The sequence below is a fragment of the Microchirus variegatus genome, assembly GCF_963457635.1.
Source record: "Microchirus variegatus genome assembly, chromosome: 10".
NCBI classification, from domain to species: Eukaryota; Metazoa; Chordata; class Actinopteri; order Pleuronectiformes; family Soleidae; genus Microchirus; species Microchirus variegatus.
The window spans coordinates 28,722,503-28,794,591 of record NC_139811.1 but is presented as its reverse complement, the minus strand read 5'-3'; the positions used below and the strand labels follow the sequence as shown (position 1 = coordinate 28,794,591).

Below are 72,089 nucleotides of genomic sequence, written 5' to 3'. Positions count from 1 at the left end.
GGGTGACAGAAGCCTCATGAATGGGTTATAGTAGGACATCCATTGATGGGTTTTACATTGGAGAAACCATCACTCAACAGAGTAGGTGGACTAAGACACCAACTATCAACTACCTGCATTGCTCTCCTGAGCTCTCTTCCAAAAAGAATCAACAAACAAACACTGTTGGACTTCACATAACTTCACATAACCCCTTCACCCCTTGTCTCGGGTGAAACCAACAACCTGGAAATGGAAGGAGTGAATGGTGTGAATTGTTCTACTTCACATCTCTGTAGACGAGGTATCAGCCACAGATGTTAGATTCTTAGTTCTGCCCACTCTCTGTGAAGCAGAATTTCTTAAAGATCAATGGTCCACCTAAACATGGACTTGAACCATAACATCAACAGTGAAGTCCTACAGCCACACAACAGTAGACTCTGCCTCTCAGGTGACCCCCTTCACACCTTGACACAGATGAAACCAACATTTTGAAAGTGGGAGGGGTGACCTATCTGCAATGTTTCATACATCAGGAATCATCTTCAGAGGTGAGATTCTTGGTTCTTCCCACTCTCTGTGATGCAGCATTTCTTAAAGATCAATGGTCCACCTAAACAGGGACTTGAACCATAACATCAACAGTGAAGTCCTACAGCCACACAACAGTAGACTCTGCCTCTCAGGTGACCCCCTTCACACCTTGACACAGATGAAACCAACATTTTGAAAGTGGGAGAGGTGACCTATCTGCAATGTTTCATACATCAGGAATCATCTTCAGAGGTGAGATTCTTGGTTCTTCCAACTCTTTATGATTACAATGCAATATAGCTCATTGCCTCACCTGAGCAGGGACTTGAACCCTGGACCCTCAGATTAAAAGTCTGATGCTCTACCGACTGAGCTACACAAGCTTCCTTTGGAGCTTTTAGTGTATAAAAAAATATCCTGGTTGACAAATTCTACAGTGGAAAATGGGTGACAGAAGCCTCATGAAAGGGATATTGTAGGACATCCATTGATGGGTTTTACATTGGAGAAACCATCACTCAACAGAGTAGGTGGACTAAGACACCAACTATCAACTACCTGCATTGCTCTCCTGAACTCTCTTCTAAAAAGAATCAACAAACAAACACTGTTGGACTTCACATAACTTCACATAACCCTTTCACCCCTTGTCTCGGGTGAAACCAACAACCTGGAAGTGGAAGGAGTGAATGGTGTGAATTGTTCTACTTCACATCTCTGTAGACGAGGTATCAGCCACAGATGTTAGATTCCTAGTTCTGCCCACTCTCTGTGAAGCAGAATTTCTTAAAGATCAATGGTCCACCTAAACATGGACTTGAACCATAACATCAACAGTGAAGTCCTACAGCCACACAACAGTAGACTCTGCCTCTCATGTGACCCCCTTCACACCTTGACACAGATGAAACCAACATTTTGAAAGTGGGAGGGGTGACCTATCTGCAATGTTTCATACATCAGGAATCATCTTCAGAGGTGAGATTCTTGGTTCTTCCCACTCTCTGTGATGCTGAATTTCTTAAAGATCAATGGTCCACCTAAACAGGGACTTGAACCATAACATCAACAGTGAAGTCCTACAGCCACACAACAGTAGACTCTGCTTCTCAGGTGACCCCTTCACACCTTGACACAGATGAAACCAACATTTTGAAAGTGGGAGAGGTGACCTATCTGCAATGTTTCATACATCAGGAATCATCTTCAGAGGTGAGATTCTTGGTTCTTCCAACTCTTTATGATTACAATGCAATATAGCTCAATGCCTCACCTGAGCAGGGACTTGAACCCTGGACCCTCAGATTAAAAGTCTGATGCTCTATCGACTGAGCTACACAAGCTTCCTTTGGAGCTTTTAGTGTATAAAAAAATATCCTGGTTGACAAATTCTACAGTGGAAAATGGGTGACAGAAGCCTCATGAAAGGGATATTGTAGGACATCCATTGATGGGTTTTACATTGGAGAAACCATCACTCAACAGAGTAGGTGGACTAAGACACCAACTATCAACTACCTGCATTGCTCTCCTGAACTCTCTTCTAAAAAGAATCAACAAACAAACACTGTTGGACTTCACATAACTTGACATAACCCTTTCACCCCTTGTCTCGGGTGAAACCAACAACCTGGAAGTGGAAGGAGTGAATGGTGTGAATTGTTCTACTTCACATCTCTGTAGACGAGGTATCAGCCACAGATGTTAGATTCCTAGTTCTGCCCACTCTCTGTGAAGCAGAATTTCTTAAAGATCAATGGTCCACCTAAGCATGGACTTGAACCATAACATCAACAGTGAAGTCCTACAGCCACACAACAGTAGACGCTGCCTCTCATGTGACCCCCTTCACACCTTGACACAGATGAAACCAACATTTTGAAAGAGGGAGGGGTGACCTATCTGCAATGTTTCATAGATCAGGAATCATCTTCAGAGGTGAGATTCTTGGTTCTTCCCACTCTCTGTGATGCTGAATTTCTTAAAGATCAATGGTCCACCTAAACAGGGACTTGAACCATAACATCAACAGTGAAGTCCTACAGCCACACAACAGTAGACTCTGCCTCTCAGGTGACCCCCTTCACACCTTGACACAGATGAAACCAACATTTTGAAAGTGGGAGGGGTGACCTATCTGCAATGTTTCATACATCAGGAATCATCTTCAGAGATGAGATTCTTGGTTCTTCCAACTCTTTATGATTACAATGCAATATAGCTCATTGCCTCACCTGAGCAGGGACTTGAACCCTGGACCCTCAGATTAAAAGTCTGATGCTCTACCGACTGAGCTACACAGGCTTCCTTTGGACCTTTTAGTGTATATAAATTTGCCTGGTGGACAAATTCTACAGTGGAAAATGGGTGACAGAAGCCTCATGAATGGGATATAGTAGGACATCCATTGATGGGTGTTACACTGGATAAACCATCACTCAACAGAGTAGGTGGACTAAGACACCAACTATCAACTACCTGCATTTCTCTCCTGAACTCTCTTCCAAAAAGAATCAACAAACAAACACTGTTGGACTTCACATAACTTCACATAACCCCTTCACCCCTTGTCTCGGGTGAAACCAACAACCTGGAAATGGAAGGAGTGAATGGTGTGAATTGTTCTACTTCACATCTCTGTAGACGAGGTATCAGCCACAGATGTTAGATTCCTAGTTCTGCCCACTCTCTGTGAAGCAGAATTTCTTAAAGATCAATGGTCCACCTAAACATGGACTTGAACCATAACATCAACAGTGAAGTCCTACAGCCACACAACAGTAGACTCTGCCTCTCAGGTGACCCCCTTCACACCTTGACACAGATGAAACCAACATTTTGAAAGTGGGAGGGGTGACCTATCTGCAATGTTTCATACATCAGGAATCATCTTAAGAGGTGAGATTCTTGGTTCTTCCCACTCTCTGTGATGCTGAATTTCTTAAAGATCAATGGTCCACCTAAACAGGGACTTGAACCATAACATCAACAGTGAAGTCCTACAGCCACACAACAGTAGACTCTGCCTCTCAGGTGACCCCCTTCACACCTTGACACAGATGAAACCAACTTTTTGAAAGTGGGAGGGGTGACCTATCTGCAATGTTTCATACATCAGGAATCATCTTCAGAGGTGAGATTCTTGGTTCTTCCCACTCTCTGTGATGCTGAATTTCTTAAAGATCAATGGTCCACCTAAACAGGGACTTGAACCATAACATCAACAGTGAAGTCCTACAGCCACACAACAGTAGACTCTGCCTCTCAGGTGACCCCTTCACACCTTGACACAGATGAAACCAACATTTTGAAAGTGGGAGAGGTGACCTATCTGCAATGTTTCATACATCAGGAATCATCTTCAGAGGTGAGATTCTTGGTTCTTCCAACTCTTTATGATTACAATGCAATATAGCTCAATGCCTCACCTGAGCAGGGACTTGAACCCTGGACCCTCAGATTAAAAGTCTGATGCTCTACCGACTGAGCTACACAAGCTTCCTTTGGAGCTTTTAGTGTATAAAAAAATATCCTGGTTGACAAATTCTACAGTGGAAAATGGGTAACAGAAGCCTCATGAAAGGGATATTGTAGGACATCCATTGATGGGTTTTACATTGGAGAAACCATCACTCAACAGAGTAGGTGGACTAAGACACCAACTATCAACTACCTGCATTGCTCTCCTGAACTCTCTTCTAAAAAGAATCAACAAACAAACACTGTTGGACTTCACATAACTTGACATAACCCTTTCACCCCTTGTCTCGGGTGAAACCAACAACCTGGAAGTGGAAGGAGTGAATGGTGTGAATTGTTCTACTTCACATCTCTGTAGACGAGGTATCAGCCACAGATGTTAGATTCCTAGTTCTGCCCACTCTCTGTGAAGCAGAATTTCTTAAAGATCAATGGTCCACCTAAACATGGACTTGAACCATAACATCAACAGTGAAGTCCTACAGCCACACAACAGTAGACTCTGCCTCTCATGTGACCCCCTTCACACCTTGACACAGATGAAACCAACATTTTGAAAGAGGGAGGGGTGACCTATCTGCAATGTTTCATACATCAGGAATCATCTTCAGAGGTGAGATTCTTGGTTCTTCCCACTCTCTGTGATGCTGAATTTCTTGAAGATCAATGGTCCACCTAAACAGGGACTTGAACCATAACATCAACAGTGAAGTCCTACAGCCACACAACAGTAGACTCTGCCTCTCAGGTGACCCCCTTCACACCTTGACACAGATGAAACCAACATTTTGAAAGTGGGAGGGGTGACCTATCTGCAATGTTTCATACATCAGGAATCATCTTCAGAGATGAGATTCTTGGTTCTTCCAACTCTTTATGATTACAATGCAATATAGCTCATTGCCTCACCTGAGCAGGGACTTGAACCCTGGACCCTCAGATTAAAAGTCTGATGCTCTACCGACTGAGCTACACAGGCTTCCTTTGGACCTTTTAGTGTATATAAATTTGCCTGGTGGACAAATTCTACAGTGGAAAATGGGTGACAGAAGCCTCATGAATGGGATATAGTAGGACATCCATTGATGGGTGTTACACTGGATAAACCATCACTCAACAGAGTAGGTGGACTAAGACACCAACTATCAACTACCTGCATTTCTCTCCTGAACTCTCTTCCAAAAAGAATCAACAAACAAACACTGTTGGACTTCACATAACTTCACATAACCCCTTCACCCCTTGTCTCGGGTGAAACCAACAACCTGGAAATGGAAGGAGTGAATGGTGTGAATTGTTCTACTTCACATCTCTGTAGACGAGGTATCAGCCACAGATGTTAGATTCCTAGTTCTGCCCACTCTCTGTGAAGCAGAATTTCTTAAAGATCAATGGTCCACCTAAACATGGACTTGAACCATAACATCAACAGTGAAGTCCTACAGCCACACAACAGTAGACTCTGCCTCTCAGGTGACCCCCTTCACACCTTGACACAGATGAAACCAACATTTTGAAAGTGGGAGGGGTGACCTATCTGCAATGTTTCATACATCAGGAATCATCTTAAGAGGTCAGATTCTTGGTTCTTCCCACTCTCTGTGATGCAGAATTTCTTATAGATCAATGGTCCACCTAAACAGGGACTTGAACCATAACATCAACAGTTAAGTCCTACAGCCACACAACAGTAGACTCTGCCTCTCAGGTGACCCCCTTCACACCTTGACACAGATGAAAACAACATTTTGAAAGTGGGAGAGGTGACCTATCTGCAATGTTTCATACATCAGGAATCATCTTCAGAGGTGAGATTCTAAGTTTTTCCAACTCTTCATGATTACAATGCAGTATAGCTCATTTTCTCACCTGAGCAGGAACTTGAACCCTGGACCCTCAGATTAAAAGTCTGATGCTCTACCGACTGAGCTACACAGGCTTCCTTTGGACCTTTTAGTGTATAAAAAAATATCCTGGTTGACAAATTCTACAGGGGAAATGGGTGACAGAAGCCTCATGAAAGGGATATTGTAGGACATCCATTGATGGGTTTTACATTGGAGAAACCATCACTCAACAGAGTAGGTGGACTAAGACACCAACTATCAACTACCTGCATTGCTCTCCTGAACTCTCTTCTAAAAAGAATCAACAAACAAACACTGTTGGACTTCACATAACTTCACATAACCCCTTCACCCCTTGTCTCGGGTGAAACCAACAACCTGGAAGTGGAAGGAGTGAATGGTGTGAATTGTTCTACTTCACATCTCTGTAGACAAGGTATCAGCCACAGATGTTAGATTCCTAGTTCTGCCCACTCTCTGTGAAGCAGAATTTCTTAAAGATCAATGGTCCACCTAAACATGGACTTGAACCATAACATCAACAGTGAAGTCCTACAACCACACAACAGTAGACTCTGCCTCTCAGGTGACCCCTTCACACCTTGACACAGATGAAACCAACATTTTGAAAGTGGGAGGGGTGACCTATCTGCAATGTTTCATACATCAGGAATCATCTTCAGAGGTGAGATTCTTGGTTCTTCCCACTCTCTGTGATGCTGAATTTCTTAAAGATCAATGGTCCACCTAAACAGGGACTTGAACCATAACATCAACAGTGAAGTCCTACAGCCACACAACAGTAGACTCTGCCTCTCAGGTGACCCCCTTCACACAGATGAAACCAACATTTTGAAAGTGGGAGGGTTGACCTATCTGCAATGTTTCATACATCAGGAATCATCTTCAGAGGTGAGATTCTTGGTTCTTCCCACTCTCTGTGATGCTGAATTTCTTAAAGATCAATGGTCCACCTAAACAGGGACTTGAACCATAATATCAACAGTTAAGTCCTACAGCCACACAACAGTAGACTCTGCCTCTCAGGTGGCCCCCTTCACACCTTGACACAGATGAAACCAACATTTTGAAAGTGGGAGGGGTGACCTATCTGCAATGTTTCATACATCAGGAATCATCTTCAGAGGTGAGATTCTTGGTTCTTCCCACTCTCTGTGATGCAGAATTTCTTAAAGATCAATGGTCATTGGAGAAACCATCACTCAACAGAGTAGGTGGACTAAGACACCAAATATCAACTACCTGCATTGCTCTCCTGAACTCTCTTCTAAAAAGAATCAACAAACAAACACTGTTGGACTTCACATAACTTCACATAACCCCTTCACCCCTTGTCTCGGGTGAAACCAACAACCTGGAAGTGGAAGGAGTGAATGGTGTGAATTGTTCTACTTCACATCTCTGTAGACGAGGTATCAGCCACAGATGTTAGATTCCTAGTTCTGCCCACTCTCTGTGAAGCAGAATTTCTTAAAGATCAATGGTCCACCTAAACATGGACTTGAACCATAACATCAACAGTGAAGTCCTACAGCCACACAACAGTAGACTCTGCCTCTCAGGTGACCCCCCTTCACACATTGACACAGATGAAAAACATTTTGAAAGGGGGAGGGGTGACCTATCTGCAATGTTTCATACATCAGGAATCATCTTCAGAGGTGAGATTCTTGGTTCTTCCAACTCTTTATGATTACAATGCAATATAGCTCATTTTCTCACCTGAGCAGGGACTTGAACCCTGGACCCTCAGATTAAAAGTCTGATGCTCTACCGACTGAGCTACACAGGCTTCCTTTGGAGCTTTTAGTGTATAAAAAAAAATCCTGGTTGACAAATTCTACAGTGGAAAATGGGTGACAGAAGCCTCATGAAAGGGATATTGTAGGACATCCATTGATGGGTTTTACATTGGAGAAACCATCACTCAACAGAGTAGGTGGACTAAGACACCAACTATCAACTACCTGCATTGCTCTCCTGAACTCTCTTCTAAAAAGAATCAACAAACAAACAAGGTTGAACTTCACATAACTTCCTATAACCCCTTCACCCCTTGTCTCGGGTGAAACCAACAACCTGGAAGTGGAAGGAGTGAATGGTGTGAATTGTTCTACTTCACATCTCTGTAAACGAGGTATCAGCCACAGATGTTAGATTCCTAGTTCTGCCCACTCTCTGTGAAGCAGAATTTCTTAAAGATCAATGGTCCACCTAAACATGGACTTGAACCATAACATCAACAGTGAAGTCCTACAGCCACACAACAGTAGACTCTGCCTCTCAGGTGACCCCCTTCACCGCTTGACACAGATGAAACCAACATTTTGAAAGTGGGAGAGGTGACCTATCTGCAATGTTTCATACATCAGGAATCATCTTCAGAGGTGAGATTCTTGGTTCTTCCAACTCTTTATGATTACAATGCAATATAGCTCATTGCCTCACCTGAGCAGGGACTTGAACCCTGGACCCTCAGATTAAAAGTCTGATGCTCTACCGACTGAGCTACACAGGCTTCCTTTGGACCTTTTATTGTATAAAAAAATATCCTGGTTGACAAATTCTACAGTGGAAAATGGGTGACAGAAGCCTCATGAAAGGGATATTGTAGGACATCCATTGATGGGTTTTACATTGGAGAAACCATCACTCAACAGAGTAGGTGGACTAAGACACCAACTATCAACTACCAGCATTGCTCTCCTGAACTCTCTTCCAAAAAGAATCAACAAACAAACACTGTTGGACTTCACATAACTTCACATAACCCCTTCACCCCTTGTCTCGGGTGAAACCAACAACCTGGAAGTGGAAGGAGTGAATGGTGTGAATTGTTCTACTTCACATCTCTGTAGACCAGGTATCACCTCAGATGTTAGATTCCTGGTTCTTCCCACTCTCTGTGAAGCAGAATTTCTTAAAGATCAATGGTCCACCTAAACAGGGACTTGAACCATAACATCTACAGTGAAGTCCTACAGCCACACAACAGTAGACTCTGCCTCTCAGGTGACCCCCTTCCCACCTTGACACAGATGAAACCAACATTTTGAAAGTGGGAGGGGTGACCTTTCTGCAATGTTTCATACATCAGGAATCATCTTCAGAGGTGAGATTCTTGGTTCTTCCCACTCTCTGTGATGCTGAATTTCTTAAAGATCAATGGTCCACCTAAACAGGGACTTGAACCATAACATCAACAGTGAAGTCCTACAGCCACACAACAGTAGACTCTGCCTCTCAGGTGACCCCCTTCACACCTTGACACAGATGAAACCAACATTTTGAAAGTGGGAGGGGTGACCTATCTGCAATGTTTCATACATCAGGAATCATCTTCAGAGGTGAGATTCTTGGTTCTTCCCACTCTCTGTGATGCTGAATTTCTTAAAGATCAATGGTCCACCTAAACAGGGACTTGAACCATAACATCAACAGTGAAGTCCTACAGCCACACAACAGTAGACTCTGCCTCTCAGGTGACCCCCTTCACACCTTGACACAGATGAAACCAACTTTTTGAAAGTGGGAGGGGTGACCTATCTGCAATGTTTCATACATCAGGAATCATCTTCAGAGGTGAGATTCTTGGTTCTTCCCACTCTCTGTGATGCTGAATTTCTTGAAGATCAATGGTCCACCTAAACAGGGACTTGAACCATAACATCAACAGTGAAGTCCTACAGCCACACAACAGTAGACTCTGCCTCTCAGGTGACCCCTTCACACCTTGACACAGATGAAACCAACATTTTGAAAGTGGGAGAGGTGACCTATCTGCAATGTTTCATACATCAGGAATCATCTTCAGAGGTGAGATTCTTGGTTCTTCCAACTCTTTATGATTACAATGCAATATAGCTCAATGCCTCACCTGAGCAGGGACTTGAACCCTGGACCCTCAGATTAAAAGTCTGATGCTCTACCGACTGAGCTACACAAGCTTCCTTTGGAGCTTTTAGTGTATAAAAAAATATCCTGGTTGACAAATTCTACAGTGGAAAATGGGTGACAGAAGCCTCATGAAAGGGATATTGTAGGACATCCATTGATGGGTTTTACATTGGAGAAACCATCACTCAACAGAGTAGGTGGACTAAGACACCAACTATCAACTACCTGCATTGCTCTCCTGAACTCTCTTCTAAAAAGAATCAACAAACAAACACTGTTGGACTTCACATAACTTGACATAACCCTTTCACCCCTTGTCTCGGGTGAAACCAACAACCTGGAAGTGGAAGGAGTGAATGGTGTGAATTGTTCTACTTCACATCTCTGTAGACGAGGTATCAGCCACAGATGTTAGATTCCTAGTTCTGCCCACTCTCTGTGAAGCAGAATTTCTTAAAGATCAATGGTCCACCTAAACATGGACTTGAACCATAACATCAACAGTGAAGTCCTACAGCCACACAACAGTAGACTCTGCCTCTCATGTGACCCCCTTCACACCTTGACACAGATGAAACCAACATTTTGAAAGAGGGAGGGGTGACCTATCTGCAATGTTTCATACATCAGGAATCATCTTCAGAGGTGAGATTCTTGGTTCTTCCCACTCTCTGTGATGCTGAATTTCTTGAAGATCAATGGTCCACCTAAACAGGGACTTGAACCATAACATCAACAGTGAAGTCCTACAGCCACACAACAGTAGACTCTGCCTCTCAGGTGACCCCCTTCACACCTTGACACAGATGAAACCAACATTTTGAAAGTGGGAGGGGTGACCTATCTGCAATGTTTCATACATCAGGAATCATCTTCAGAGATGAGATTCTTGGTTCTTCCAACTCTTTATGATTACAATGCAATATAGCTCATTGCCTCACCTGAGCAGGGACTTGAACCCTGGACCCTCAGATTAAAAGTCTGATGCTCTACCGACTGAGCTACACAGGCTTCCTTTGGACCTTTTAGTGTATATAAATTTGCCTGGTGGACAAATTCTACAGTGGAAAATGGGTGACAGAAGCCTCATGAATGGGATATAGTAGGACATCCATTGATGGGTGTTACACTGGATAAACCATCACTCAACAGAGTAGGTGGACTAAGACACCAACTATCAACTACCTGCATTTCTCTCCTGAACTCTCTTCCAAAAAGAATCAACAAACAAACACTGTTGGACTTCACATAACTTCACATAACCCCTTCACCCCTTGTCTCGGGTGAAACCAACAACCTGGAAATGGAAGGAGTGAATGGTGTGAATTGTTCTACTTCACATCTCTGTAGACGAGGTATCAGCCACAGATGTTAGATTCCTAGTTCTGCCCACTCTCTGTGAAGCAGAATTTCTTAAAGATCAATGGTCCACCTAAACATGGACTTGAACCATAACATCAACAGTGAAGTCCTACAGCCACACAACAGTAGACTCTGCCTCTCAGGTGACCCCCTTCACACCTTGACACAGATGAAACCAACATTTTGAAAGTGGGAGGGGTGACCTATCTGCAATGTTTCATACATCAGGAATCATCTTAAGAGGTCAGATTCTTGGTTCTTCCCACTCTCTGTGATGCAGAATTTCTTATAGATCAATGGTCCACCTAAACAGGGACTTGAACCATAACATCAACAGTTAAGTCCTACAGCCACACAACAGTAGACTCTGCCTCTCAGGTGACCCCCTTCACACCTTGACACAGATGAAAACAACATTTTGAAAGTGGGAGAGGTGACCTATCTGCAATGTTTCATACATCAGGAATCATCTTCAGAGGTGAGATTCTTAGTTTTTCCAACTCTTTATGATTACAATGCAGTATAGCTCATTTTCTCACCTGAGCAGGAACTTGAACCCTGGACCCTCAGATTAAAAGTCTGATGCTCTACCGACTGAGCTACACAGGCTTCCTTTGGACCTTTTAGTGTATAAAAAAATATCCTGGTTGACAAATTCTACAGGGGAAATGGGTGACAGAAGCCTCATGAAAGGGATATTGTAGGACATCCATTGATGGGTTTTACATTGGAGAAACCATCACTCAACAGAGTAGGTGGACTAAGACACCAACTATCAACTACCTGCATTGCTCTCCTGAACTCTCTTCTAAAAAGAATCAACAAACAAACACTGTTGGACTTCACATAACTTCACATAACCCCTTCACCCCTTGTCTCGGGTGAAACCAACAACCTGGAAGTGGAAGGAGTGAATGGTGTGAATTGTTCTACTTCACATCTCTGTAGACAAGGTATCAGCCACAGATGTTAGATTCCTAGTTCTGCCCACTCTCTGTGAAGCAGAATTTCTTAAAGATCAATGGTCCACCTAAACATGGACTTGAACCATAACATCAACAGTGAAGTCCTACAACCACACAACAGTAGACTCTGCCTCTCAGGTGACCCCTTCACACCTTGACACAGATGAAACCAACATTTTGAAAGTGGGAGGGGTGACCTATCTGCAATGTTTCATACATCAGGAATCATCTTCAGAGGTGAGATTCTTGGTTCTTCCCACTCTCTGTGATGCTGAATTTCTTAAAGATCAATGGTCCACCTAAACAGGGACTTGAACCATAACATCAACAGTGAAGTCCTACAGCCACACAACAGTAGACTCTGCCTCTCAGGTGACCCCCTTCACACAGATGAAACCAACATTTTGAAAGTGGGAGGGTTGACCTATCTGCAATGTTTCATACATCAGGAATCATCTTCAGAGGTGAGATTCTTGGTTCTTCCCACTCTCTGTGATGCTGAATTTCTTAAAGATCAATGGTCCACCTAAACAGGGACTTGAACCATAATATCAACAGTTAAGTCCTACAGCCACACAACAGTAGACTCTGCCTCTCAGGTGGCCCCCTTCACACCTTGACACAGATGAAACCAACATTTTGAAAGTGGGAGGGGTGACCTATCTGCAATGTTTCATACATCAGGAATCATCTTCAGAGGTGAGATTCTTGGTTCTTCCCACTCTCTGTGATGCAGAATTTCTTAAAGATCAATGGTCATTGGAGAAACCATCACTCAACAGAGTAGGTGGACTAAGACACCAACTATCAACTACCTGCATTGCTCTCCTGAACTCTCTTCTAAAAAGAATCAACAAACAAACACTGTTGGACTTCACATAACTTCACATAACCCCTTCACCCCTTGTCTCGGGTGAAACCAACAACCTGGAAGTGGAAGGAGTGAATGGTGTGAATTGTTCTACTTCACATCTCTGTAGACGAGGTATCAGCCACAGATGTTAGATTCCTAGTTCTGCCCACTCTCTGTGAAGCAGAATTTCTTAAAGATCAATGGTCCACCTAAACATGGACTTGAACCATAACATCAACAGTGAAGTCCTACAGCCACACAACAGTAGACTCTGCCTCTCAGGTGACCCCCCTTCACACATTGACACAGATGAAAAACATTTTGAAAGGGGGAGGGGTGACCTATCTGCAATGTTTCATACATCAGGAATCATCTTCAGAGGTGAGATTCTTGGTTCTTCCAACTCTTTAAGATTACAATGCAATATAGCTCATTTTCTCACCTGAGCAGGGACTTGAACCCTGGACCCTCAGATTAAAAGTCTGATGCTCTACCGACTGAGCTACACAGGCTTCCTTTGGAGCTTTTAGTGTATAAAAAAAAATCCTGGTTGACAAATTCTACAGTGGAAAATGGGTGACAGAAGCCTCATGAAAGGGATATTGTAGGACATCCATTGATGGGTTTTACATTGGAGAAACCATCACTCAACAGAGTAGGTGGACTAAGACACCAACTATCAACTACCTGCATTGCTCTCCTGAACTCTCTTCTAAAAAGAATCAACAAACAAACACTGTTGGACTTCACATAACTTCCTATAACCCCTTCACCCCTTGTCTCGGGTGAAACCAACAACCTGGAAGTGGAAGGAGTGAATGGTGTGAATTGTTCTACTTCACATCTCTGTAAACGAGGTATCAGCCACAGATGTTAGATTCCTAGTTCTGCCCACTCTCTGTGAAGCAGAATTTCTTAAAGATCAATGGTCCACCTAAACATGGACTTGAACCATAACATCAACAGTGAAGTCCTACAGCCACACAACAGTAGACTCTGCCTCTCAGGTGACCCCCTTCACCGCTTGACACAGATGAAACCAACATTTTGAAAGTGGGAGAGGTGACCTATCTGCAATGTTTCATACATCAGGAATCATCTTCAGAGGTGAGATTCTTGGTTCTTCCAACTCTTTATGATTACAATGCAATATAGCTCATTGCCTCACCTGAGCAGGGACTTGAACCCTAGACCCTCAGATTAAAAGTCTGATGCTCTACCGACTGAGCTACACAGGCTTCCTTTGGACCTTTTATTGTATAAAAAAATATCCTGGTTGACAAATTCTACAGTGGAAAATGGGTGACAGAAGCCTCATGAAAGGGATATTGTAGGACATCCATTGATGGGTTTTACATTGGAGAAACCATCACTCAACAGAGTAGGTGGACTAAGACACCAACTATCAACTACCAGCATTGCTCTCCTGAACTCTCTTCCAAAAAGAATCAACAAACAAACACTGTTGGACTTCACATAACTTCACATAACCCCTTCACCCCTTGTCTCGGGTGAAACCAACAACCTGGAAGTGGAAGGAGTGAATGGTGTGAATTGTTCTACTTCACATCTCTGTAGACCAGGTATCACCTCAGATGTTAGATTCCTGGTTCTTCCCACTCTCTGTGAAGCAGAATTTCTTAAAGATCAATGGTCCACCTAAACAGGGACTTGAACCATAACATCTACAGTGAAGTCCTACAGCCACACAACAGTAGACTCTGCCTCTCAGGTGACCCCCTTCCCACCTTGACACAGATGAAACCAACATTTTGAAAGTGGGAGGGGTGACCTTTCTGCAATGTTTCATACATCAGGAATCATCTTCAGAGGTGAGATTCTTGGTTCTTCCCACTCTCTGTGATGCTGAATTTCTTAAAGATCAATGGTCCACCTAAACAGGGACTTGAACCATAACATCAACAGTGAAGTCCTACAGCCACACAACAGTAGACTCTGCCTCTCAGGTGACCCCCTTCACACCTTGACACAGATGAAACCAACATTTTGAAAGTGGGAGGGGTGACCTATCTGCAATGTTTCATACATCAGGAATCATCTTCAGAGGTGAGATTCTTGGTTCTTCCCACTCTCTGTGATGCTGAATTTCTTAAAGATCAATGGTCCACCTAAACAGGGACTTGAACCATAACATCAACAGTGAAGTCCTACAGCCACACAACAGTAGACTCTGCCTCTCAGGTGACCCCATTCACACCTTGACACAGATGAAACCAACATTTAGAAAGTGGGAGGGGTGACCTATCTGCAATGTTTCATACATCAGGAATCATCTTCAGAGGTGAGATTCTTGGTTCTTCCAAGTCTTTATGATTACAATGCAATATGGCTCATTGCCTCACCTTAGCAGGGACTTGAACCCTGGACCCTCAGATTAAAAGTCTGATGCTCTACCGACTGAGCTACACAGGCTTCCTTTTGATCTTTAAGTGTATAAAAAAATTTCCTGGTTGACAAATTCTACAGTGGAAAATGGGTGACAGAAGCCTCATGAAAGGGATATTGTAGGACATCCATTGATGGGTTTTACATTGGAGAAACCATCACTCAACAGAGTAGGTGGACTAAGACACCAACTATCAACTACCTGCATTGCTCTCCTGAACTCTCTTCTAAAAAGAATCAACAAACAAACACTGTTGGACTTCACATAACTTCACATAACCCCTTCACCCCTTGTCTTGGGTGAAACCAACAACCTGGAAGTGTAAGGAGTGAATGATGTGAATTGTTCAACTTCACAACTCTTTAGACCAGGTATCAGCCTCAGATGTTAGATTCCTGGTTCTTCCCACTCTCTGTGAAGCAGAATTTCTTAAAGATCAATGGTCCACCTAAACAGGGACTTGAACCATAACATCTACAGTGAAGTCCTACAGCCACACAACAGTGGACTCTGCCTCTCAGGTGACCCCCTTCCCACCTTGACACAGATGAAACCAACATTTTGAAAGTGGGAGGGGTGACCTATCTGCAATGTTTCATACATCAGGAATCATCTTCAGAGGTGAGATTCTTGATTCTTCCCACTCTCTGTGATGCAGAATTTCTTAAAGATCAATGGTCCACCTAAACAGGGACTTGAACCATAACATCAACAGTGAAGTCCTACAGCCACACAACAGTAGACGCTGCCTCTCAGGTGACCCCCTTCACACCTTGACACCAACATTTTGAAAGTGGGAGGGGTGACCTATCTGCAATGTTTCATACATCAGGAATCATCTTCAGAGGTGAGATTCTTGGTTCTTCCCACTCTCTGTGATGCTGAATTTCTTAAAGATCAATGGTCCACCTAAACAGGGACTTGAACCATAACATCTACAGTGAAGTCCTACAGCCACACAACAGTGGACTCTGCCTCTCAGGTGACCCCCTTCCCACCTTGACACAGATGAAACCAACATTTTGAAAGTGGGAGGGGTGACCTATCTGCAATGTTTCATACATCAGGAATCATCTTCAGAGGTGAGATTCTTGATTCTTCCCACTCTCTGTGATGCAGAATTTCTTAAAGATCAATGGTCCACCTAAACAGGGACTTGAACCATAACATCAACAGTGAAGTCCTACAGCCACACAACAGTAGACGCTGCCTCTCAGGTGACCCCCTTCACACCTTGACACCAACATTTTGAAAGTGGGAGGGGTGACCTATCTGCAATGTTTCATACATCAGGAATCATCTTCAGAGGTGAGATTCTTGGTTCTTCCCACTCTCTGTGATGCTGAATTTCTTAAAGATCAATGGTCCACCTAAACAGGGACTTGAACCATAACATCAACAGTGAAGTCCTACAGCCACACAACAGTAGACTCTGCCTCTCAGGTGACCCCCTTCACACCTTGACACAGATGAAACCAACATTTTGAAAGTGGGAGGGGTGACGTATCTGCAATGTTTCATACATCAGGAATCATCTTCAGAGGTGAGATTCTTGGTTCTTCCCACTCTCTGTGATGCAGAATTTCTTAAAGATCAATGGTCCACCTAAACAGGGACTTGAACCATAACATCAACAGTGAAGTCCTACAGCCAAACTACAGTAGACTCTGCCTCTCAGGTGACCCCATTCACACCTTGACACAGATGAAACCAACATTTTGAAAGTGGTAGAGGTGACCTATCTGCAATGTTTCATACATCAGGAATCATCTTCAGAGGTGAGATTCTTGGTTCTTCCAACTCTTTATGATTACAATGCAATATAGCTCATAGCCTCAACTTAGCAGGGACTTGAACCCTGGACCCTCAGATTAAAAGTCTGATGCTCTACCGACTGAGCTACACAGGCTTCCTTTGGACCTTTAAGTGTATAAAAAAATTTCCTGGTTGACAAATTCTACAGTGGAAAATGGGTGACAGAAGCCTCATGAAAGGGATATTGTAGGACATCCATTGATGGGTTTTACATTGGAGAAACCATCACTCAACAGAGTAGGTGGACTAAGACACCAACTATCAACTACCTGCATTGCTCTCCTGAACTCTCTTCTAAAAAGAATCAACAAACAAACACTGTTGGACTTCACATAACTTCACATAACCCCTTCACCCCTTGTCTCGGGTGAAACCAACAACCTGGAAGTGGAAGGAGTGAATGGTGTGAATTGTTCTACTTCACATCTCTGTAGACGAGGTATCAGCCACAGATGTTAGATTCCTAGTTCTGCCCACTCTCTGTGAAGCAGAATTTCTTAAAGATCAATGGTCCACCTAAACATGGACTTGAACCATAACATCAACAGTGAAGTCCTACAGCCACACAACAGTAGACTCTGCCTCTCAGGTGACCCCCTTCACACCTTGACACAGATGAAACCAACATTTTGAAAGTGGGAGGGGTGACCTATCTGCAATGTTTCATACATCAGGAATCATCTTCAGAGGTGAGATTCTTGGTTCTTCCCACTCTCTGTGATGGAGAATTTCTAAAAGATCAATGGTCCACCTAAACAGGGACTTGAACCATAACATCAACAGTGAAATCCTACAGCCACACAACAGTAGACGCTGCCTCTCAGGTGACCCCCTTCACACCTTGACACCAACATTTTGAAAGTGGGAGGGGTGACCTATCTGCAATGTTTCATACATCAGGAATCATCTTCAGAGGTGAGATTCTTGGTTCTTCCCACTCTCTGTGATGCTGAATTTCTTAAAGATCAATGGTCCACCTAAACAGGGACTTGAACCATAACATCAACAGTGAAGTCCTACAGCCACACAACAGTAGACTCTGCCTCTCAGGTGACCCCCTTCACACCTTGACACAGATGAAACCAACATTTTGAAAGTGGGAGAGGTGACCTATCTGCAATGTTTCATACATCAGGAATCATCTTCAGAGGTGAGATTCTTGGTTCTTCCAACTCTTTATGATTACAATGCAATATAGCTCATCGCCTCACCTTAGCAGGGACTTGAACCCTGGACCCTCTGATTAAAAGTCTGATGCTCTACCGACTGAGCTACACAGGCTTCCTTTGGACCTTTAAGTGTATAAAAAAATTTCCTGGTTGACAAATTCTACAGTGGAAAATGGGTGACAGAAGCCTCATGAAAGGGATATTGTAGGACATCCATTGATGGGTTTTACATTGGAGAAACCATCACTCAACAGAGTAGGTGGACTAATGGCGCTTTTCCACCGGTCCGACTTTAAACGGCACTGCGCTACACGACACGGTTTAGCGAGTGTTTCCACTAGCGTAGTACCTGGAACTCGGCACTATTTTTAGTACCTGCGGTGATGAGGTTCCATTCAGTGGTGCCGGTACTATGCGCAGGTACTATGCGCTGATTGGTCAAAACTGCCGGCAACTGATTGGCCAGAAGTGTCGTCACTGGGTGCGTCATGAGCGCGACATAAAATACAGGATGCAGGAGTCTATTGCACCATTTTTAAAAAACATTTGAAGCGAGCCATGGCAACAGTTCGAAAAGTTGTTCCCTGGACCAACGAGGAGGTCAAGACTTTCTTATCTTTTGTTGCCGATGAGAGGATACAGAGGGAGCTGGACGGGGCCACTCGGAATGAGAAGATATATAAGGAGCTCGCCGTGTCGATGTCCACTCACGGCTTCCCGCGCACGCTGCAGCAGTGTCGGGACAAATTAAAGAAGTTAAAGAGCGACTACCGGGTCATAAAGGACCACAATGGTCGCAGCGGGGCGAACCGCAGGACGTGGAAGTGGTTCGACGAAATGGACGCCATCTACGGGCACCGGCCGGCAAACCGAGGGAGAGAGGGTGGCCTCGATTCGGCTACTTCGTTGCTGGAGGCGATGGTGGAGGATGGTAAGTTTTCTTCAGCATGAGAGCAAACCAGACACTTTAAAAAGTAACATCATGTATGCAAACCCACGCACAAAGGTAGCCGACTAGCTAGCTTGTTTGGGTTAGCCCGTTGGGGGCTAACGTTATTGACTAGCTAGTTAGCAATGCTAGTACGTGCCCAGCCTACAACAACACATTACGTGAACGTGTAAAGCAACCCAGATTTGTACACAGCACGAATTACCCCAACCCCCCTAACTTAACTAAATTGTAATACCATGATGTTTTAAACGTGCCTGATGTAGTGTTGTATGTGTAATAAGCCTATATGTACACATCTTTTGTTCAAGAGTCCCAAACGGTCTGCATGGAAGGTTCACCAGGCACCTACATCGATTCCCCTGGTGAGCCAGCAGCGTCTTCCTCACCACTTCACATCACTCCCTCGTCCGAGCCACCGCCAGAACCACAGGCGGCACACAGCAGGCCACAAGGAACAGGTAAGACATATACTAAATCTGATCCACAACATTTTCCCTTGTGTGTTTCCTAAATAGTTTGATAACCTACTTCTACTTCTATATTGTTATCTAGCAAAGAGGAAAAGAGGGTCAGAATCCGACCTCCTTGCTGTTCTACAAGAACAGCACCGCGTCGAGATGTTCCACTTCAAGGAACAGATGGCAGCACTACTCACTGATGCCAGAGAAGCACGCGCGCAGGAAGCGGCTTTGAGGAGGGAGGACAACCAAGTGATGATGGCGTTGATTCAGACAATGGGTCGCAGGAATCAGTGACCGATTTCTTCTGTCCATTATGACGGTGGAACTGTACAGTATTTTTTATAGGATTTTGTTTTGTTGCACTTTTTAGCTGTTTTGCACTTTGGTTTGTTGTGTTGCACTTTTTGCACTTTGGTTTGCTGTGTTTTTTGGTAAATAAACCTCAATCTTACTTACGTGATCGCATCGTGCCTATTTATTATTCATCATCATACATTGATCTACATTTTAGCACTAATGTGCATCTGTGGTGTTTTGATAGTTTAGCAATTACTAGCACCGAAGTGTGGGTAACAATTGCTTCATAAATGTGACTTTTTACGACATTAGTCAAACACCAGGTCAGGTGTGACAGGGGAAATTATCCAATTTCACCTAATTGGTCTAAAAACATTTTTAGAAAAACGACATTTTCTCCAAATGTGGATATAAATATTCAAGACACTTTCTCACATTTGTTCGGTGTGCCTCGTGATTTTTTTTCTAAGAAAAAAAAATGTACCTAGGCTCAATAAAGGTTGAAAAACACTGGTGTAGGCTACCGGACTGTCAGACATGCAATAACTATTCAGCATTTTAGAATTGCACTGAAAACTAACCAGACATGCACTCATGGTTACATCATTTCTTTTTTTTTTACTTTTAACTAATGTTTTGTGATTTTAAATTGGCTATTGTGCCAACTTTGGCATACTTAATTGTTGCTCTATGCTGACATGTTGATGAATATGCAGTGTCCTGATTCAAATAAATTAACAAATTGGTTCTCAGACAACGGTGCTGCAGCAGTCACTTGTGGCAGCCGTAACAAATAAAATGTATGCAGACATTTCTGTAGAAAGTACAAACTTTTATTGATCATTGAAAAACAAGTAGGAAATTAACAATGTCACAACAAGTGACGCATGAGACCGTCGCGTACATCTCTACCCTCTTCCACACCATGTGCCACTGCAACCACAGGTTCGCCCAATGTTCCTGTCGTGTGTGCATCCCAGTCTGTGGCATAGGTCTCGTGATGATTTTCACACAGGTTGTGTAGAGCACAGCAGGTCTGCACCATCGATTTTACCAGCTTAACATCGCAATCATTCCTTTTCAGGAGGCAACGCCACCTGCCCTTCAGTCTGCCGAAAGCGTTTTCGACCACCACCCGTGTTCTGCTGATGTTTTTGTTGAACGTATGCTGTTCTGGTGTAAGTCGTCCGGTGTCATGAAAAGGTTTCAGGAGCCAGTTCTGCAAAGGATAAGCAGAGTCACCAAGGATGTAATAGCCAGTAGTCACTCCGCCAATGTTCCTGTTGTGAGATGTGAAGCGAGTTCCCTGGCTGGCAAACTCCCACAGTGAAGACAGTCTCAAAACCCTGGCATCATGCATGCTCCCTGGCTGTCCAGAAAACACATTCCAGAAAAGACCCTTTCCATCAACAACACCTTGTAAAATGATGGAGTGCCAGCCTTTACGGTTGAAGTAGTCACAGTGGTATTCTCGGGGTGCTATGATCGGTATGTGGGACCCATCGACAGCTCCGACACAGTGTGGGAGCCCCCACCTGTTCTCAATGTAGGCAGCCATTTCCCGGAGAGTGTCCTCATCAGGAAAACGGATCTGCTCTGGCACCAACGACGCCTCCGCTGCAGCACAGAAGTCTTGTACACACCGACAAACAGTTGCGATGCTAACTCCAAAAAGGTGTCCTATTGTCCTGTACTCCGAGCCAGTAGCTAGCTTCCACAGCGCTATAGCCACTCTCTTCCTTATGGGCACACAACTACGGAAAGCAGTGTCTTGTCGCTCCATTGCTGGCCGCAGTTTGTTGCACAGGAAGGTAAACGTTTCTTCGGACATTCTGAAATTTAGCACCCACTGTTCGCTCGTGAAACCGGGGACAATCACATTCCACCATTCTGATGCGCGGTTGAACGCCCACGCCGACGGTTGGCGGCGGCGGCTGCTTTGCGACAACATAATCATCTGAAACACACAGGCGACATGCTCAAGTTAATACCAAAATACGTAAAGTTAAGACCGCTTTCAGTCATTGTAACGCTGTGTACGTTTATATTAGCTAGTTAGCAATAGCAACCATTAGCTTACCGCAATTCGTCGTCTCTTTGCGGATCGACGAATCCGCAGGAAGGCTTCCCAAACTTTTCTGTATGCCTCTTGTACTCTTTTCTGGCGATCTGCTCTTCTACGAAGGATCAAAAGCCACAGACCGAGCAGCAAGTACATACCCCCGTCTACGTCTACGTTCACGTCCTCCATTGCTGTTTGTTTGTGTTTGTTGTGTGCGTCTCGCTTATAAGACGTCATAGCGGTTCGCGCATGCGTGTTGTAGCCGTGTCGTGATGCCCCCGCCCACGGGGTGGAGGTACTTTCTTTGTAGTGGAAACACAACTGAAATGTGCCGTGTCGTGGTGTGTAGTGTAGTGTCGTTGAGAGTCGCGCAGATGGAAAAGCGCCATAAGACACCAACTATCAACTACCTGCATTGCTCTCCTGAACTCTCTTCTAAAAAGAATCAACAAACAAACACTGTTGGACTTCACATAACTTCACATAACCCCTTCACCCCTTGTCTCGGGTGAAACCAACAACCTGGAAGTGGAAGGAGTGAATGGTGTGAATTGTTCTACTTCACATCTCTGTAGACGAGGTATCAGCCACAGATGTTAGATTCCTAGTTCTGCCCACTCTCTGTGAAGCAGAATTTCTTAAAGATCAATGGTCCACCTAAACATGGACTTGAACCATAACATCAACAGTGAAGTCCTACAGCCACACAACAGTAGACTCTGCCTCTCAGGTGACCCCCTTCACACATTGACACAGATGAAACCAACATTTTGAAAGGGGGAGGGGTGACCTATCTGCAATGTTTCATACATCAGGAATCATCTTCAGAGGTGAGATTCTTGGTTCTTCCAACTCTTTATGATTACAATGCAATATAGCTCATTGCCTCACCTGAGCAGGGACTTGAACCCTGGACCCTCAGATTAAAAGTCTGATGCTCCACCGACTGAGCTACACAGGCTTCCTTTGGACCTTTAAGTGTATAAAAAAATTTCCTGGGTGACAAATTCTACAGTGGAAAATGGGTGACAGAAGCCTCATGAAAGGGATATTGTAGGACATCCATTGATGGGTTTTACATTGGAGAAACCATCACTCAACAGAGTAGGTGGACTAAGACACCAACTATCAACTACCTGCATTGCTCTCCTGAACTCTCTTCTAAAAAGAATCAACAAACAAACACTGTTGGACTTCACATAACTTCACATAACCCCTTCACCCCTTGTCTTGGGTGAAACCAACAACCTGGAAGTGTAAGGAGTGAATGATGTGAATTGTTCAACTTCACAACTCTTTAGACCAGGTATCAGCCTCAGATGTTAGATTCCTGGTTCTTCCCACTCTCTGTGAAGCAGAATTTCTTAAAGATCAATGGTCCACCTAAACAGGGACTTGAACCATAACATCTACAGTGAAGTCCTACAGCCACACAACAGTGGACTCTGCCTCTCAGGTGACCCCCTTCCCACCTTGACACAGATGAAACCAACATTTTGAAAGTGGGAGGGGTGACCTATCTGCAATGTTTCATACATCAGGAATCATCTTCAGAGGTGAGATTCTTGATTCTTCCCACTCTCTGTGATGCTGAATATCTTAAAGATCAATGGTCCACCTAAACATGGACTTGAACCATAACATCAACAGTGAAGTCCTACAGCCACACAACAGTAGACTCTGCCTCTCAGGTGACCCCCTTCACACCTTGACACAGATGAAACCAACATTTTGAAAGTGGGAGGGGTGACCTATCTGCAATGTTTCATACATCAGGAATCATCTTCAGAGGTGAGATTCTTGATTCTTCCCACTCTCTGTGATGCAGAATTTCTTAAAGATCAATGGTCCACCTAAACAGGGACTTGAACCATAACATCAACAGTGAAGTCCTACAGCCACACAACAGTAGACTCTGCCTCTCAGGTGACCCCCTTCACACCTTGACACAGATGAAACCAACATTTTGAAAGTGGGAGGGGTGACCTATCTGCAATGTTTCATACATCAGGAATCATCTTCAGAGGTGAGATTTTTGGTTCTTCCAACTCTTTATGATTACAATGCAATATAGCTCATTGCCTCACCTGAGCAGGGACTTGAACCCTGGACCCTCAGATTAAAAGTCTGATGCTCTACCGACTGAGCTACACAGGCTTCCTTTGGACCTTTAAGTGTATAAAAAAAATTCCTGGTTGACAAATTCTACAGTGGAAAATGGGTGACAGAAGCCTCATGAAAGGGATATTGTAGGACATCTATTGATGGGTTTTACATTGGAGAAACCATCACTCAACAGAGTAGGTGGACTAAGACACCAACTATCAACTACCTGCATTGCTCTCCTGAACTCTCTTCTAAAAAGAATCAACAAACAAACACTGTTGGACTTCACATAACTTCACATAACCCCTTCACCCCTTGTCTCGGGTGAAACCAACAACCTGGAAGTGGAAGGAGTGAATGGTGTGAATTGTTCTACTTCACATCTCTGTAGACGAGGTATCAGCCACAGATGTTAGATTCCTAGTTCTGCCCACTCTCTGTGAAGCAGAATTTCTTAAAGATCAATGGTCCACCTAAACAGGGACTTGAACCATAACATCAACAGTGAAGTCCTACAGCCACACAACAGTAGACTCTGCCTCTCAGGTGACCCCCTTCACACCTTGACACAGATGAAACCAACATTTTGAAAGTGGGAGAGGTGACCTATCTGCAATGTTTCATACATCAGGAATCATCTTCAGAGGTGAGATTCTTGATTCTTCCAACTCTTTATGATTACAATGCAATATAGCTCATTGCCTCACCTGAGCAGGGACTTGAAACCTGGACCCTCAGATTAAAAGTCTGATGCTCTACCGACTGAGCTACACAGGCTTCCTTTGGACCTTTAAGTGTATAAAAAAATTTCCTGGTTGACAAATTCTACAGTGGAAAATGGGTGACAGAAGCCTCATGAAAGGGATATTGTAGGACATCTATTGATGGGTTTTACATTGGAGAAACCATCACTCAACAGAGTAGGTGGACTAAGACACCAACTATCAACTACCTGCATTGCTCTCCTGAACTCTCTTCTAAAAAGAATCAACAAACAAACACTGTTGGACTTCACATAACTTCACATAACCCCTTCACCCCTTGTCTCGGGTGAAACCAACAACCTGGAAGTGGAAGGAGTGAATGGTGTGAATTGTTCTACTTCACATCTCTGTAGACGAGGTATCAGCCACAGATGTTAGATTCCTAGTTCTGCCCACTCTCTGTGAAGCAGAATTTCTTAAAGATCAATGGTCCACCTAAACATGGACTTGAACCATAACATCAACAGTGAAGTCCTACAGCCACACAACAGTAGACTCTGCCTCTCAGGTGACCCCCTTCACACCTTGACACAGATGAAACCAACATTTTGAAAGTGGGAGGGGTGACCTATCTGCAATGTTTCATACATCAGGAATCATCTTCGGAGGTGAGATTCTTGGTTCTTCCAACTCTTTATGATTACAATGCAATAAAGCTCTTTGCCTCACCTGAGCAGGGACTTGAAGCCTGGACCCTCAGATTAAAAGTCTGATGCTCTCCCGACTGAGCTACACAGGCTTCCTATTGACCTCTTATTGTGCAAAAGAGGTGAGATTTCTGGTTCTTCCCACTCTCTGTGAAGCAGAATTTCTTAAAGATCAATGGCTAAACTAAACAGGGACTTGAACTATAACATCAACAGTGAAGTCCAACAGCCACACAACAGTAGACTCTGCCTCTCAGGTGACCCCCTTCCCACCTTGACACAGATGAAACCAACATTTTGAAAGTGGGAGGGGTGACCTATCTGCAATGTTTCATACATCAGGAATCATCTTCAGAGGTGAGATTCTTGATTCTTCCCACTCTCTGTGATGCTGAATATCTTAAAGATCAATGGTCCACCTAAACATGGACTTGAACCATAACATCAACAGTGAAGTCCTACAGCCACACAACAGTAGACTCTGCCTCTCAGGTGACCCCCTTCACACCTTGACACAGATGAAACCAACATTTTGAAAGTGGGAGGGGTGACCTATCTGCAATGTTTCATACATCAGGAATCATCTTCAGAGGTGAGATTCTTGATTCTTCCCACTCTCTGTGATGCAGAATTTCTTAAAGATCAATGGTCCACCTAAACAGGGACTTGAACCATAACATCAACAGTGAAGTCCTACAGCCACACAACAGTAGACTCTGCCTCTCAGGTGACCCCCTTCACACCTTGACACAGATGAAACCAACATTTTGAAAGTGGGAGGGGTGACCTATCTGCAATGTTTCATACATCAGGAATCATCTTCAGAGGTGAGATTTTTGGTTCTTCCAACTCTTTATGATTACAATGCAATATAGCTCATTGCCTCACCTGAGCAGGGACTTGAACCCTGGACCCTCAGATTAAAAGTCTGATGCTCTACCGACTGAGCTACACAGGCTTCCTTTGGACCTTTAAGTGTATAAAAAAAATTCCTGGTTGACAAATTCTACAGTGGAAAATGGGTGACAGAAGCCTCATGAAAGGGATATTGTAGGACATCTATTGATGGGTTTTACATTGGAGAAACCATCACTCAACAGAGTAGGTGGACTAAGACACCAACTATCAACTACCTGCATTGCTCTCCTGAACTCTCTTCTAAAAAGAATCAACAAACAAACACTGTTGGACTTCACATAACTTCACATAACCCCTTCACCCCTTGTCTCGGGTGAAACCAACAACCTGGAAGTGGAAGGAGTGAATGGTGTGAATTGTTCTACTTCACATCTCTGTAGACGAGGTATCAGCCACAGATGTTAGATTCCTAGTTCTGCCCACTCTCTGTGAAGCAGAATTTCTTAAAGATCAATGGTCCACCTAAACAGGGACTTGAACCATAACATCAACAGTGAAGTCCTACAGCCACACAACAGTAGACTCTGCCTCTCAGGTGACCCCCTTCACACCTTGACACAGATGAAACCAACATTTTGAAAGTGGGAGAGGTGACCTATCTGCAATGTTTCATACATCAGGAATCATCTTCAGAGGTGAGATTCTTGGTTCTTCCAACTCTTTATGATTACAATGCAATATAGCTCATTGCCTCACCTGAGCAGGGACTTGAAACCTGGACCCTCAGATTAAAAGTCTGATGCTCTACCGACTGAGCTACACAGGCTTCCTTTGGACCTTTAAGTGTATAAAAAAATTTCCTGGTTGACAAATTCTACAGTGGAAAATGGGTGACAGAAGCCTCATGAAAGGGATATTGTAGGACATCTATTGATGGGTTTTACATTGGAGAAACCATCACTCAACAGAGTAGGTGGACTAAGACACCAACTATCAACTACCTGCATTGCTCTCCTGAACTCTCTTCTAAAAAGAATCAACAAACAAACACTGTTGGACTTCACATAACTTCACATAACCCCTTCACCCCTTGTCTCGGGTGAAACCAACAACCTGGAAGTGGAAGGAGTGAATGGTGTGAATTGTTCTACTTCACATCTCTGTAGACGAGGTATCAGCCACAGATGTTAGATTCCTAGTTCTGCCCACTCTCTGTGAAGCAGAATTTCTTAAAGATCAATGGTCCACCTAAACATGGACTTGAACCATAACATCAACAGTGAAGTCCTACAGCCACACAACAGTAGACTCTGCCTCTCAGGTGACCCCCTTCACACCTTGACACAGATGAAACCAACATTTTGAAAGTGGGAGGGGTGACCTATCTGCAATGTTTCATACATCAGGAATCATCTTCGGAGGTGAGATTCTTGGTTCTTCCAACTCTTTATGATTACAATGCAATAAAGCTCTTTGCCTCACCTGAGCAGGGACTTGAAGCCTGGACCCTCAGATTAAAAGTCTGATGCTCTCCCGACTGAGCTACACAGGCTTCCTATTGACCTCTTATTGTGCAAAAGAGGTGAGATTTCTGGTTCTTCCCACTCTCTGTGAAGCAGAATTTCTTAAAGATCAATGGCTAAACTAAACAGGGACTTGAACTATAACATCAACAGTGAAGTCCAACAGCCACACAACAGTAGACTCTGCCTCTCAGGTGACCCCCTTCACACCTTGACACAGATGAAACCAACATTTTGAAAGTGGGAGGGGTGACCTACCTACAATGTTTCAAACATCAGGAATTATCTTCAGAGGTGAGATTCTTGGTTCTTCCAACTCTTTATGATTACAATGCAATAAAGCTCATTGCCTCAACTGAGCAAGGACTTGAACCCTGGACCCTCAGATTAAAAGTCTGATGCTCTACCGACTGAGCTACACAGGCTTCCTATTGACCTTTTATTGTGTAACAATTTGGTGGTGGACAAATTCTATAGTGGAAAATGGGTGACAGAAGCCTCATGAATGGGATATAGTAGGACATCCATTGATGGGTGTAACACTGGAGAAACCATCACTCAACAGAGTAGTGGACTAAGACACCAACTATCAACTACCTGCATTGCTCTCCTGAACTCTCTTCCAAAAAGAAACAACAAACCAACATAGTTGGACTCAACATAACTTCACATAACCCCTTCACCCCTTGTCTCGGGTGAAACCAACAACCTGGAAGTGGGAGGAGTGAATGATGTGAATTGTTCAACTTCAGATCTCTTTAGACCAGGTATCAGCCACAGATGTTACATTCCTAGTTCTGCCCACTCTCTGTGAAGCAGAATTTCTTAAAGATCAATGGTCCACCTAAACAGGGACTTCACCCACATCAACAGTGAAGTCATACAGCCACACAACAGGTGACTGCCTCTCAGGTGACTCCCTGCATTCCTTGACACAGATGAAACCAACATTTTGAAAGTGGGAGGGGTGACCTATCTGCAATGTTTCATACATCAGGAATCATCTTCAGAGCTGAGATTCTTGGTTCTTCCAACTCTCTGTGAAGCAGAATTTCTTAAAGATCAATGGTCCAACTAAACAGGGACTTGAACCATAACATCAACATTGAAGTCCAACAGCCACACAACAGTAGACTCTGCCTCTCAGGTGACCCCCTTCACACAACATTTTGAAAGTGGGAGGGGTGACCTATCTGCAATGTTTCATACATCAGGAATCATCTTCGGAGGTGAGATTCTTGGTTCTTCCAACTTTTTATGATTACAATGCAATAAAGCTCATTTGCCTCACCTGAGCAGGGACTTGAACCCTGGACCCTCAGATTAAAAGTCTGATGCTCTACCGACTGAGCTACACAGGCTTCTTTTGGACCTTTTAGTGTATAAAAAGTTGCGTGGTAGACAAATTCTACAGTGGAAAATGGGTGACAGAAGTGTAGGGACAATAAGTTCAGAGGGTTTTAAAAAGGGGACACCCATATATTTTTGTTATTGCATAGTTCATGTTATTAATATTTCTTGTTATTCATATTGTATTTTATTTGTATTTTCTATTCAATTTAATTTAAAAGAATCATTGTGCTCTAGTTTCTGCAAGCAGGCAATACAGAGGTGTAGTGGCGTCTTTACGCCACAGGAGGGAGTATCCCCACAAATGAGCTCTGTCCACGGTAAACACAGCCGATGCACACAGTGTATTTCCTGCATCCAGCTGGACAGAAGTGCGACTGTATTGTTCTGTATCTTTTCAGGTAGGCAGAAGGGAAATCTTTAAAATAGACATATAATAGAGTCACAGAGGTAGAGAGGTTATATGGCGAGGAAGTTGGCCGAATATTCCTGCTATGTTGTAAGTTATCCCTGTAACTCTGGAGCTGAAGCTAATGCTAAAAGTTAAGCTAACTGGACACGATGAGCCACGTTAGCTGCTAGACGAAGTTACAGGGATAGGTGCAGAGAACTTGTGGTGTGTTAGGAGTTTATATGTTTATATCAAACCATAAATATGGTGCCAATGTAACAGAGCCAGTGAATTTGTGTGTATATATGTTTAACTGAACTGATTGAATGCCGATGCACACAGTGTATTTCCTGCATCCAGCTGGACAGAAGTGCGACTGTATTGTTCTGTATCTTTTCAGACTGTCCAGTAAACAAAGTTAATGAAGCCACACTGCGTCTTTATTGAAGTGTGCAACAAAATCTGGTGTCAGAAGTGGGATCAGCCGTGCTACAGTGAAGCAGTGTGAGATCGCAGACCAAACACAACTATGGAGCTGGAGCAACTGCAAGATCAGCTGAATGAGGTCCTAGTGCTGTTAAAATTTGAGCAGCTACAGGAGGTATGTTTGCAAGCTAAGATTTCAACTGAAAAACTGACAAAAAAGCACACGCTGATCAGAGCAATAAACGAAGCAGTAGATACGGCTATCGAAGAAGAGGAAGTGGAGGTAACATACGAATTTCTGGTCAACTTGATAAAGAGCGCCAGGGAATTGGAACAAAGGGATGTTGTGAAGGAAAACACCAGTAAAGATGCTGAAGCATTGGCCACCTTACAAGAACAGTATGCAGCACTACAGCTAAACTTCCAAACCTCCACAAAAAGATTGGAGGAGGAAATGACCAGGTTGACACATAAAATGACATCTCAAGGACCCAGCCAGGGCCTGAGTCCCAAACTAGCTGTTTCATCTGCAATTCAGGCACCTGAAGTAACCATATGAAGGGAGTTTAAAATTAATGGCCAGATTGGTGAAAGGGGCCAAAGAGACAAGCTGTCCTACTCTAACCTGGTCCACCAAATTGAAATGGGACTGAAAAGAAATCACGGTGAGGCAGAGATTATTGAGGCTGTTGTCAGAGCCATAAGTCCAGGTCTAAGCCTCCGTGATATGTTAGAGATCAAGTCAGACCTCACACTTTCACAGCTTCGTACGATCTTAAAGGGGCATTACAAAGAGGATAGCTCCACTGATCTCTATCATCGGCTGATAAATATCACTCAGGACAGTAATGAGTCCCCACAGAACTTTCTATTCAGAGCAATAGAACTAAAAGAGAGACTGCTAGCATCATCTAGAGAACCAGGCACAGATGAACATTACAGTACTGAACTGGTTCAGAGAAAGTTCTTAAGAGCGGTGGGCACAGGACTGATCAGTGACAACGTGAAATATCAGATCAAGGGCTATTTGGATGATCCAACAGTCACTGATGATGTTCTAATCTCTAAAATCAATGAAGCAGCGAGCTTGGAGGCTGAAAGGCAACAGAAGTTTCGGAAGAGCAGTAGAGAACTCAAAGTGAGAGAGATAAGAGCAGAGACACAACAAGCTCAGGAGGCAGCAATTAGTGCCCTTGGTGGACGAGAACAATCATCCTCCACAACAACGAAGATGAAAACAGTAAAAACACCATCAACAGTGACCCATAAAGAATCAGAGCTTCTAGATGTTATCAAGCAGCTTAAGTGTGAAATAGCTGAAATAAAGGGAGTCATCCATGAGTCACACAGATCTGCTACTCCACGTTACCCCAGTAGGAAAAGGGGCTGTAAAGACTGTCAAGACCGGGACAGAGGGGAGCAGTGTGACCACTGCTTCAGGTGAGGACAAAGTGGTCACCTGTCCAGGGGATGTCGGACACGAAAGAGGCCCACAGACAGGTCAGAACAAGTTGAAATGTCTGCTAGTACTGTGATATCTGTTTCAGGTCATAACCCGAGTGAGCAGCAAAAAGATGTTTATCAGCTCATCACAGACAGCATCCAACACGTTGAGACCAAAATGGCAGCTACTGGACAAGGCAACATGAATGAAGCAGTGGGTGTCAGCCTCCTCTCACCAAAGCTAAGAGCCCAGCTCCTCAATCTGATTGGAAAGAAGTATGTGATTACCTGCCTTCTGGATGGAGTGATGACAAGAGCTTTGTGGGACACTGGATCACAGGTTTGTCTCATAAATGAGAGATGGAGACAAGAGAACATTCCCCACACTACAGTTAGGAGTATATCTGAGCTCCTTGGGCCTGGTACACTAGATGGGAGGGCAGTGAATCAAACACCAATCCCCTTCTCTGGGTGGGTAGAAATTAAGTTCAGGTTACCCACAGTTGAGGTCACACAGTTAGAACTGCTAGTGCCAGTGTTAGTAGTCACTGATAAAGGAGTAGCAGATTAGCCCATCATAGGCTTTAATGTGATTGAATACCTGGTAGCCACGGGTATTGAGCCACCTCGTATCCTCACTGAGGCAGTCAGTGCAGCATTTTCTTTTGACTGCAGGAAAACCGAAGTGTTTTTGAAAATGATGAAGAGTGGGGATGATGGACTAGGTGAGGGCACAGTGAAAGCTGGAAAAGAGCTAACCATGATCTCACCTGGTGCGACTAAACATGTTAAATGTAGTGTGAGGGCAGGCCCACTGTCAGAACAGCAGGATGTATTGTTTGAGCCAGAGTCACACCTTCAGTTACCAGAGGGGTTAGAGGTCAGGGGAAGTGTAGTGCGTCTACAGCGAGGTACCTGGTCTCGTCTCACCATCCCCATCACAAATAACACAGGCCATGAGATCTTACTGCCTCCAAGGACTGTACTTGGGTGTACTCAGAGGGTCAAAACCATATACCCCGCAAACACAAGACCTGTGGATTTGAGCCAGATAGAAACCAATGTGCCAGCCACAGGGCAAGCCGCCACATCAGCGATAGGAAAGCAAATGACAAAACAAGAAAAAGGAACAAACATTGACAGTCTGTGGGATCCCCCAGTGCCCCTTGACCATCTCTCCACAATTCAGCAGCAGAAAGTCAGGCAGCTATTGAGGGAGGAGAGTCAGGTTTTCTCTCGGGATGAACAGGATACAGGAACCATACCCTCTCTGCAGCTTAAGATTCGTCTTGGTGACCCCACCCCTGTCAAGCGTACATATATATCTGTCCCAAAACCACTTCATAAAGAAGTAAAAGAGTATTTGGAAGACCTGTTAAACAGAGGGTGGATAGCTAAATCAAAATCCCCCTATTCCAGCCCAATTGTGTGTGTGCGGAAAAAAGACAGCAGCCTCCGCCTGTGCTGTGACTACCGTGAGCTAAATAGAAAGTCGATCCCTGACCGACATCCGATTCCACGGATACAAGACATGCTAAACACTTTAAGGGGAAGTTCCTCGTTTTTCGGTATTGGACCAGGGAAAGGCCTACCACCAGGGATTCCTAGAAGAGTCGAGCCGCCCCCTCACAGCATTTATTACACCATGGGGATTATACGAGTGGGTGAGAATTCCCTTCGGCTTGTCATCTGCCCCTGCAGAGTTCCAGAGATCGATGGAGGAATGTCTGATGGGACTGCGTGATGAGGTTTGCTTGCCCTATTTGGACGACAACCTGGTTCACTCTCAGACATTTGAGGACCACTTGAATGATCTGAAGAAGGTCCTGCAGTGTTACCGGAGCCACAGAGTGAAATTAACCCCAAGAAAATGTGAGCTCTTCAAAAACCAAGTGCGATTCCTGGGGAGGCTTGTGACAGACAACGGTCACACAATGGACCCTGCAGACATTGCTCCTGTCCAAGCATTAAAACAACGAAACCCCACCACAATTGGGGAAGTGAGAAAGCTGTTGGGATTTGTCTCTTACTACCGTAACTATATCTCTAACTTTTCACGCATAGCAAAGCCTCTCTATGACCTTCTGTGCACAGAAAAGACAGTAGGGGAAAAGCCCAAACGCAAGAAATATGACAGAAAAACACAACACAAAGGGGGCCAGTTACCATCATCTCACCCAATCGTGTGGTCAGCTGAACACCAACAAGTACTCTGTCAACTGATCGATTGTCTCTCCCAGCCACAAGTTTTAGGATATCCTGACTTTGAACAACCATTCATTCTACACTGTGATGCATCACAGGAGGGGCTCGGAGCGGTGATTTATCAGAGGCAACTTGGAAAGCTGGTGGTGATTGCCTATGGGTCTGGGACCCTAACTGCCCCTGAGAAAAACTACCATCTCCACTCAGGCAAGTTGGAGTTTCTTGCCCTGAAGTGGGCCATATGTGAGCGGTTTAGAGACTACCTCTATTATTCTCCACCATTTGTAGCCTACACCGATAACAACCCCCTCACATATGTGCTCACTACAGCGAAGCTGAATGCAACCACATACAGGTGGGTAGCTGAACTCGCCGACTTCCAGTTCTCCATCAAATATCGACCTGGTAGAGCCAACAGGGATGCGGATGGCCTCTCACGTATGCCCTTGGATATGGAGCAATACATGGAGACCTGCACACAAGTAGTGGCACCTGAGGTAATGAACAGTGTGACTCAAGCTCTCACAGCTCAGCTGGAAAACAGTGAGCCATGGCTGTGTGCTTTGACTATTTCGACATTGCTGGCTGAGGAAAGCAAGGAAGTGACATCAGTGGCAGAGATCTCTAAGACAGTTCTGAGAGATGCACAAAAAGAAGACCCCGTGATAGGAGAAGTGCTGGAGTATGTCAGCTCTAATCACTGGCCTAAAGGTGGAAAACAGGGCCGAAACAAGGAAGTAGCTGCGCTGGTGAGAGAAAGACACAAACTACATATTGATGATGAGGTTTTACTGTACAGGAAGACCACCAACTGGTCACAACTAATTCTGCCAAAGAAGTTCCATGAGCTGGTGTATAAAGAACTGCATGAAGAGATGGGTCACTTGGGTACGGAGAGAGTTTTGACACTCATCAGAGACCGCTTTTATTGGCCTCATATGCAGAAGGATGTCGAGCATTACATAACACGGGTGTGCAGCTGTCTAAAAAACAAACGTCCAAATAAGCCAACCAGAGCTCCCTTCACAAGCATTGTCACCACTTACCCGTTTGAGCTGATTTCCATTGATTTCTTACATTTGGAGAAATGTAAGGGAGGGTATGAATATATCCTTGTGGTCATGGACCACTTCACCCGGTTTGCTCAGGCCTACCCCTGCAGAAATAAAATGGCTAAAACAGCAGCAGAGAAGGTATTTGGAGATTTTGTATTGAAATTTGGTTTTCCCACAAGACTCCACCATGACCAGGGAAAGGAATTTGGAAATAAATTGTTTGCTAAGCTTCAGGAATTCAGTGGAGTTAAGGGGTCCAGGACCACCCCGTACCATCCACAGGGGAATGGCCAGGTGGAGAGGTTCAACAGGACTCTTCTGAGCATGCTCAGAAACCTCCCAGGGACAGCTAAGGCAGACTGGAAGGCTTCCTTGGCCAAGATGGTTCATGCTTATAACTGCACGCGTAGCGAGGCTACAGGCTATGCACCATATTATCTCCTGTTTGGGCGGAACCCCAGGCTCCCCATTGATCTGATGTTTGGTCTCACAGTGAAGGACCAGAGCTCATCACATGCGGACTATGCTGAGACATGGAAGCTCGCATGAATGATGCTTACCGGGTGGCCTCAGAGACAGCCAGTAAGGGGAGCAGACGAGGAAAAGACCTCTATGACAGAAAGGCTTATGGTGCAGAGTTATATCCTGGATGCAGAGTGCTGGTCCGGAATCTGAATGAGAAGGGGGGACCTGGGAAGTTGAGATCGTACTGGGAAGGCCAGGTGTTTGTGGTGACACAACGGAAATATCAGGACAGTCCAGTGTATGAGCTCAGGCCAGAAAACGGTAAAGGGGCGCATTCGAGTCATGCATAGGAATCTCCTGCTTGTGTGACTTCCTGCCCGTGGAGAAGATCAATATGTCCACAGAACCAAATAAGAAAAAAAGGGAAAAGAGCAAATGGAAATATAGGCAACACGAACAAGAACACAGTTCAGATGATGAGGATGCATGGAGAGGAATCATTGGATTGCCAGCAGAAGGCAGGGATTCAGTGGACGAAGATCTGGGAGAGGATAATACAGAGCAGCAGAAGGACCAACAACAAGAGGATACAGACATGCAAGAAGAGGTGAATGTCATACAGAGAGCTGAGGGAGAACATCAGTCTACTGAGTCTGCATGCAGTGACCAGGAAGATGATGACCAGTTGCCTACCAGAGAAAAAAAGTATCCTTTAAGACAGAGAAACAGAGAGCAATATTTACTTACCATAAGTTGGGGCAGCCTACTATGTCCTATGTATAGGTAAACATGGCAGCTAGATACGCTGAATATATGAGTCAAGTTACAAGTTTGAAGACAGTTGAGGTCAAAATGCTGTTAGTTGTAATAACAGTGTGATTAGTGAGTAGGAATAAGTATTTTTTTGTGTGAACCCACTTTTGAGTAACCCACTGTGACCACTCTCCACTTTGAAGTAGATAGGAAGTTATGTCTATGTTAAAACGCCTTACTCAGAAAAGATGCAGATACCCATGCTTGGGATGGACGTGGCAGTGGACTGTTATCGTGCACAATAACACCTGCTGCAAACATATGGCATCAATGGGAGATAAATGCTTTATGGTTTACTGAAACAGTAATGCGTCTTCAGGGACTTTCTGACTCCTATTGGGACATAACATTTCTAAATGTGATATTGTACTGCAACATGGGACTGCCTGTGTGTCAGCATGTCGGGACGACATTGAAGTTTTTAGGGGAGAGTGTAGGGACAATAAGTTCAGAGGGTTTTAAAAAGGGGACACCCATATATTTTTGTTATTGCATAGTTCATGTTATTAATATTTCTTGTTATTCATATTGTATGTTATTAGTATTTTCTATTTAATTTAATTTAATTTAAAAGAATCATTGTGCTCTAGTTTCTGCAAGCAGGCAATACAGAGGTGTAGTGGCGTCTTTACGCCACAGGAGGGAGTATCCCCACAAATGAGCTCTGTCCACGGTAAACACAGCCGATGCACACAGTGTATTTCCTGCACACAGTGTATTTCCTGCATCCAGCTGGACAGAAGTGCGACTGTATTGTTCTGTATCTTTTCAGGTAGGCAGAAGGGAAATCTTTAAAATAGACATATAACAGAGTCACAGAGGTAGAGAGGTTATATGGCAAGGAAGTTGGCCGAATATTCCTGCTATGTTGTAAGTTATCCCTGTAACTCTGGAGCTGAAGCTAATGCTAAAAGTTAAGCTAACTGGACACGATGAGCCACGTTAGCTGCTAGACGAAGTTACAGGGATAGGTGCAGAGAACTTGTGGTGTGTTAGGAGTTTATATGTTTATATCAAACCATAAATATGGTGCCAATGTAACAGAGCCAGTGAATTTGTGTGTATATATGTTTAACTGAACTGATTGAATGCCGATGCACACAGTGTATTTCCTGCATCCAGCTGGACAGAAGTGTGACTGTATTGTTCTGTATCTTTTCAGACTGTCCAGTAAACAAAGTTAATGAAGCCACACTGCGTCTTTATTGAAGTGTGCAACAGAAGCCTCATGAATGGAATATAGTTGGACATCCATTGATGGGTGTTACACTGGAGAAACCATCACTCAACAGAGTAGGTGGACTAAGACACCAACTATCAACTACCTGCATTGCTCTCCTGAACTCTCTTCCAAAAAGAAACAACAAACAAACACTGTTGGACTTCACATAACTTCACATAACCCCTTCACCCCTTGTCTCGGGTGAAACCAACAACCTGGAAGTGGGAGGAGTGAATGATGTGCATTGTTCAACTTCACATCTCTTTAGACCAGGTATCAGCCACAGATGTTAGATTCCTAGTTCTGCCCACTCTCTGTGAAGCAGAATTTCTTAAAGATCAATGGTCCACCTAAACAGGGACTTGAACCATAACATCAACATTGAAGTCCAACAGCCACACAACAGTAGACTCTGCCTCTCAGGTGACCCCCTTCACACCTTGACACAGATGAAACCAACATTTTGAAAGTGGGAGGGGTGACCTATCTGCAATGTTTCATACATCAGGAATCATCTTCAGAGGTGAGATTCCTGGTTCTTCCCACTCTCTGTGAAGCAGAATTTCTTAAAGATCAATGTTCCACCTAAACAGGGACTTGAACCATAACATCAACAGTGAAGTCCAACAGCCACACAACAGTAGACTCTGCCTCTCAGGTGACCCCCTTCACACAACATTTTGAAAGCGGGAGGGGTGACCTGTCTGCAATGTTTCATACATCAGGAATCATCTTCAGAGGTGATATTCTTGGTTCTTCCAACTCTTTATGATTACAATGCAATAAAGCTCACTGCCTCACCTGAGCAGGGACTTGAACCCTGGACCCTCAGATTAAAAGTCTGATGCTCTACCGACTGAACTACACAAGCTTCCTTGGACCTTTTAGTGTATAAAAAAATATCCTGGTGGACAAATTCTACAGTGGAAAATGGGTGACAGAAGCCTCATGAATGGGATATAGTAGGACATCCATTGATGGATGTTACACTGGAGAAACCATCACTCAACAGAGTAGGTGGACTAAGACACCAACTATCAACTACCTGCATTGCTCTCCTGAACTCTCTTTTAAAAAGAATCAACACAAACACTGTTGAACTTCAACATAACTTCACATAACCCTTCACCCCTTGTCTCGGGTGAAACCAACAACCTTTAGACCAGGTATCAGCCTCAGATGTCAGATTCCTGGTTCTTCCCACTCTCTGTGAAGCCGAATTTCTTAAAGAAATGGTCCACCTAAACAGGGGACTTCAACAGTGAAGTCTATGGAGTCAGACAACTGTCAAAAAGACGTATCCACAATTCTAAACATTCGTATTCGTAATGATAAACATTTGTATGTAAATTAAAAAGTTGTACCCAAAATTCTGCTCTCATACACATGAGTCTGAGAAATTGTTCGGGTTAGGATTGTTATTATGTGAGTATGAATCTAAAAGCTGTGAGTGCAAAGTCTTGTGAGTACAACTCTAATTTCTACGACTACGAAATCTTCTCTGTGAAGACGAATTGAAGTTTACGGGTACAAGTCGAAAAGTGTTGAAATGACGTCACATAGGTCACAGGCAGGTCACAGAGGAAAGTAATCGAACGCCGATTGCACCAAATTTGCATGCTCCAAAGCCGGCTGACGAGTGCAATTATGGACACCGCGAGGAAAGAATCGCAGCTAAAGTCAATAACACATCCAATATTTGTTTATTTTTATTAAGTTATTTATTTCATGAAATTGTACTGTTTTAAATGGGTCCGTACCTATGTTCCCCGGGTCCTATGTTTCCTGCTTTGTGTGTGACCAGGGAACATCGAACCCTTTTTTTTGTGAACAAACCGGGGAAACTCTCTCTTTGCTGACAGATGTGCAGCTGACAGTGATAGTTTTCCTCTCGTCTCTGAACAATCTGATTATAGTGTTGAATCGAAATGTTTATTATTATTAGTATTATTATTATGATGATGATTATTATTATTATTATTATAATAATAATAATAAAAATACTAATAATAATCGATATTAATAAAAATATTGTTCATGTTTTCTAATTTTTACCTGTAACCGCCATGTTCGTTTGTGGACGACCAGAGAATTCACAGATTTGCGCCGACATTATTTGTCTTGCTGCGCTCTTAACCAGTCTGTCAGGTAACTTCACACACCAACGCACGGCGCAGAAATTATTATTTTTGTTTCCAAGGTTTTTTTTGTCATCCACTGTAAGCAAACTATAGTTTGTTGCATTTATGAAATTATAGAACAAAATGAAAACTGTTGACATTTTATTGTTGTTTCAAAAAAGGCATGCCTGACATCTGTTCAATTTAACATGAGACAGGAGTCCCAAACACTTTTATTGAAAACTTTCCCATGAAAGTCATCAGAATTAAATTTGTGACTTTTCAACCTTTCCTAGCACATCTGAAGTTCCAATAGGCGAGTAGCCTCTGGTCCCTGTAAACAACAAAATGCAGGTTTGATGCATTAAATGACACTGTTAACATAGTCATTTATGAACATACAGTACTCAGTAATCAATTCCATATAGGCTGGACAGACATCCAAAATAATGTTGTACTTTTAGCTATATAATATGTATGCCTATCATTAGCATGCAAGTTAATACAACAAATATCAATGATTATATTATTTATTATTCAGGGTTCGTACACTTTTTAGCAATAGTTTTCCATGACTTTTCAATGACTTTTCCATAACCTTTCATTGACTTTCCAAGACTGAAAATCGGTGCCATCCCAGTCTTACATGAATGTCCATTTGTTTTGACTGCAAAACTTTGTCCGTGGTCTGCATCTTTCAGTAGCCAAAGTTTAAAGCTCTCCTTAAAAAGCAACTCTGTTGTAACTTTCTTTCATACTTTTTTGAGTAATGCTTTAAAGTAATGGTTAAAAGAGAGGACGTGGTTGTATTCTGTAAGGGCTTTTTTGTTCTTCACGTTTTGGTTCACGCCTGCAGTATACACTTGCAGCCACTGTGTGGAATCGTTTGCTTGTGAATTGTCGTTCCCTTTTTTTTTTGTTTTACCTCCGAGTAAGAACGCCCCCGGAAGTGTGTTGCCTTGTGTTTTTAGCTTCTCTGTTTGCTTTTGTGTTAGCCGGCGAAACCCACACGCCAGGACTGAACGATCGTCTCCGTACGCCTTATTTGCAGAGACGCAGTTAAATCATATCACACTCGTTGAAACTACACTTTCCTGGCAGTTTGTCGTTGAATAGAGCTCAAAATCCATGTGAGGACTGGAGGGTCGCTAAGCACGGTGATCTGCTTGTTTCCGCTTGACACTTCTGTGTCAATTTAAATTTTAATCGCACATTACATCATTTTATTTAGGTTTTACGCATCCAAAATGTTATCCATGCAATATTTCCATGACTTTTCCAAAACTTTACAGGACCTAGAAAATGCATTTACAATTTCCAAAACTTTTCCAGGTTTTTCATGACCGTACGAACCCTGATTATTATTATTATTATTATCATTATTACTACAGTCTGGACCCATGCAAACCACACTTGTGCGCCTGATCTCAAGCAAATGACTGCAGGCAAATAATAATTCTTATAGGGCTTTATTGAGTGTTATCAATGTTGGTGTCATCAATTGTTTACCTTGATTCAACCGCTCCAGAGTAATAGTGCTGGTTAAATAAACGACCCAGCTCTAGTCTCTGCAGCACCGTAACACAAATGCGCCCCGTAACCTCTTGTTTATGACAGATAAAACTACACAAATATACACATGGTGATGTTTATGCTTCGTTTTATTCGTATTTTGCAGGTCAGCGCTAATTAATTAGCACTTAAACCAACTTCTAATGCTAGTAATGCAATCACTAAGTGTAACCGGCATGTCGTTAGCTTGCAAGCTAACGCAGTATGTCTGTACGTCCTTAAACTGTATATTATTTAAAACAGTACAATTTCATGAAATAAATTAATAACTTAATAAAAATAAACAAATATTGGATGTGTCATTAACTTTACCTGCGATGCTTTCCTCGCGGTGTCCATAGTTGCACTCGTCAGCCGGCTTTGGAGCATGCAAATTTGGTGCAATCGGCGTTCGATTACTTTCCTCTGTGACCTGCCTGTGACCTATGTGATGTCATTTCAACACTTTTCGACTCGTACCCGTAAACTTAGATTTGTCTTCACAGAGAATATTTCGTAGTCGTAGAAATTAGAGTTGCACTCACAAGACTATGCACTCACAGCTTTTAGATTCATACTCACATAAAAACAATCCTAACCCGAACAATTTCTCAGACTCATGTGTATGAGAGCAGAATTTTGGGTACAACTTTTTAATTTACATACAAATGTTTATCATTACGAATACGAATGTTTAGAATTGTGGCTACGTCTTTTTGACAGTTGTCTTACTCCATAGAAGTCCAACAGCCACACAACAGTAGACTCTGCCTCTCAGGTGACCCCATTCACACCTTGACACAACAACCTGGAAGTGGGAGGAGTGAATGATGTGAATTGTTCAACTTCACATCTCTTTAGACCAGGTATCAGCCTCAGATGTTAGATTCCTGGTTCTTCCCACTCTCTGTGAAGCAGAATTTCTTAAAGATCAATGGTCCAACTAAACAGGGACTTGAACTATAACATCAACAGTGAAGTCCAACAGCCACACAACAGTAGACTCTGCCTCTCAGGTGACCCCCTTCACACCTTGACACAACAACTTGAAAGTGGGAGGGGTGACCTATCTGCAATGTTTCATACATTGGGAATCATCTTGAGAGGTGAGATTCTTGGTTCTTCCAACGCTTTATGATTACAATGCAATAAAGCTCATTGCCTCACCTGAACAGGGACTTGAACCCTGGACCCTCATATTAAAAGTCTCATGCTCTACCGACTGAGCTACACAGGCTATCTATGGTCCTTTTAGTGAATAAAAATTTGGCTGGTGGACAAATTCTACAGTGGAAAATGGGTGACAGAAGCCTCATGAATGGGATGTAGTAAGACATCCATTGAGGAGGGTTACACTGGAGAAACCATCACTCAACAGAGTAGTTGGACTAAGACACCAACTATCAACTACCTGCATTGCTCTCCTGAACTCTCTTCTAAAAAGAATCAACACAAACACTGTTGAACTTCAACATAACTTCACATAACCCTTCACCCCTTGTCTCGGGTGAAACCAACAACCTGGAAGTGGAAGGAGTGAATGATGTGAATTGTTCAACTTCACAACTCTTTAGACCAGGTATCAGCCTCAGATGTTAGATTCCTGGTTCTTCCCACTCTCTGTGAAGCAGAGTTTCTTAAATATCAATGGTCCTCCTAAACAGGGACTTCACCCACATCAACAGTGAAGTCCAACAGCCACACAACAGTAAACTCTGCCTCTCAGGTGACCCCCTTCACACCTTGACACAGATGAAACCAACATTTTTGAAGTGGGAGGGGTGACCTATCTGCAATGTTTCACACATCAGGAATCATCTTCAGAGGTGAGATTCTTGGTTCTTCCAACTCTTTATGATTACAATGCAATAAAGCTCATTGGGTCAACTGAGCAGGGACTTGAACCCTGGACCCTCAGGTTAAAATTCTGATGCTCTACCGACTGAGCTACACAGGCTTCCTATGGACCTTTTAGTGTATAAAAATTTGCCTGGTAGACAAATTCTACAGTGGAAAATGGGTGACAGAAGCCTCATGAATGGGATATAGTAGGACATCCATTGAAGGGTGGTACACTGGAGAAACCATCACTCAACAGAGTAGGTGGACTAAGACACCAACTATCAACTACCTGCATTGCTCTCCTGAACTCTCTTCTAAAAACAATCAACACAAACACTGTTGAACTTCACATAATTTCACATAACCCTTGACCCCTTGTCTCGGGTGAAACCAACAACCTGGAAGTGGGAGGAGTGAATGATGTGAATTGTTCAACTTCACAACTCTTTAGACCAGGTATCAGCCTCAGATGTCAGATTCCTGGTTCTTCCCACTCTCTGCGAAGCAGAATTTCTTAAAGAAATGGTCCACCTAAACAGGGACTTGAACCATAACATCAACAGTGAAGTCCAACAGCCACACAACAGTAGACTTTGCCTCTCAGGTGACTCCCTTCACACCTTGACACAGATGAAACCAACATTTTTAAAGTGGGAGGGGTGACCTTTCTGCAATGTTTCATACATCAGGAATCATCTTCAGAGGTGAGATTCCTGGTTCTTCCCACTCTCTGTGAAGCAGAATTTCTTAAAGATCAATGGTCCACCTAAACAGGGACTTGAACCATAACATCAACAGTGAAGTCCAACAGCCACACAACAGTAGACTCTGCCTCTCAGGTGACCCCCTTCACACCTTTGACACAGATGAAACCAACATTTTGAAAGTGGGAGGGCTGACCTATCTGCAATGTTTCATACATCAGGAATCATCTTCAGAGTTGAGATTCTTGGTTCTTCCAACTCTTTATGATTACAATGCAATAAAGCTCATTGCCTCACCTGAGCAGGGACTTGAACCCTGGACCAACAGATTAAAAGTCTGATGCTCTACCGACTGAGCTACACAGGCTTCCTTTGGTATTGGTAAAAATTTACCTGGTGGACAAATTCTACAGTGGAAAATGGGTGACAGAAACCTCATGAATGGGATATAGTAGGACATCCATTGATGGGTGTTACACTGGAGAAAACATCACTCAACAGAGTAGGTGGACTAAGACACCAACTATCAACTACCTGCATTGCTCTCCTGAACTCTCTTCTAAAAAGAATCAACACAAACATTGTTGAACTTCAACATAACTTCACATAACCCTTCACCCCTTGTCTCGGGTGAAACCAACAACCTGGAAGTGGAAGGAGTGAATGATGTGAATTGTTCAACTTCACAACTCTTTAGACCAGGTATCAGCCTCAGATGTTAGATTCCTGGTTCTTCCCACTCTCTGTGAAGCTGAATTTCTTAAAGATCAATGGTCCACCTAAACAGGGACTTGAACCCTGTTCAGGTGGACCATTGATCTTTGAGAACAATTCACATCATTCACTCCTCCCACTTTCAGGTTGTTGGTTTCACCCGAGACAATGGGTGAAGGGGTTATGTGAAGTTATGTGAAGTCCAATAGTGTTTGTTGATTATTTTTGGAAGAGAGTTCAGGTGAGCAATGTAGGTAGTTGATAGTGGGTGTCTTAGTCCACCTACTCTGTTGAGTGATGGTTTCTCCAGTGTTACACTCCTCAATGGATGTCTTACTACATCCCATTCATGAGGCTTCTGTCACCCATTTTCCACTGTAGAATTTGTCCACCAGGCAAATTTTTATCCACTAAAAGAGTCTTTGGAAGCCTGGGTACCTCAGTCGGTAAAGCATCAGACTCTTAATCTAAGGGTCCAGGTTTCAAGTCCCTGTTCTGGTGGAACCAGGAATCTACCATCTGAGGCTGATACCTGGTGTCATGGAAAATACACTCTCTCATACAAAGACACGAAACACATCATCACATTACTTACATTTGACTCATGTTTATTCACATTTACAATCAGCGCATATACAAACTGTCCAAATCTTATTCATGCAACCTTAAGTGCACATTCTCTACCATCTACACAGGAAGCTGCGAACCGCAACTGACAGGAACTCACAGCTCCTAATTCACGTTGCAGTCATTTCACAGAACGCACACACATATATCTTTTCTCCTAAAGACAGCAGGGCCCCCCACCTTTAACTATAAACCGTTGACAACACAAAGGTCACCAAACAATAGCACACGGATATGCGCTAAGAACACGAGTCTCCTGACTTCCTACACACACACATTCTCATCCTTTAAGAACCTGTAACTCTGCAACCAGTTCAGTCGAACTCTTTTGCAGACCGATTAGCACTCTGTAAAACTCTGTTACGGAAATTTTGTATTGATATTGTATAAATGTAAAAGTATGACCTGTAGTGACCTAAGATCAAGGGACCATTTGCTATTTTGTTTTACAACAGTTGGAGACACAGGGGTTTGAGTCGCAAACACCCTATCTTCCTCTTTCCCTATGGGGGGTCTACCTGATTCCCTCTCTTCCCGTGGGAGGGAGGAAACCTTTTGTTCTACTCTGTCTGTGTGGGGGGGTCGTTAACACACCCACCAGACAGGTTAACTAGAGAGATATTCCATCTTACTGGCAGTCTTTGCGGGGTGACTGAATCTGCAAGTTGCTTCGTGATTGCTCTTTCTGTACAGAAATAAACTCTTGTTTGATTCCTGATCTGGCTCCAACATCCATCTTTTACCAAATTATCCTGACAACAACTTTGAACAACTCCGAATTTCTTCTTCTCACCCGGGGTCGCACGAAAATTTCCACAACAATATTGGTGTCAGAGAAGTGGGATCGCCTGGAAGTCCACGGCTGACCTACGGAGTCGTCGGAGGGGACGCCCGACCTCTACCTCGACTGACAAACAAAGCCTGAGACGAGAGGACCGACACCCGTGAGGCCAGTGGTCGACTCCAAGGCGATCTTCGAACGGGAACAATTTTCCCATACCCCGGTTAGACGTTGAAATTCTGATTATTACCATTTAGGGATTGTCAAATTTGCCATTAATGTTGCAACTAATGGTAAATGAATTGCTGAATATAGCAACATCCATCTGTGGTAGACATATACACTCTGAAGTTTTATTCTGTGCCTGTGTTTGATGAGTTTTGATGTCACAAAGTCGTAACTCGACTTACGTCCTACCTCGCTCGCTGTTGTAAAACTTCTTGACGATACAAGAAATCTAAACATTACTCTACACCAGAGGTCACTAAAAGGTGGACCGCGGTCCGAGTCCAGACCCAGACGCCGTCCTGTACGGACCTGGACCTACAGTGAATAAATTATTTAAGTATTTTAAATGTTGACGAGGTGCTTCTATTTTGACCAGCGCAGCTTCTCTAGACTTTACGGTACTGGTTGAGTGAATCCGGAAATCCACTGACCAATTGCATTTGACTTGAGCCATCCCACGTGATGCCACTAAAAGCCAATCAAATCTGTGCATCCCTCTAAATAGTGACAGACAGGGAGACGAGTGAGCGATACAGCGAGAGAAGACGGAGAGAGAAAAGTGCGTTTTCAACGAGAGAAAACAGAGACGAGTGAGCGATCTAGGTAGAGAAGAGTGTGCCAGAGAAAAAATAATTAACATGGCGCAGATTATCGGTGCCGTGAACGCCTGATAATTACCACGAACATCCATGATTCTCGGCAGTTATCAGCCATTCACTGTGCAGTTCGCCGGTGCCCGATGTCAAAAACGAACGGGGATGGGAGGACGCGAATCCCTGCTAGGTGCGAATGGCTCAAATTAGCATATCAATGTCGCGATCGTCAGACCTGTGCTGACTGACACAAACAACCATTGGATGAAACCACAGACAATTTGACTGGACAGCAAACCCTTCACTCATTGGTCACCTCTGGAACACATGGCCATTTGACCCTCTCATTTTTAATAATGATTATAATAATACTAATATTAATAATAACATTATTATTAATGATTCTACTACTAATTATCCTTATTGCTATTATTATTTAGTGAAAACTCCATGTCACAATAGAGAATAAGAGACATATGAAAGTACATACAGAAAGTGAAGCTTTATTTACAAAAGAAACCACAAATAAATATGCTTTATGAAAAATATCTCTTGGCGGCTTCAGGGTCATAAGTTGGAGCAGGTCTCGCTTCAGTGTTACATCTATATAATTGTATAAAAGTGACAATAAATATTGTCGAAATGTTTTTGAATTGTTATTTCTGTATTTGATCTGACAGTCAGTTGTTGATTACATGCAGACTACTAGGCTACTTCAGTATATCCCACTACTAAATAAAAATGCTTAAGTTAGACATTATGATGTTCTGGACCTTTGCTTGAGGAAATTTTCTCAAAGTGGACCTATTAGAATTTTAGTTGATTATCCCTGCTCTACACGATAGTGTAGGAGTTTTGAAGGAGAAAATGGGTTTTTCTCTACAAGCTACTCTTGAAGTTTATAAAGAGTAAAGAGTTTTCCTATAAAGATAGTTTAGGAAACTAAAGGAAAAAAAAGTTTTCCATTCATGACTTATGAATATGGCGCAGAGAGTGTAGAATATTTGCCAGTTTGGGTCGCACAGTTCCATTTTCCAACACATGGTTCATTGAATGTGTCAAAATTAGCAGATTTGAGAAAACGCTTAACAGCAGAAAAGGAGGAAGCAAAAAAGAAAAGATATGTGCCAAGCACATGGTTGGAGGACATGGAGAAACACGAGAAATGCTTAGAAATGTGGGAACGTGAAGCTGCAATTAGAGAGGAGAGAAAATCAAAACTTACAAAGGCTTTACTGAAAAATAGAAGGTAACACTTTATAATAACTATCTGTTATAACTAGTTAATACATCATTAGTAAACTGTTGAGTAATGAGTTGCTAATGACTTGTTAAGTGTCTGTAAACAGGTTTGTTAAGGATTTATAACGATGCCTTATAGATAGCCAATAGATATCTTACAAGCTGTTAGTTAAGTGAGTTATAAATTACTTGTTAACTGTATGTTAATGATTTATAACTATACCTTATAAAGTAGTAATAGATCATGAACAAGCTATTAGTAAACTATTTACTAATGACTTGTTCAGTACCAGTTATTAGTTTGTATATGTTATTGGGACGTTATTCTAAAGTTGCAACTATTCCTCATTTATTAACCTTTAGTAAATGAGGAATATTTGCAACTTTAGAATAACGTTCCAATAACATACATAAGCTAATAACTAATACTTAACTACTATATTTACTCACACATTACAGTTCAGTTGTTAATAGTTTGTTAACCATCTACTAATACCAGTGTAGAACAGCAAATGGGTGGAACAATTCAATCTACAGAAATTTGATATGATATTTCAAATATCAAATTTTTGTACCTCAACCTTGTTCCACCCATAGGCTTTTCTGTGTACTCTATTTTACCAAAGAAACACCACAGATGAGATGTTGAACATTGTGTTTGATGTATAGAAACACACATACTGAGCCGTCACATGGCAGAACAGCAGTATACAACACTTTTTTTTGCTAAACACTGGATAAACTGAATTTCAGAGGGACATTTAATGTCCCCGTATCATAGCAATGTCATGGATTATCCGTCCTAACGGCCCTTCGCGTTGCTTACAGGCAAGCCACTCATGCCATTCAATAACTCTGAGATGGTCTACCAGCAACTCCTCTGTACGATTCCCCCTGTCCACACATTTTCCTTAACCGTTCTCCATGCCCTCTCTATGTGCTGAGTATGTGCACCCGTTTGGGCATCGACATATGACACACTGTGATTGACAGTGAAATGGGTGTAACCTAGTTGAGGTAAAGCATTGCGATATACGAGATGCTGTTCTGCCATGTGACGGCTCAGTGTGTGTGTTTCTATACATTAAACACAATGTTCAACATCTCATCTGTGGTGTTTCTTTGGTAAAATAGAGTGCACAGAAAAGCCTATGGGTGGAACAAGGTTGAGGTACAAACATTTGATATTTGAAATATCATATCAAATTTCTGTAGATTGAATTGTTCCACCCATTTGCTGTTCTACACTGGTATTAGTAGATGGTTAACAAACTATTAACAACTGAACTGTAATGTGTGAGTAAATATATTAGTTAAGTATTAGTTATTAGCTTATGTATGTTATTGGAACGTTATTCTAAAGTTGCAACTATTCCTCATTTACTAAAGGTTAATAAATGAGGAATAGTTGCAACTTTAGAATAACATCCCAATTACATATACAAACTATTAACTGGAACTGAACAAGTCATTAGTAAATAGTTTACTAATAGCTTGTTCGTGATCTATTACTACTTTATTAGGCATTGTTATAAATCCTTAACAAACCTGTTAACAGACACTTAACAAGTCATTAGCAACTCATTAATCAACAGTTTACTAATGATGTATTAACTAGTTATAACAGATAGTTATTATAAAGTGTTACCAAGGTAACGTTAATAGATTTGTAAGACCTTTTAAAATTGTATTTAAAGGTGAAGTAAGTAGTTTATAGTGCCATCTAGAGGAGAGACTGAAATTTACAACAAAGAACTGCTGCTCTGCTCACCCCCTCCCTTCCCTGAGTGCTACGGTATCCGCAGCTGGTCAAATGTCGTCCTCGTTGTCTTTCTCCGTGTCAGCAGATGAGGTTCGTGAGGCGTGGGAGAGGGCGGAGCTACCACGGCCATAGCAGACGAAGCAGAGAGAGTAGAGGCGGGACTTCCGCCTCCACTACATAAATACTACACATTGTCCCTTTAAGAGATCCTGCCCCCACCTCGGGGAGTTTTCTCCAGTCATAAAATCACATAGTTTACAAAATGGAGGGTTGTAGGATTTGTTAAACTCAAATAAGGCTTTTTGTCTGCATGCAGGCCTTAGACAAATAACAATAGATCACGGCCATACGGTTTAGGTCCCAACACTGGTCTCTTTCTTCTGTCTCTACCTCATCTCCCTCTTGACCTTTCTCTCCCCCTTCCTGTCCCCCATTTTTCCTTTCACACAAATCAGTTGAGGCAAATCTTTGAGTCTGTTTCTGTCAGAGATTTCTTCTTCTGTTAAAAGGGAGTTTTTTCTCTCCACTGATGCCTAGTGTTTGCTCATTGTGTGAATTGTTGGGTTTCTCTGCCCTGCATGATGATGTCTATGTACAGTGCCTTGACATAATGTATGTTGTCATTACAAATGAAATTGAATTGACTTGAATGGAATTGCACTGAATTGAATTGAATTGAATTGAAGCATAAAACATAAAGTTATTGTTGAGGCACTACATGGCACTAATCAAACTCCAGATGTACAATGGTAAATATTTATTTGTTAATCTGTTGAAGCTTTGGCAGAGGATTTAGAACAGATCAGCCTCTAGTCAGAAGGTCAGCAAACTGATCATTGGCACCTCCATTCCATGTGCAGAAGTTGAAGACGATGAACCCCAAATTGCTCTTGGCAGCTGGGTTGCAGAACGAGTGTGAATGATGTATAAGAGCTGCATATACAGTAGATGTGCTGTATGAATCTGTGTTAATGAGTGAATGGCAAAACTATTGTGTAAAATGCTTTGAGAACACACACACACACCAGGAGGACACAAGTCCCCTTGGGTAATTGAATAGTGGAAAGTGATTTCCCACTTTAGGCAGCCCTTAAATGGAAAGAGCTTGGGGTGGATGTGTCACTATATCAAGTTCAGGGAGGCAAAGGAATCCTGCATGGTAATGTCAGATCTTGTTCTTGAATGAGCAGATGCAGTGTACTTGCACTCATGCCTTCACCTCATAACACCCTGTCCACCATCTTAAATATCACCCATTCTTGAAGTTTTTTCTTGTAACCCAGACATATTGGAGTTAAATGAGGTGCTATATTAGGATCTTTATTTAATTGTCAACATAAAATAGAGTGTAAGTGTTAGATATAGAGCAACATTTTTTTTTTTACATGCAAATGCTGTAAGACTTCATAGGAAGGAGAATTTTAACATTAGTGGTAGTTAACTAAATGTATCAAGTTGGTCAATGCAGACACTCAGTGTTCCAAACTAAGACAGAAGAAATGTCTCTGGCATGTCTGAGCTCATCTCCGCTTTCAGCCTCATTGCAGTCTTCATCTTGATCTGGTCTCCTCTCTCATTCTGTCCTTTGCTCTTTCCAACTCAGCTGTTTCTCAGTGTCACTTATCTATAACCATGAGAGACACCATTATGAAAGTGCTATCAGAATCAGAAGACCTTATTAACACCCGAGGGGAAATTGGGTGCATTACATTTGCTCCTTCAGAATTAAAATTCAACACTCAGGAAAAAGAAATAAGGAAAATATTAAGAAAACACAATGTAGTAATATACTTAAAAGCGAGGCCTTTGGATATACTTAAATATAATATACTTATAACTAAATACTAAATAAAATGAGCTACTGGTCTTTGGATTACTTGCTATCTAAAGCTTAAATAATGGTGTACAATAATGTAAATTTTGATCTGTAATATGAGGCTAAATCTTCATGAGGTACACTGTAGTCTAGTCAACGAGACTATTTCACATGGAGACTATATGAGAATCTAGAACAGGTCAAGAGTGATTCTTAATGTTGAATAGTCTCTCCTGTGTGTGCTGGTAAACAAAAAAACAAAGTCAGCTTTGTGATAAGTTATGGTAATAACTGACTCAGCTACTGAATTAATGCAGTTTTACTACATCTACCCTAACAATGTTTGTCAAATACATTAGACTACTAAACTTTTACACTAGCATGCAACATTTTACATTTTCACACAACCAAACCCTGATTCACAGCTTAGCCACATGTCCACATTCCCTCATTGGTTTTAGTATATAATCCCTAGGGATGCAACGGTGCAGTTTCTCCACAGTTTGGTATGTATCGCGGTTTTGGGACCACAGAATCAGCATGGTTTCGATATCTTAATATAAAACTGCTCAGACTAGCAAAGGCAATATTACATTGTTAAAATAATTAAAAGCACAGATATAATCACACCACAAACTTTATTTAAACAATAGTGCACTATCAGATCAAATGAAACAGCAAACATGAAACCACACAAATTTAAAATAAATAAAGTTTAGTGTTATTCAACAAAAATAAACACAATTTTAACCTACTCACAGAAACTACAACTACAAATACACCATGCTGCTTCAAGGAGACGGTGATGACGATGTAGATGAGAGGTTTGCTCTGGGTGGCGCTGTAGAGCGAGTGTCTGTCCAATATCCAACTTCAAACCAACTTCACTGCATAACAGATGCTTGCACACCGTGGTTTTGCAAGCATCACATTAATTTTCTCATTCTCATAGTAGTCTACGCTGAATCCTAAATTATCTCACACAGTGGACTTAAGCGAAGACGGTGCCGCTTCAAACTTCCTTTTTTCAGAGTCTCGTTCACTCGCGTTGATTGACGCTGAAGGCGGCATGAGCAGAACAGCGCTGAGTGCACAGCGCTGAGTGCACATCGCTGCGCTTATGTCTCTGCTCCTGTGTGGATCTAATAACGCATCATTGTGTACTTTAAAACATTTTTGACGGACTGAAACGTACCAAAATACCGATGTTTGCCGCTGCGTATTGAACCGAACAGGGTGTACCCAACGGTTCGGTAAAATACGGAATACCGTTGCATCCCTAATAATCCTTGACTCTGTAACTCATATCTCCAAAGTTTCTCTGTGAGATAGATATATAATAGATTTTAATATATATAATCAGTTAATTATTATATTGTTTATTGTCAATTAAACAAATATGTTAAATATTATGTCATAAAGGAGTAAGACATGACATACTCACATTTAACAAGCAGAAAAATCCCAGATTAATTAATTATCAAACTAGTTGGAGATTAGTTTAGTAATCTGAATAAGAAATGAGCCATAACCTAAATTTAAAACCACAAAGCCCTGTGGGTACATTCAAATGCACAGTTATTACAGCATTTTTGTTTCAAATATGCTGAAACAAATACAATTGTGGAAATGGAGTTGGAACATGGTGGTATTGCTTGCATTAAAACTGTGCGCACAACAAGTCACTGTTTAGTTGGATTTTCATTAGGTTTGCTTGAGGGGCTGTTTGAGAGGTTCTGATTATTGTCCTATTTCTTCATGTAAGTGAGAATTGACAGGGTGGAGGATACTCTGCTGCTCCCACACACACTGAGCCAGGGTGGCTCACATTACACTGACTCTGACAGTGTGTGGTTTTAAATAGAGTGGTTGTCAACTCCTCCCCACACAAATCCATCTATTTTGGGGGCAGCATGTAGGTGGAGTTACAGACAAGTAGTTGGTCAGAGATTAGTGTCTAGGTTAGGCCTATATGCTTGGCTGTGCATATGCTCCGGTTCTATCAGCATGATGAGTCTATTGGCGGTATAGCAATGAGTTACTTCTACTTGATAAGAAGTAACTGCGCAGTAGCTGTAACCCAGAGTCGGACGCCAACACTGCAGTGTTAATTACACCTCGTTATGTGATGCTTTTGGATAATTAAACTATGTTAAGCTACTGAGGGTCTTAGATGATTTTATGTCTGTTAGAACCAGTTCAAAATATCAGATGAATTGATGTTAAACAGGTTATCAGGCCAGGTCATTGACTCCAGGAAATTCCAGAATACTTCTGATATTTAGTGCTAATATTAACTACCTGAACAGGAGCTGAGATCAAAACTCTACACCAAGATGGGTAGTAATTGGGTCAGTATACTGCAAATACAGTTTATTAGAGAGAGACATGATAAGGTGCTACTGGCCTTGTGTCCAAAAAAAAGTAAAATTGTCCTCTCACCACTCACAACTGTACTGTGAGGTGCCTAGTGTGTAAAGGTCGGGATCAACAGAGCTGTGTCCACACAAATACTAAATATTAGCCTTTGATTGAAAAAGATGCAGTCCCTTCCTTCCCATAAGCAGTCATTTTGCCCAGTGCTGGATGGACCTGTAGCATCTCTAAACACCATGTGATAGAGTAGAATTAGAATCACAGCACAGATAAATGACTACTATTGATTTTTTTTGTTGCCCAAACTGTAATTTAAGATTTTCCCCTGGTGTTCTATTCATAAATATTGTTAACACACACATGACAATGTCAGAATCAGAAAACCCCCAATGATTTTATTGTGGTGAAATCATTATTTACACCTCAGAATGGTAGGACAAGAATCATCCCAAAGTAGAAATTATTAGTCTTTGGAGGAACACTAATATGGCATTGTAACCAATGTATTAACTCTTTCTGAATCTACCATGAATATCCAAGAAGAAGAAAAAAACATGCATTCCAGAGGAGTTCACATAGTCACTAAAATCATGACATCTAAGAGGGCTAGTTTATCAAATGGCCACTATGTATTTATATGCATGCTTTGGACAGCTGGCCAAACTAAACTTCCATATAATGATTGAACAACATACTCATTCTTAGACAGTGCTGCTGGTGGAAATATCTGTACAGTATCTGTACAGCGACTTATTACAGGATCCTACTCTCATACTATACAGTGTGTCCTTCATTGCCTGGCCTACTTCTGCTGTGGTCCTCCCCAGTGTTAAGTTTGAGCATTTGTTCTAAAGTTAAACTTGAAGAGTTGATGATGATTGAAAAGCAAGTATGCTCTACTTCTGAGTCTCTTAACTTATGGATAGTGCAGGCCTGCCCACCAGCACTTGCCCCTGTCAGTCAGTGCAACTGCCCCCTCCTTCTTCTCAGCTTACCCCATAGGTTGGTCTCACTGTTTGACTGTCACTCTCACATTAGTCCTCTCTATGTCCCCAGCATTGACTAGTAAGTGACAGTGTGTCTCTTAGCTTCTTATTGCAGTCTCTTCTGATCACACAAGTACTGTGCTGGACTTCTTGTCACCTTGTCTTCATTGCTGTCCCAGATTCTAAGGGAGGACCCCTCTTTTCTGAGGATCACTTTGCCAGGACTTGGGAACAAGTGACTGGATCTCAGCTTGGAGTACCTTCTCTGCACTGGGCCCTGTCCTATTGGATGCAAATAAAACTGGTTTCCATTTTTTACTGTATCTGAGTCTGCACATTTGAGAGGGTTTGAAATTGTGAGGTTGTTTACGTGAGTGCTTCTTGCGTGTGTGTGTAAGAGAGATACAAACAGGCAAAGAGCTGTGGTCCTGGACCCCTGCAGTGATTCCAGGTTAATTACTCACTAATTGTCTCGGTCCAAGCTGTGAACATGGCATCATTGAGAAGTTTGATTCTTGCGGTGCTGCTGGCGCTGCTCTGCTCCTTCCACACCCCGATGACTCCAACTGCCAAGGCACAAGATCTGCCAATCCGCTCTGAGCAAGGTCTGGTGGCTGATGATGACGATGATGACGATGATGACGATGATGACGATGATGACGAAGATGACGACGATGATGATGATGATGATGACGACGATGATGATGACGATGATGATGACGATGATGATGACGACGACGACGATGATGATGACGACGATGATGATGACGATGATGATGACGACGATGATGACGATGATGACGACGATGACGACGATGACGACGATGACGACGACGATGATGACGATGATGATGAGGATGATGACGATGACGACGACGATGACGACGATGACGACGATGACGATGATGACGACGACGACGATGACGACGATGATGACGACGATGACGACGACGACGATGACGACGACGATGACGACGACGATGACGACGACGACGATGACGACGACGACGATGATGATGAGGATGACGACGACGATGATGATGACGATGATGATGATCATGAAGGTAAGTCACTTTAAAAAGGCAATAGTTTCTTCTTCATGCCATTATCTTTTTGTTAGACCATACAAACATGTGCATGTGAAGCACGCTGCAGACTGTCAAAGCATCAACTGTCACAGAAGTTTGAACTTTAATGACAATGTGCTTTTATGTCACACCAACACACTGTGTTACATTTCACATTCAGTTCAGTCATGGCTGATGCTTTGACATGAAGCTGGTGATGCATTTGCATGTACATTCTAGGACAGTACGCAAAGGGTAGAGGCTAAGCCAAATGTTGCTCACTCCCCTTTCGTAAAATTCCTACAACCTCATCATCTCTTTGTCAGTAATGTCTCAGAGCTCATAGGTAATCAAAGTCCCTCCTCCACCCCTTTCCTGCTGTCCATTTCCCTTGCTGTCTCTGACACTGTGTTCTTTTCCCTGTTAATTAGAGTTATGAGCACTCTGGGGAAATTGAACTGGCCCATCTGAAGTCCAACTGTCCGAAGTCCTAGATATGAACTTGGGGACTGCAGAAGCACTTGCATTTGAGAGAGAGAGAGAGAGAGAGAGAGAAAGAACACAAAATAGTTTCATAAAGTCCAAGCCTGACTTGGGAATCAGTCATTGGGGTCACAAGTCTGAGATCTTTTGATTTGTGTTTCGTTTGAAAGAATGGTTCCTCCAGAATGGTTCCTCCACTAGGATCTTTCTCAGTTGTTATACATCAGACTGACCTGTATTTGTGTCTTTATGTGAATCTACAGAGAAAGAAAGAGAGACAGAGAAAGGAGATAGAGTTGGCTGGGGGCTTGTCTATGTGCTAGAGAAACACACAGAGGGAGAATAACATGCGAGGGGAGGTGCAGGAGGGCAACTATCTAAAACCTTTTCATTTCAAAAGCTTAGAGTAACAACAGGTGTAAAGTTTCTCTCTTTCTCCATACCTCTCAATCTCTTTCTTTCTCTGTGGAGCATTTATGCCGCTGTTTGTTGAAGAGGCATGTAATACAGAGAATATAGTTTTCAAATCTGATGTGTGCACTTGTAAAATTGCTAAACATAACTTTCAATGTGTCTATGAACAATGTAATAATCTTACCTCTTTATTTTCCAAAATGCTGATGTTCTTAATCATTAGATTTCGATGCACATTTCAGTAGCTATTTGTTTTGAGTTTTGTGCAGTTTCCCCCCCTCACTATCCAATGCTTATTTGGTACTGATATAATTGAGTAGACTTATTTGAGCCATTTGTACACCAAACTGAACTTATGTGTAAGTCCTCATTTGTTATTAAATGTTACAAAAGTGGAATTATTTTTCTTGGATGATTTTTCAAACATCCAGTGAGAGTGTTTGGGAAGAGAGAGAAACATCTCTTTGTATAGAAGACATAGCTAATGCTCTTTCAAACACCATATTGTCAAGAGATGAAATGGTTGTCTGCTTTTCCTCTTCTTGTTTCACAAAACTGTGATTTTTGAAATGGCTGTTAACATTCATGTGTGGAAAATATGACAATCACCATTGTCCATATGTGCTTAACCCTACTTTCATTCATTAAATAAATCAAATGATCATAAACAGTGGACATGCAAATCTGTCATCAAAGGCAGGGGAATTTGTGTTCAAGCTGTAAATGTGCATGAAGAGTACCAAGATATTTTATCAGAAACCTTTACACATATCATTGGTCATTTGACCTGAACTGAGCAAAGTGCAATTCCAGACCATTCCAGACCTGTGAGTATCTGTTTTGACTCCTGCATTTTTCATATACTGTAGTTTGTGCTGCTTGTCTCAGAGATTTTGTTTTGAGGTGTCCCTGATGGATTTTTAGGTAAATGGTTATAATTATAGTTAGAGCTTGGTTTGGGGTAAAGGTAAGTACTGAAGAAGGAATGTAACTATGTAAATTCCCCAAATGTGACGTAGGCTATTGTGTATGTGAAAAACACACCACGTCTAAATGTAGCTAATTTGTATTTGAATATGTCAGAAAGTAACAACTTTGTCATAGAAATTCTGGCGGCTATGTGCATTTTTGGGTGTAAGTGTGGCTTACTGGGTCTTACCTGGGTCATACTTTCTGTGTTCCATGTTCACAGAATCCAGAGTTCTGCAAATGCATATGTGATCTGACAGTGCAATCGTCTGTGGCAACATTTGTATGTCCTATATCCTTTAAGCAATGGATGTGTGGTACCATCCACATCAACTCACTCAGTTGTCCATGGTTAACACCTTCTTTATTGTCTCTTTTGACCAAAAGAAGAGAGTGTTGAGTTGGTGGCACTGGACTGGAAAGTGTTGTGCTACAGGGACCATACGTAAGTGTGCATCATGCACATTTCTTGTGGATTCAAATTGTATAAATCCACTGCACAGACAATTGTTTAAATGACTGGATAGTGAAATTTACATCACCTGAACCCTGGCAGAACCCCAGTTTCAAAGTCTGGCTGGTCGCTGGACATGGACAAGATGTTATTTCACGAACCACAGTCGGAGAATTGCAACTCAAGCTTGCTGGCCCAGCCAACACAAATGCCACATGTGCATTGACTTTGTATTCATGTGGCCGCAGCATAAGGGAGTAAAAGAGTTATCCTGACTAAGACATCGTTGTTTAAATGTGTGTGTAAATAGGTGACTCAATTAAATTAGATCATTAGCTGGAAATATATAGGTACATCTATAAACTGAAATTACCTAAAAGATATGCATAGAGAGTTTGTCATCTTCCACAGAATCCGCTACGTTGTATTGTCATGTTAAATCAGTCCAGAATGAACAAATGAATCACTGGCTTCCTGAAGGCCATAGTAGCTTCACATATTGGATGGGGAGCATAGAGCAAATTTTAATCAGTCAGTTACAATATGCAACTTCAGCCTTAGATGTTGTCAGATCTTATACACTGGTCCTTTGTTACAGTATTATGTACTGCAAATCTCTTCGTGTGTTCTTTGTGTTTTATTTTGTCTATCATGTTTTTGACCACTCTTTCCACATTCCAGTCATGTGAAGCCCCTGAAAAGACCAGTTTATAGGCTATATTTGATAATTTTACTGCTTGTACTGCTTTTATATAACCTAAATCCCTCTGTTTCAAGTTCCAAAAATAAATCTATGCTAAAATTTGTAGGCATTGTTTTGTGTTACAATTGTTCACTTATTTAATATCAATATCATGTGCAGATGATGATGACGACGACGATGACGATGATGATGGTGCTTATCACAAAGGCTCTGTCTGCGCATACTGTGAATTCTGTGAGGTACGTCAGTATGTTAGTAAAATACATACATAATCATCAATTCAAACAATTACCAAATGAAAAACATACTACAGTAAAGTAGAGCAATTGACCAAATGCACTGTCCCTTTCTGATTTTCAACAAGCCAACCCAAATATTCCCGGTAAGCAGTCAGCCACAGATGCAGAGATGTTCTATAGTTGGTATCTGCAGATCTTGTATTTAAATGGCTTTTTCATTGAAGGCCATGTTTAAAATGTAACAGAATCTGACAAAAGATGAAAGTAAACGTTTTCTATCTATATAGGTAATTTGAATCGCTACTATTACCTGAAAAACTCCAACTTCCCCTTAACGACAACTGACCAGAAGTAAAGGAGTTGGCTTACAGTATATTTTAGTGGAAATATTGCTAGGATGCTCCGTGCAAACAATAAATTGTGCAAAGATTAGTCAGCTGTGATTCTCTGCATATGCACAGTAGATCCTGCATTCCTCTATTATGTATAATACTTTCTAATGCTGTCTAATCTGATGACCATATCTGTTTTGTACTAGCACTGTGACAGCTGTGACAAATGTCCTTGTAAAGAGGGAGACAAGTCTGAACACTGCGATGACTGCAAGGTGAGACAATACACCATATTCTCTCACCTGGTCAAAATATTCATTTGTTTGTGTACTGCAGTTACTGATGACTCAGCAGCTGTGGTACCATGTTTAATGCTGATCACCAAATGTCCACATGATTACGCAATCAGTAGTTGCAAACTGCATGTCTTCATTTACTGAATTATTTTTCCTTATCAAATAAAATGGACCTTAAAGCACTGCATGTGCTTGAGCATGGACACATGATTGATAGCTAGTATCATCCCATGGCAGTGAACCAGCGCTCTCAGATATAGTTCATTCCGATAGTTTGACAGATAACACTGGCCAAGATGTTAAACAACCTGGCAATAACATGTGTTGTTTCCTATGCATTCTGAAAGCATCTTCAGATATTTTCCCACTTCCAAGAGGCATGGCCAACATATGTAGATAAAATGACCCATACAAACAAGCATGCTTGTTGTAGTTTTGTAGTAGCTATGGCTATCTAGTAACAGCGTGTAAAGACATTTGCTTCCATGGAGCAAGTCACTTACTGTGAATGAACTGAGCTGAACTGAAAGACACTGCTCTTCAGTGGCCACCATGTTGGATGTACTCAGCTGCTAGATGTTGCCTCTGTTGTCATTGTGTTATGTTTGCCTCAAGCTCACCGGGGAACAACCTGTTTGTGATCAGTTCCCTTTTTAAAATGAGCAACATGACATCCTTGCCAGATGTGTCTGCAGAGAGAAAGCAAATCTCCGCTGGGTTAACCCAGGTTAATCGAAGTAGCCAAATTTCAATCTGTCCTCAGGATGGATTAGAGACCACCCCCTTAGCTGACATCGTCTTACCAATTCAATTCAATTAAATTTGATTGAATTTTATTTGTATAGCGTCAAAACATAACAGAGAGAGAGAGAGAAGAGAAAAACCTCCCTTTTTACATACAGAAATCTCTGACAGAACTAGACTCAAAGATGTGCAGCCATCTGCCTCGACCGGTTGGGGTGAAAAGAAAAATGGGGGACAGATAGGAGGTAGGGAAAGGACAAGAGGAAGATGAGGTAGAGACAGAAGAAGGAGACCAGGTGCAGATATACAACAACTGTATCAAGTCATACGTAAGGCTGGGCGGATTGATCCAAAATATCGATAGTATCGATTCCAAGGTGAGTATTGTATAAATCAGGAATCTCTCAACCCTCAATACTAGCGTGATAAGATCGATATTTTTGTTGTAGTTTCTCTTATATAAGTTCAGCAAATCACTCCGATTTCTTCACAGACTTTGTGTGAGCGCAGGGTCTCTCTCAGTCCTCATGCGCAGCGCTCCTCTCCAACTCCCCTCCCCTGCTACCTGCCAGTCAGAGCAGAGACGGACTCGTGAAATGGTGGAGAGGAAGAGGAGTGCTGTATGGAGCTATTTTACAGTGTCACACAGAGAAACTGCTAGATGTGACATATGCAGTAAAGCTATATGATTCTGTGGTAACACTACAAACCTGTACAAGCACTTAAAAGCTGTACACCCAAACGTAAATGCAGAGCTCCAAAGCAAACAAAGGGAGGAGGAGGGATCTCCCCAAACCCAAACCAGACCCCTGGCACAGAGACAGACGTCACTGACAGAGGCCTTTATAAAACCTCAACAATATCCAGGTAGCAATATCTAGAAGTGAAAGTTATTTCCAGCATTAATGAATGTTGTTTTATAAAGTGTAATTGGTGATCAGTGATGTAATTTAGCAGAGAGATTAAAGTATAATCATATATAGTCAGCTGAAATACATCTTAATTGTTTTACTGGAACTTAAAAATATACACTATATCAAGATTTCCAGCCTCCCTCAAATCTGAATATGAATATGGCAGAATATAATAACACTTTTGTGTATCTGTTGGAAGGTAGAAAATTAGTATTTGGCTTAAATTGTTGTCCTGGGTTTTATTATTATCATAATCATAATCTCTTAATTAAAGGCAAGAGTACAAAATCATTCAATGATCAGGCATTTTCAAGTAAAAAGTATCGGTATCTGCAATACTGACCCTGTAATTACTTGGTATCGGACCGATACCAAAATTTGCAGTATCGCACAGCCCTAGGACAGTAGTCTGTAATGACATTTATACAAGTACCAGCAGAAACTGTTGATGAAAATTATGCTGTATCAACTTTTAATTATAGCATAATAATAATGGTGATGATATGTATGATAATTATAATAATAGCCTCAAAACTAACTAACTAACTAACTAAATTAAATACATATAATGAAGTAATATTCATACCCCGAGTGTGAGAGAGTGAGCAGCACAGGAATTCTCCCAGCACTCTAGGTCATAGCAGCATAACTAAGAGATGGTCCAGATTTACCTGAGCCAGCTCTATCTATAAGCTTTATCAAAGAGGAACGTTTTAAGTTGAACTGTAAATACAGAGAGACTGTCTGTCTCCTGAACTGTAATTGGGAGCTGGTTCCACAGGAGAGGAGCCTGGTAACTGAAGGCTCTGCCTCCAATTCTGCTCTTACAGACTCTGGGAACCACAAGCAAGCCTGTATTTTGGAACTTAATTGATCTGTTAGGGTGATAAGGTAAAACTAGGTCTTTCAGGTATGAAGGGGCCTGACCACCTGACTAAGGGCCTGATTTACTAAGATTCCAAATAGAGAGCGCTAAATTGCTTGCGCGAGCAGAAAGACTGCGCCTGTTAATGGATTACGTTTTGTTGGTGAACTACTAAGATTGCGGCCGCAATTGATTACAGGCGCAGAAGTGGTTAAGACCGCCCTATTTAAATGAGGATTTTGCGCTAGTCAAGGGTTGTCAACATGGAGAAAGAGAAAGAACAGACTCAACGGAAGCACAGAATTAAATTTGAAGCTACTGAACAGAAAGTGACCTTCTGCGATGAGCAGATAACTGGGATCGAGGGATATGAAGTCCTTGTTCCCCGGGTCATAGGACCTTTTTATATTATTATTATTATTTTAATCCTGCGTCAGTATTTTTGACAGCTCCATCATTACCTGACGAATCAAACAAAGAAAACTATGGACAATGGATGTTGCCGTAAAAAAAAAAAAGATGGTGCTGCGCTCTCCTCCTGACTCACCTGCAGCTCACTGACAGCTGCCAGGGAGCGAGTTCTGCTGTTTCTCTGAAGATTACACATAGGTCTAATTTCAATGGATGAGTGACTTTTTTGTCAATAAGTAAATGAATAAATAAAGCGGATCATCAAAACGGCTTTTTAGTCCCAGTCCGTCCCTGGTTTCATCTGTGTTCATTCAGTCAGGCTGAGTTTCCATTACGCGTGCCAACAGCCTTTGATCTGACGTCAGAGGCGACGGGACAATCGATATAGATGATATATCTATAGCTGATTCAGATAGTTACATTAAATAGTGATTGTTGTGATTATTTATTGCATTTAAATGTGCCTGGAACTGGAAGGGTTAGGGTTAGGGTAACCTGCCTGTGAGGTTTTGGTGACGTGTGCACACTGTGCCACCTGCGATTCGCCGTGCTTCGAGAGTAGACCAGGTTAGAGCTGGACCCGTTAAGGTAAAGCGGGGTTCCCCGTTCCACCGGTCTTAACCGGGGAACATAGTTACGACCCCTCCTTGAACCACAAACTGCAGACCAAGGTAAGCCCATACTAGTACAAACACGCATTTCTCCTATGGATATCTATATTTAATTTATTCAGATATACCAAATAAGAAATTAATGTGCATCATCTGTGAACGCGTAGTTGAACATGCTCTGGAAAAGCGTAATTTCCTGATTTACAAATATAACTATAAATAACCGCAGCCATGTGTGCGCACCGCTGTGCCAGTTAAGACCTGCCTTTCAAACGTGCTAAATATAGACGCAAAAATAAACACCGCAATCAGTTTCAGGTTTGATAAATCACCTTGCGCGTGCTAAAATAACATATTTACATTTTCTCCTCCCATCACACACAAAATAGCGTGTAAACGCCCCATATTGCATATGCATTAAGGCAAAAACGCTAAATGGGTTACGGGTGCTATTTTGCCCGTCTGAGGGACGCACTCCTCGTTGCGCCCTGTTAGTAGATCAGCATCAACGCTAATCTGCATGTGTAATCCAGTTTGCACACGTTTTTGCACGCGTGTAGTAAATCAGGCCCTAAGTGTTTTATTTTACAGATTACATTACACCTCCAACTATTAACACTGATTACTGTCACTGTCACATTATTTATCCTTCTAATGGTTTAAGATTAAACTAGCCTGAGTAGAGATTTGATTTACTCAGTTTCACTTGACTTTTTTTCCCCTCACTCTCTCCCTGTCACTTGTGTCACACACAGACCAACACACAAAATCACACTGACAATAAACATATATGTAAAACTGAAGTCGCAACCATTTACATTGTTGTATTTTGTTGTTTTCTCATTCACAGATGTGCAGTTTCTGCCATGTGTGTCCTGTTTGTGAAACTCTTTGCAAGCCTGGTGAGTAAATGCAGAGCTGCCACCATGAGGAGAAGCACATTATCTAACACTAAACTTGTCTTGCTGCTAATTAAACTTATCACTTATGATATATGTCAAGATGCTGGCTGACTTTGGGCTTGCTTTATAGTGGCACTCGGTGAGGAGTAGGGCAAAAGAGCTGAAGAGCTTTGTTTTTGACCGAGTGTTCAGCAACAGTGCAAGACAACAATAGGGCCTTAACAACAGTTACTGTCGAACGTGCAGTTTGAATTGGCATGGATTGTATATATTGACTTGTGCGTGCTCCTTGCAGCACAACACGTGGTAACCATGGACACTTGCTTGAGATTATGTGAGGAGTTCCACAACTACAAGTTAACACTCAAAGAACAAATAAGGCAAACTCCTGGTGAGCAATTGCCACAACTGGAATAGAATGGGAGATTATGCACGTGTGGAGCCCTAGACTCGATAGGACTCTCAATTTAGTTTGAATGGATATGTGGCTGTGTATGTGCATGCTGAAACCCGAAGCAACTCAATGTGGTCATGGAATGCAGAAAGTAAGACCAAAGGCCTAAAGGTTCAGTATGTACTGTAGCATCTACAAGGGTTTACTAATAATATGTCAGTTTGGATGAATGTAGAATTGCTTAAGAAATATATGTTTGTCATATTTAGAATAAGAGAATAAGCTGCAGCTTTCACTTATTTTGCCTTCTTTCCTCAGGAGGTTTTGTTGATGAGGTGACTGGATCAATCTACAAGTAAGACATTTATTTATACAACTGAAATCTGTTAATATTCATTGAATGACTGTCCTGTAACCACTGCTTTTCTCACTCTATAGGACTGTGGCTGATGTCTTTGATGATGAGGATAACTAACCATGTGATGCCACCATGTGGCTGAGCTAATATACTTCACCTATAAATTTAATTGTTCTTTTTCTTGTCTTTTTCCTTGAGCAGAGCACACGTTTGGTGAGCGAAAATTGTTAAAGAAGTAACTTAATATATTTGTTTACTGTTGTTAACTGAGTCCAAGTAGTGCTTTTAACAAAATTGATACATAAGTCATGTTTGGGGACATGTTAAATAAAAAAGGGGGTATTTTTACTGCTTGATTTATTTACGTTAAAAGGTTCAATGGTTTCAATGTACAAAGTACTGTTTTATATGAACAAATTCTATAGAATGGATTCTTCTGTCGGCCAACATACTACCATTTTGAACAGCCTAGAATCAGAGCTGTGGACTTGGATAACTTCAAGAGAAACTGACCTCAGCTTAAACATGTGTCCTGACTTCACTTGAACAACAGGCCTTTTATTGAGAATAGCAGTAAATATGATGTCATCAAGAAGAGTACTCGGAGTTCAAGAGTCAAGTTGACATTTTTTTACCAACAGGTATTAAATTGTAACTAAACACCTAAGCTACTTTTTCCAGTGTACATAGTATCTGATGTCAGATTTCATAACCAGACCACACCCCCTGCACTGCTCCCCACTCTCCTTCCCTCCTCTCCATCACTCAGCCCTCTTTTTAGCATTTTAGGAACACTTGGAGAGTTAAAATATACTATGAGGCAGAGTAATGGCTCGCTCACATGTACGTGTCGTTGATGTTTGCACTTCAACGTTTGTGTAGCTGTGTAGTGTTTGACAAACATATAAAAGTGAATTGACTGACTACAGCATGTTTGTATATTTGCATAACATGTTTGTATTGTTCCAATTTGGCTAGCACTTAAAGCTGATCCAGTCAAAGTGAATGACAATACTAGATTTGTAATGTAGCTCACTGAGCAGAATTGAACTGAATTTCATAAAGACAGTGGGAGAGGTCAAGAACAATAACTCTTTGAAAGATTTTTGTCTTTTTATTTTTGCATTAATATTTTACAATATATAAAGCAGAGTTAATATTTCATTTTTTCCATATTCCTCCAAAACATTACTTAAACTTTGACATGATAGGAGCCAGGAAGTCGAATCCAATAAAAGTTTTTTGTCACCCACTGAGGGTTTTTTTTCTTCTTTTCGTGGACATTTTATTGTAGACAATTATTAGAATTAAAATGATCAGTATTAAACATTGGGCAGAATTTACATTTAATAGTCTCCATATTTTTCTAGCAAAATGACTTGCCATGAAGACAGTTGAGGAAGGCAAACACAAAACCACATCACCTAGTAAGAAGTAACCTATACTAACCTTTAGAAAGAAGGACCCATTTAAAAAATGTTGTCACCAATTAAATATTTTTTTTTCTTTTAAGGAATATATTTTATGGTATGAAATGCTCAGTACCATATCAGTACCAGCACATTTTTTAATCCTTCCCGCTTAATGCCCATGTCATCAGTTGTAGTTTGTCTGTATCATTAGTGACAGCCTGGTATTCCGGATAAAGCGATCAGTGTAGTGTTCCTAATAAAGTGAGCAGTGAGATAGAAATGCAAAAAAACACAAAATTGTTTTCTATTTTTTGACAAGTTTAAATGACTAAATAGTAGGCAGTTTGATTCATGCTTCAAACCCTGAACTAAAATTCCATAGAACCACTGCTTCAAAGCTTGCTTTGGTGTGAAAAAAAATCACATGGCATCCGACTTCCGAAGCAGGAAGTGCTTCATTGCCTGAATGAATCACTGGCACTGTTGCTTGTGAGCAAATGTTTTCCAAATGTTGAGATTAGTGTGCAAAGAAAGAAACCGGCTTGATCCCAAAACAATGTACCTTACGAAAAACCTTTGAGCTTCCCCCATTCCATATAATTGCCCCCTACCATAGTTACAAGCACACCCAACCTATGCCATTATTTTCCCAGCACTCTCCTCAATAACACAACACACATCAATCTTTATATGTAAACATAACATAATATTCAGTCTGTGTCCCTCATATTTTCAAAGAAAATTTACTTTAAAAACCGTGATCAAATCAAAGATGGTTCAGAAGTAAATTAGTTTATCCAGCACTGCTCATGGAGGTGTGTGCATGTAATTAAAATGCTCCTGTTCTCTAACTAGCTGCCTTGATTGCAGCCTCGCACTTTTACACACATTTTTGAAACAACTGGCTCAAGTGGTTCAGTTCTTCACAAAAGCTTAATTTGCCCATCACAACAAAATAATTCTCAATATTGCTGCACTTAACACAAACAAAACTTAAAGGTGAAAGTTCTCAAATAAATAAAAACAAGTATAATAATAAAATAAAGATCAATAGTGCAGCATGTAGAAAATACTGTAAACATTTTCAACTTCACATTCACTAAAGTCCCAGCTTGTACTCAAATATATTCTGTATTCAAAGCATATATCTTAATCTGTTAAATATGAAAGGGAAGCCATAACAGTTGCGATTTTTAAAAATTCTTAATGAAGACTTCTTACATGTCAGGTTTATCTGCATTTGCCCTCTGTTTTTTCCTTGTACCAGTGATATCCACATGTTAAAGTTATCATATGTGAAGTACTACAAGTGATACAGCCAATTTCAGATATACAGTGACATCACGTTGTCTTCACTTGCCGTTCTCCGCTGCTGCTGTAGTTTACTGGGAATCTAGTTTTCCCAAACAGCAGACAAAGGAGTTTGGTGGCTCCCCAAGCTCTGGCTTCTCACTTGCATTCTCAATACGAGACTCATCTGTGCTAACATTACATCGGTATTCCACTGAATGCTCCAGCTGTCTGACTGTGCTGCACGCTGACAGAGCTGTGAACAGAGCGTGTTGGTGTTGACCAGTGGTGTAGTGGAGATTTTATCACTGGGGGAACTCTCAAAAAAAATAAAAAATAAAAATAAAAAAAAGCATTATATCTATATATGTGTATATATATGTATATATAACATAACATATTATTTTAATTAGGACACCCGGATAGACCCAAGTTACGAATGCTAAAGCCAGATATCATTGCAAATGTACATCACACACACACGCACGCACACACACATGGCTCAACATAGAGATTCAAAATGATGCACACAAAGTGATACATTATGGTCCTAACCTTCTTCCCTGACCCTCTTTTTTGAGTCCCTGCTCGAAAATGACATGCCCAAACTAAATAGAGTATATGTCTGCAGTTACAAGCTCTATGGGGATTATCTTGGTATCAAAATAACACTCGTGTGATTCAACCAGAGACGTACGTTTCACTGTAGATGCCTGTGTCAGAATAAATGCACATGGAATACAGCATAAATGAAGGAATTTTTTTTCTTTCACCTAGAAAAATATTGCATTTTAAATATGGAGTAGGAGCTTAAAAACACATGGAGGTCATGTAACAACATGTGGACATGAGCTGTGCAAAGTCTGATGCTGCTGAAGTCCAGCAGAGTAAAATGACAGAGGTTTTAGTAAAGAGATGTCTAGACATTCTCTGGTTTGGCACAGTTTGGCACCGTCTGTGCCATTTGAAATTTCTTAGGTACCAAATTATTTAAACCCATTTAATTTTATTAACATGTCACTATTGGTCTAAAATATAACTTGTTTTGAAAGAGAAAAAAATAAATCGTAAATCTTCTGTATATCGATGCTCCCTGTGTGGTGCGTTATAACAACTCTGACCCTCTAAACCGGTAGAATCAGGCTCCGGTCTCCAAATGTGTGTGAATCACTTCATTAGCAAGTCAAAAGGACATAATATGCATATGACGCATTCATTTGATTAATTTAATTGTCCCCAAAGCATGCTGGGAAGTGTAGTTCTTCATTCGAAGTGGTTTTGTTCCAGTGGAAATAACTTGTTTTGATAAACAGCAAAGGTAAGACAACATTTCTTGTTGTATTTCTTGAAAGTCAGTTGTTGTTTTGCTCTTATTTTGGGGCTGGATCCGTGAATCTTGGTCGTAGAGTGATAAAAATGGTACCGCTGGAATCTGTGGATTCTCCGCTGTCCAGCTGGCATATGTTTTTTGTTTACATAATCACGATGATCTGGTGCTGCTTTTCAATGTGTGCGCGCTGTGACCTTTTTTTTCCGCTCCTGCGGGTTTGATCCATCTGTGTTTAAACTGTGTTCCGTGAACATAAGAATGTTTTTATGAGCTTTTAGCTGAGTTTCTGACCTTTCTGTGGGTATGCAGCATGTAAAGTTAGATATGGTTTTATGATGTTTTTGTCGCTTCATGTGACATTGCCCCCAGTATCGTCAGCAATCTTGAATAATTGCATGAACGCTTGAAGTATAGACGTATGGCATTGTAATTAGCAGACTGCGCTGCTTGCCTCACAAACGTACACGTGCACAAAAAATAAATCTCGCCAAAAAGACTGGGGGAACGAAGTTACACTACTTTTGCATTACTTTTAAGTTACTGTCACCAAAATAACTTGAAATATGGATTTTGCATTCTCAATAGATCTTATTGAGTTCAATACAGCTCATTAACCTTTAACCCATTAACCTAGTAGGAGGTGATGTGGTATGGCATAATGAGTAAGCTAGGCTTAAGGCAAACGACAGTCGTGTTGTGTCGGTCATGAATGGATTCGTTCGAAAGAACATTCGTTTTCTCCTGATGAGTCGAGTGACACGACCTGCTCGCACTTATGAAACAGCATGTCGTTGTCACTCACTGCCCGCGGGCGCGACCCTTTAAAGTACACAGCTTCACACTACGTTACCTGTGCATTGCGCACACAAGCCATAACAACGAGCATAGCAACGCCGGACTCCCATTGTGAGGTCAGGGACTACAGCTGATTTGTTTCGGGGAATTTAGGTGAAATTCACAAACATCAATGTAAACACGGAGCACATAATTTAACAAAGCCCTCCATTGACTAAGTGGGTATTGAAAAAAAGCGCTCATCAAAGATGGCACACATGTCGGCTCTCAACAAGCGATTAAGTACCAGAATACTACTAACCTTCATAAACAACACACAGCTACGCATAAACAGCTTTAAAGTTGCAGGAAAGCACACTGTACACATTAAACAATTTGAGACACGACAGTGAAAATAATAGGCCTGGCACTCGATTCTATTTAAGGATTCCGGTTATTCTGAGTCACTCACTCAACTAATCCGGGTTATGCGAGTCACTTGAGTTAGTATTGCTAAATCGCCAAGAACACTCAGTCCTAGTTTACTTATTGTATTCATTTAGTGTAGCATAAACAATAAATAGGCTTTCAATGTAGACACAGAAACAGGAATGGAGAACTGCCCACAGTAAATAAATATTACACTATTATTATTGTTATTATCATTATTAGCCTATTATTATTATTTTTATTGTTATTATTATTATTATTAGCCTTTTATTATTATTAGGCTATTTAACAACTCCACCAATGTTATTTTGATATGCTACATTCTACACACCAAACCTTGGCCTATAACCTAACCTATAAGCATGCTATTTCATTGAAAGTATGGCTTTTGTTGTGGATTTGCTGTTCAACTGACTCGTGGAGAAATAGCCTACTACTCTCTTCTGCCAGGAAACAGATCCACTTATGACCACGTAGCCGGCTGATTCGCACGAGTCACGACTCATCACTGTTTCCGGCTCTGCAAGAAGTTCTACAGATCCACTCATGACAACGTAGCCGTGAATCAGCATTCACGCGACTCGACTGACTCAATAGCTCTCTTTCCGGCTCTGCAGGAAGTTCCTATCTCGGACTTGAGTTGACTTGTGGAGTTGTGGTTGCCTTCGAAATTGTAAGTTATACAACTTTTGGCAGCTAAGATGGCTAGGAATAGTAGCTAATGTTGGCGCTATTTAAATTAAATTGTAGTATGACTCAACTGATCCAGGTTAATGATGCTAGAAACTCGCGACTCATGGGTTAATTTAAAGACACGAGCTGGTCGTGTCACTCGACTCATCAGGAGACCTCAACATCCACTTTCATCATTCATTTCACACATTCTGAACTAATTCACATTCAAGTTCTTTATTTACAAATGTGTTGCGTTCAGTCCGGTTGAATCAGGACTCAACCAGCTCTAGAAAATACACATATTACTGCCGATGGCATTAACAAGGCAATTAAATACTGATAATGATACTGATGATAGGAACAGGACTCACGTTTCTTCATTTACTTATACCCGGAGTGTCAAACTAAGCACACCTCCAGATCGCAAGTCAAAACATAGGTAAATAAATCCCAGATCTCTGATCTCTCAGGTAAAACTCCTCCTCCTCTTAATTCCTGTTAAAAAGGGAAAAATAGAGTCTGTTAATGACTGCCGCTGCTGTTTTTTTTTTTACTTACGCATAGTGATTGAAGTCATAGTTTGAATAACAAGTTCAGTCTTTCATTTTCATTTGTCACCTAAAAAAAATTAACTGAACTTCGAACTAGTTCAAAATTGAAATGGTGAATTATTATATTATTATTATCAAATAGAAAAATATTCCAGTCCACGATACATGCACAAAACATGGCCCCCAAAAAACCTATAGACCAGTGTATAAAGTAAGATTTTCAACACTAAGATTTTACATGAGGAAACTGCTGCTCCAACAGATATGACCTATTGAAGTGCTGTGCCACTTCATGCATTTAAATGTCTTGAGAAAGCTTTTTAATCAAATTAATAAATGCTGTAGTTTATAAGCATAGTTCTAATATTATGGTGTGTTTGTGTGAGATTGAATCTGATATTCTCATATCAATCTCAGCAAGAATGTGTGTTAAGCAAAATTGTAATTAATAATCACTGCCATTATAAACCGTGTACAGAATTGTAATGAAATCATATTGCTAGGCTACAGTAATTGTTTTTATAGCAAACCTTTTCTTAATTCAAACTCACAGTGCAGAAAGTGTTCATGCATATGATCACTGAGATAGTGTTAATTGTTCATGATAAGTGGCAACAGTTTCATAAATGTATTAAACCTATGCTCATAAATACTTATATTCAAAACTAAATATGAATTAATGTAAGTTTAAGCTGTTTCATAAACTTTTTTCAGGTTATGGTGTGTTTACCACCACA

The 72,089-nt window shown here is 41.8% G+C and overlaps 2 protein-coding genes across 2 annotated transcripts; one reads left to right on the top strand and one right to left on the bottom strand.

The window, feature by feature from the left end:
• Window positions 1–20,913: 20,913 nt before the first annotated feature.
• Window positions 20,914–21,993, bottom strand: LOC310932588 (uncharacterized protein; the record flags this gene model as incomplete). The annotated part of the gene is made up of 1 exon (XM_083895914.1): window positions 20,914–21,993. The coding sequence occupies one exon, from the start codon at window positions 21,991–21,993 to the stop codon at window positions 20,914–20,916; it is 1,080 nt and encodes a 359-aa protein (XP_083752040.1).
• A 32,754-nt stretch (window positions 21,994–54,747) lies between these two features.
• LOC310932752 (uncharacterized protein) lies at window positions 54,748–66,122 on the top strand. The gene is made up of 6 exons (XM_083896102.1): window positions 54,748–55,778; window positions 58,964–59,043; window positions 59,582–59,650; window positions 64,067–64,118; window positions 64,831–64,867; window positions 64,951–66,122. Exons 1-6 carry the CDS (start codon window positions 55,205–55,207, stop codon window positions 64,985–64,987), a joined length of 849 nt encoding a protein of 282 aa, XP_083752228.1. The 5' UTR covers window positions 54,748–55,204; the 3' UTR covers window positions 64,988–66,122.
• Window positions 66,123–72,089: the final 5,967 nt, after the last annotated feature.

Coding starts and splice junctions, on each gene's coding strand:
- LOC310932752 (XM_083896102.1), top strand. CDS start 55,205: ATGGCATCATTGAGAAGTTTGATTCTTGCGGTGCTGCTGGCGCTGCTC. Junction 55,779..58,963: donor CGATGATGATGATCATGAAG/GTAAGTCACTTT, acceptor TATCATGTGCAG/ATGATGATGACGACGACGAT. Junction 59,044..59,581: donor CATACTGTGAATTCTGTGAG/GTACGTCAGTAT, acceptor GTTTTGTACTAG/CACTGTGACAGCTGTGACAA.